At 51.4% G+C, this 70,583-nt stretch overlaps 2 protein-coding genes across 2 annotated transcripts; both read left to right on the forward strand.

Annotated features, from left to right (window-relative positions):
- Positions 1 to 8,510: 8,510 nt before the first annotated feature.
- On the forward strand, positions 8,511 to 56,757 carry PIK3R6 (phosphoinositide-3-kinase regulatory subunit 6; the record flags this gene model as incomplete). The annotated part of the gene is given in 22 exon segments (XM_079725064.1): positions 8,511 to 8,546; positions 8,550 to 8,675; positions 9,337 to 9,445; positions 21,378 to 21,479; positions 30,502 to 30,585; positions 31,188 to 31,279; positions 32,083 to 32,151; positions 32,619 to 32,751; positions 32,896 to 32,965; positions 33,961 to 34,144; positions 39,136 to 39,301; positions 41,377 to 41,475; positions 42,603 to 43,026; positions 43,376 to 43,454; positions 44,148 to 44,270; positions 47,062 to 47,172; positions 48,442 to 48,532; positions 48,821 to 48,891; positions 49,592 to 49,682; positions 51,111 to 51,226; positions 55,401 to 55,513; positions 56,082 to 56,757. Coding segments are annotated over 22 exon segments (2,643 nt in total). The 3' UTR covers positions 56,236 to 56,757.
- Positions 56,758 to 59,382: 2,625 nt separating this feature from the next.
- MFSD6L (major facilitator superfamily domain containing 6 like) lies at positions 59,383 to 61,261 on the forward strand (the record flags this gene model as incomplete). Its single annotated transcript, XM_079725162.1, has 1 exon — positions 59,383 to 61,261. One exon carries the CDS (start codon positions 59,383 to 59,385, stop codon positions 61,168 to 61,170), a length of 1,788 nt encoding a protein of 595 aa, XP_079581288.1. The 3' UTR covers positions 61,171 to 61,261.
- Positions 61,262 to 70,583: the final 9,322 nt, after the last annotated feature.

The following is a 70,583-nucleotide window of genomic DNA, read 5'->3' on the forward strand; positions in this document are numbered from 1 at the left end:
TCAGAAAGCTAGAGAAAGAATAGTAGATCAATCCTAAAGAAAGTAGAAGGAAGGAAATAAGTGTAATAGCAGAAATCTATGAATTAGAAAACTAACATACTAATTGAAAACCCCCTAGCAAGACTGATGAGAGAGAGAACAAATTATCAATATCATGAATGAAAAAGAAGACATCTCTACAGATCCTATACACACTAAAAAGGTAATAAAGGGATATTATAGATTTACCAATACATTTGGTAATTTGGATAAAACGGAGAAATTTCTCAAAAATATAGTTTGCTCATCTGACAGAAGAAATGGATATCCCAAATAGGCTAATATAATTAAAGAAATTGAAACCATTATTTTCTTAAGCAGACTGGCAACCAATCATCTTTTTACTGTCTCCATAGTTACAAATTTTCCAGAATATCGTATAGTTGGAGCCATACAGTATGTAGCTTTTTCAGATTGGCTTCTTTCACTTAGCAATATGCATTGAAGATTCCTCCATGTCTTCTGGTTTCATAGCTCATTTCTTTTTGTTTGCTGAATGTTTCATTTTGTTGATGTACCACAGTTTGTTTATTTGTTCACCTACTGAAGGACATCTTGGTTGATACCATTTTTTGGCAGTTCTGAATAAAACTACCATAAACATTTGTGTGCTGGTTTTTGTTTGGACGTACGTACGTTTTCAACTCATTTGGGTAAATACCAAGGAGCACAACTGCTTGATTGTGTGATACAAATACATTTAGGTTTTTCTGTTTTGTTTTGTTTTTTAAATGCCAAACTGTCTTCCAGTGTGGCTGGGCCCTTTTTTCATTCTCACCAGCAATGAATGAGCGTTCCTGTAGCTCCACATCCTTAGTAGCATTAGGTATTGTCAGTGCTATGGGCTTTATCCATTCTAATGGGTGTGTAGTGATATCTCATTGTTGTTTTAGCTTGCAGTCCCCTAAAGACTATGATGTTGAGCGTCTTTTCATGTGTTTATTTGCCATATGTACATTTTCTTTGGTGAGGTGTCTGTTCAGATCTTTTGCCCTTTTTTTCTTTTTAACATCTTTATTGGAGTATAACTGCTTTCAACGGTGTGGTTTTGCCCATGTTTTAATTGAGTTGTTTCCTTATTGTTGAATTTTAAGAGTTTTTTGTATATTTTGGATACCAGTCCTTTATCGGATATGCGTTTTGCGAATATTTTCTGCCAATCTATGGCTTGTGTTTTCATTCTCTTAACAGTGCCTTTTGCAGAGCAGATGGTCTTAATTTTAACGAAGTCCGATTTGTCAATTTGGTAGCTTCCTCTGGGGCCCAGGCCATAGTGGTCTGGTACCCTCCTCAGACCTCTTCCTATGGTCTCTGACATCCAAGTCACGCCTCCTCCAGAGGGATGGCTCTCCCACAACCCCTGTGTCAAGGAACGCTTAGAGCGCCCTCAGTCTGCTCAAAGCAGAGGCATCAGAGAGTTTTCCAGCCCCTGCAGCTTCACCCACACGGGAGACGTGTGTGGACCTGGACTGCTTGGCACCTGCCCTGGGGCTTCAGACTTCCCATCCCCCACTGTCACGCCCACCCCACCCTCGAGCACTGGGAGGTTAGCCGCTGCCCTGGGAAGAGGGCTTCTTGGTTTTCTTGGGGAAGAAGCTACTCCCTCCTTTACCCAAGTCTCTGAATCCCTCTTTTCACTCCCCTAACCCTAACCGGCAAAGCGGGGTAAAGGGAGCCGGCTCCCCTGGGAAAGAGTGCCCACCCCATCCCCCTGGAGCAAAGACAGGCAGCTGGCAGGCTATCCCCATCTGTGCCCTTTATTTCTCTCTGTCCCGGGCACCAGGCACACCTGTGTCCTGGGCCAGTCCACAGCCCCCAGGATCTCAGTCTGCTTGGGCTGCTATAACAAAATACCATAGATTGGGTGGTTTAAACAACAGACATTTACTTCTCATAATTCTGGAGGCTAGGAAGTCCAGGGTCAAGGTGCTGCCAGGTTTAGTGTCTAGTGAGAGCTCTCTTCCTGGGTTGCAGACGGCCGTCTCTCACTGTGTCTTCACAAGGTGGAGAGAGGAAGTGCTGGTGTCTCTTCCTCTTCTTATAAAGACGCAAATCCCATCATGGGGTCCCCACCCTCAGGACCTCATCTAAACCTAATTACCTCCCAGAGGTCCCACCTCCTAACACCATCACATTGGGGGTTCAACATACGAATCTGGGGAGGACACAGACATTTAGTCCATAATACCTGGCAATTCTGAGCATGTGGTCCCTGGAGAGGCGGCTGTGGTCACGGCAGCCACATGCGTGTGCCCCTCTCTGCACAGGGCGAGTGGGAAGAAACAGGACCCATTCGGGGAATCTCAGAAATTTAGAGCTGGAGGCCAAGCCTCGGAGTCATTGCAGCCTGACCAGGGAATCTCCCCTGAACATCAAGGTAGCACAAACCGAGATACTAGCAAACACTTATCGTGCACGGGCCCAGCACTGTCCACGTGCTTTACGTGCTTACGTCATCTCGCTTGTGCTTCCCAGCACTGTCCACGCGCTTTACGTGCTTACGTCATCTCGCTTATGCTTCCCAACACTGTCCACGCGCTTTACGTGCTTACGTCATCTCACTGATGCTTCCCAGCGTCACCACTGTTACCGACCAGGGTTCCTGGACTCTTTAATCAATAGAAATTGATGAGAGGCCAGAGGAGGAATTCAGGCGAGTCTTTACTTTGACTCGTGCTACAGCAGATGGGAGTGAAAACAAGCAACAGGTGCCCTTGCTCACTCCCTGAGGTGGGGCGAGCTGGTCCCTTAAACGGGGTGAGAGGGGGTTGGGCCGGAGCGGTGGCTCAGGTGGTCTGCCCACCCCTTTGGTGGTGGCGTGTGCAGAGATCATGCACAGGATCCTGCTTTTGCTCCTGGCACCTCAGAAGTGGCAGTTGGGTTTTGACCTTTTTGTATCTTCTTGTTCATAATTTGCCTAAACTGCACATGCGTGCAGGTATTTTTAGTCCCTTTTAGTTTCTTTGTATTCTGTTGCTGGAGGATACGTTTGTCCAGGTGCAAGCCCTGCAGTAGAGGGTCCCAGGTCCCAGCCTGTCTCATCATGAGGTAGGTACTATTGTGCCCCATTTTATAGATGGGGAAACTGAGACAGAGAAGCTAAGGAACTTGCCCAAGGTCACAGAGACAGTGAAAAGGGGAAGTCAGGACTCAGCCAGGCACCAGAGTCCCTGCTCTTAACCCCGCTCTTAAGCTTTGCTGCTCTCTCAACCCCCTCATGTGAGCTGTGGGGAAACTGAGGCCCAGAAAAGTAAAGTTCACACAGATCTGAGGGGGATGGCTTCATCCTAATGGAATTCCAGAGGAGCCCTGCTGGTTTCACAGCTACCCTCTTCACACTCCCTGGGGATGGTGGTGGGCGGGGTGTGGAGAAGTGGAAGTCGGGGGTGGGGGCGTGGTGAAGGAGGAGAGTAAAGGGTTGGCGGGGCTCCGGGAGAGTCTGTGTGGCCACTGCTGGGCGGGGCGGGGGAGTCAGGAAGGAAGCCCTTGGTGAGTGAACGTCGCTTCAGCCCCCAAAGCTGGCCCTGGCCCCAAAAGGGTCCCCTGAGACCTCGGGAGAGAGGAAAGTGCGGGGAGGGAAGGCAGCAGAGCAGCCTTCCCCACGCCCAGCCCCTCCCCCACCGAGGAAAGGGGCCTCTCTGAGCAAAACTGTAGCCGCAGGTCTACAGAAGCAGGACTGCCTGGGAAAGAAGCCAGAGAAAGCTAGGAAGGCTTTGCAAACACACGCTCCAATCCCTCGGGTTACAGATGGGCAAACTGAGACCCAGAGAGGAGGGGACGGAGCAGAGGCAGCTAGGACCAGAGCCCGGCCAGGACACTCTGTCTCCTGCCCGAGTGCGTGTGCGCGCATGTGCACAGACCAGGCAATTTGCACAGGTAATAAAGGATTGGGCTCTTCGGGTTTTCTCACTGATGTCCTGCTCCATCCTCAGCCTTTCTAGGTGTGAATTTTATACAGACAAGCGCCTCCAGCTCTTCCTCCACACTCTGCGAAGCTTGCAGACCTGCCCTGGAGGAACCTGCCTTATTAGGAAGGTAAAGGGTGGGGGGGCGGTGAGAGGGTGCTGGGGCAGGGAAGGATGGTCTCCAGGCTGACCTGAGAACAGGGGGAGTAAGAGTATCCCAGGCCCTGCCTCCAGAGCAACCCCAGGTTCTCTCTGCCCTTGACCCCATTTCAGAGGGGCCTGATGGGCCTGAGCATTTTGGAGGGGGCACAGGTGCAAAGGGAGGCCTGGGCAGAGAACTTTTCCTCACCAACTCGAAGGATGGCTTGTGCAAGAAGGAATGGTCTGGGTTTCTCTGTATCTTTCCCATCTTGATCCATGTAAATGTATTACTAGTCCAGAAAATACGGACATTTAAATTTAAGAAAGAATGTGTTTGGTCCTTAGGTACTGATAATGATTTCCAAGAAACAAAGCAAGCTGAAAAACAATTTGTATAAATCACCCCAAGCTATGGACAATGGTGGTCACTGGGAGAGGAGGGAAAAGAAACTGGGAAGGGGGAGGAGGATTGCTTTTTTTTTTTTTTTTTGCGGTACGCGGGTCTCTCACTGTCGTGGCCTCTCCCATTGCGGAGCACAGGCTCCAGACACGCAGGCTTAGCGGCCATGGCTCACGGGCCCAGCCGCTCCGCGGCATGTGGGATCTTCCCGGACCGGGGCACGAACCCGTGTCCCCTGCGTCGGCAGGTGGACTTCCAACCACTGCGCCGCCAGGGAAGCCCTGCTTTTTTATTCTGTATACTGCTGTATAATGTTTGTTATTACAATGAAAATATATTTTTGAATTGCTTGAGCAATTTTTTAAACACTAAAATTTAAAAAAATGTTGCCGGTGTTTAAAATCAAAATTCCTTCTCCCCCCAAAATAAGAGTGGCTGAAAGGTGAGGGAATGGATAAAAACATAAATCAGCTTCCTATACATGTCACCCCATTAGCCCTAACTCTGCGTGCTCACACAACCAACAAAACCACGCTGCTGGAAGTAAAGGGTGCAAAATTCCCGATACATGTACTGTCCCTCACCAGACAGTACTAGTTGCTAACAAGGTCCCAGGTGATACTGATGCTCCTGGTCCAGGAACCATACTTTGCAAAACGCTGGTTTAGGGCATGATGTTGTTCTGCTGCCTTGGAGGGAATTCACTAGAAGCAGAGGTGCCCACCAGGTGAGTGCCAGCCTTGCCACTGCCTTGGTCTTCCTGCAATAGAGTTGAGAGCCAAGGAACACAGGCCAGGCTTCAGGCTGGCTCAGCCTGCAGGTCCTCCCTGTGGTCCTGCAATGAACTCGCTGGACTAGGTGTTTCCTGGTTCAAGTCCCATCACCTGCCAGTTATACGAGCCTTTAAACTCAAGTTTACCCATCTCCATAATTGTCCTAACTCTTGAAGTGATTGTATAGGTAAAGTAAAATGTGTTTCTATAACAGCTGTTTTCTGGTTTATTACCTCTCACTGCTTTCTAAGGATGGGTCCTACCAACCAGAGAACCATTTGTTTTTTGGTTGTTGTTAATGAGTTTGGGGTATAAAAACTGGGAGGCAAGGATTAGAATGGAGTTGAGGTGCTCTGAATGCACTTCAAGAGTCCTTTGATATGTTTGTGAAAAAATCTGGGTGGGAGGAGCCAGGAGTTAGTGAGTTGGGGGTCACGGGGAGAAAAGAGAAAGGAAAACAAAAAAAACTCTACCAGTCCAACGGCATGGCCTGGAGGAGGGCATCCGGACAACAGAAGTATCCACGGAAGATTTTTAAATAGCTTGTTAAGAGATGAGTAATATCCACTTCTTTTCCATCCTCCTAATGTAATCGTCAGTAAAATCTACATTGCTTATTAGGATTTTCTGAGAGTGAACTCCTTAGAAAACTCAAAGAGATGATGAATTCTGCATCGGCTGCTGAATGATCCCAGAGGGGACCCCTGCAGAAGATGGGGCTGGAGCAACGCACAGGTGGCCCTGGGTTTCCTGTATCCAAAACAAATAATTCTTCCCTGACTCCAGTACCCTGGCCCTCTAGAGTGCCCTGATCACAGCACTCATCTCCCTACCAACACAGTTACAAGAGGATTTAATTTGTTTAAAAATTTTAAGTTTCATTTGTTTAAACCTCTCAGCTGCTTAGTAATAGACAGGGAAATAAGTAAGACATATCTTTCTGAATAAAGGGGGCTGGAAAGAGGAATGAGGATGGAACAGAAGCAGTGGATTGTCTGCAGGAAAGATAAGTAACTTGGCAGCTCCAAGGTGAATTAGTGAACAGGCTTCCAAACGCCCAGGCTGGGATACAGGAACCTGGGAAGCTATCACAGCTGTGCCCAAAGGGGCCATAGATGTTGAGCCTCTGCTTCTGTATCTTGGGCATTGATCACCCCAGAGTGGCTTTTCAACCATTAGCTAACCAGGTGATCTAGGAACCAGAACAGTAAGTGCAGGGAACCCTAACCCTCTCGAGTCTGATGCTTACGGATCATGTGGTCTTGTTGGGGGAAAGGGCTGTTCCCGAGAGATCGGTGCAGATGGGAAACTTGGCAACAGACGGCCTGAAAAGCCCAGATTAAACAAACCCTAAGAAGAGCATCTGGAGGGACACGGCGTCACTGGGAACAATCAGAGGGGCAATGCCACCCCCTTGGTGATGGTAGGCGTGGTGTGCCAGGGGCAGGTGTGGGGTCTTGGTCCTTCCTCTGTCCACCTCCTTCACTCTCTCTTTGTCTCCTGGCTGGCTATCAGCTGCGTGCCCTCAAAATGAGGGTGCAGGCTTCCCTGGTGGCGCAGTGGTTGAGAGCCCGCCTGCCGATGCAGGGGATACGGGTTTGTGCCCCGGTCCGGGAGGATCCCACATGCCGCGGAGCGGCTGGGCCCGTGAGCCATGGCCGCTGAGCCTGCGCGTCCGGAGCCTGTGCTCCGCAACGGGAGAGGCCACAACAGTGAGAGGCCCGCTTACCACAAAAAAAAAAAAAAAAAAATGAGGGTGCCTCAGCTTCTCCTTGCAGGAGACAGCTCCCAGGCTGTCCACGGCCACCAAGCAGCCCCTTCCGTGGCTACCACACCCACGGTAGTTGCAGAGACATCAGCCGATGATAAGAGGAGCGGGGCAGCCACAAGAGGCGGACGTCACCTTGTGATTTCCGACTCAGTCAGGCCAAATCTGATAAGGAGAAGGGGCTGCCCGTGATGGCCACACTGCTGGCTGCCGCTGAGTCCTGAACCTGCAAGGGCTGAGTTCTTGGTCCTGTATCCTGTCCTGGACTTATTCACTTCACTCATTCATTCCCTCATTCATTCGTTCAGCCATTCATCCCTTTATTTTATTTACTGCACCAAACTGTCTCTTAACATTCTCTTATCCTGTGATGGCTAGAATAATGAATAAGACCTAGCCTCTGCTTTCTCAGAACTTGCAGAGGGAGGGTTGCGGCAGACATGTGACCTAAGAATACAAAGATGCAAGATAAAATGTGAGTTCAGTCACATGAGTGGGACCAAAAAGAAGTAGCTATGAGAGGGAAGCTGGGCTCTAGAACAGATGATTCAAATTTCTGGACTTTTTTCTTTTTTTCAAATGGCCTCTTCTACCAAAGGAAGGGATGGAACAGAGCCCACTCAGCCCTTGCAGGGAAGGGTCAGCGGCTTCTCCTTTGGTTGCAAAGGAGAAACCCAAGTGACAGAAACCCAGTGCAAACAGTCTTAATCGAAAAGGAGGGGGCATTTACTGGATCACATAGTTGAACAATTAAGAGAAGATCTAGACATCAGGGTTTCAGGCACAGCTGAATCCAGGCGTTCATGCTGTCTGCAATCTGCCTCTCTCCAGAGCCATTTAGGCATTAGGCCAAATCGGATGACACCATAGAGTGTGTGAGTTTTTCAAAGGTTTAGAAATGTGTTGGAGATTCCCCCAAATATTGCTTGGCTTCAAAATATGAGAAAAAGGGGCTTCCCTGGTGGCGCAGTGGTTGAGAGTCCGCCTGCCGATGCAGGGGACACGGGTTTGTGCCCCAGTCCGGGAAGATCCCACATGCCACGGAGCAGCTGGGCCCGTGAGCCATGGCCGCTGAGCCTGCGCGTCTGGAGCCTGTGCTCCGCAACGGGAGAGGCCACGACAGTGAGAGACCCGCGTACCGCAAAAAAAAAAAAAAAAATATATATATATATATATATATATATATGAGAAAAAGAAAGAATAAGACAAACTAGCAAACATGTCACCTTGGAGGTGACCTGCTCCCCAGCACTGCTCTCTCCTGATCATCAAGGTCAGCAGATGCTTTTTGGTGCTCTTCATCCATGTCCTCTCTGCAGTCTTGGACACCGTTGACCATCAAGTCCTTGACACTGTCCCATCCCCAGCTTCCATGGTACTCCACTTTTCCTCCTGACCTGTTTTTCCCTCTTCTGTACTGAAGGAAGGATGATTTGGAGTGATCCAGGAGAAGGGTTGGGAAGAGAATCCCAACTTCACTGCACATGCGAAGGCCTGGAGGTGGGAGACGGCCTGGATCATGAAGGAACTGCAGTCGTTCTGGAAGGCGTCAGAGCAAGGGGATAAAGCCTGAGGTTGGGGATCAAGGAAGGACCAGATCAAGAAGGGCCTTGCAAGTCATGCGAAGGAATTTGGCCATTCTCTTGAAGGTAATAGGGAGCTATTGAAGGTTGTAACAAGGTGTAACGCGATCAGATTTGTGTTTCACTATCAGAAAGAGACCTTTGGCTATGAGGCGGAGGCAGAGAGACATCAGGCAGTTGTAATAATTTAGGAGAAAAACTGTGGTGACCTCATGACAGCCATGGGGGATGGAAAAAAAATGGGACGATTCATGAGACAGTGACAAGACTTGGTGCTGTTTAGGTGTAACAGTTGAGGGAGGGGGAGGTGTGAAGAATGACACCCAGGTTTCTGATTCTGAGCTGAGCAGCAGAGAAGTGGGTTTAGAGGGTGAAACGAGGAACTGGCTTTGCACCTGTTGAGTCGGAGGAACTTGGGGCCATCTGGCTGATGGTGTCGGGGCGGGGTTGGGGGAGCGGTTCTTGGTGTGTCTGGAGCTCGAGAAAGAAGTCAGGGCTCCCTGCATCGCTGCCCAGGCAGCACCAGCGGGGGGCCCACAGAGGTGCCACCCTCCCACCCAGTCAGAATAAAGAACCTCCAGTGGCCAGTGGCTGACCACAGACACTTCTCTAGAAAGCAACCTCGCAGCAGGATGTGCTCTGGGAGGAGCTTTGAGGGCCATGGGGAAGGGGAAGGAAGAGGAGGGGACAGGGCCAGGCCTGTGCGACACTGGGCTTTTCTCTGCAGGTCTGGAGGCTGCAGACACCGGTCAGGGCTCGTCTAAGACATCAGGTGGTCCCGGTCTGGAGGCCTCCCTGGGCAGGACTGTGGACAGCTGAGCTGAAGCTGAGCCAAGGTAGGCGCTGGCTGGGGGTAGGGTCTCCAGGGAGGGAGCCGGGAGAGGCAGATCTGAGCAGAGCAGATCGAGGGTCCGGGAGGAGGGATGCTGGAAGGGGAGCCCGTGAGGGGCAAGACACCCCTGGCGCTTACGAATACACGCCCAGCCTTTCTGAGACGGGTTGCCCAGATGTGGTAGCTACTATGACCATTCTGCCAAGTTAAGATTATCCAACCCAGGCGGTCCAGTGGTTAGGACTCCGCACTTCCGATGCGGGGGGCTGGGGTTCAATGCCTGGTGAGGGAACTAAGATCCCACGTGCCTCGAGGTGCGGCCAAAAAAAAATTAGAAAAAGATTATTCAGTCCATTTTCACAAGAAGAAAGGGCGCAGGACCCTGTGAGAAGACCTCTCCTTTCTTCTCCGAATCCTGTAAATGCCAGTAATAACAGGACTAATTATTCACGCCTGGTGCTATAGAATACATTCATTAGCCCATGGGATTCTCACGGGCAATTGGAGGAAGGCTGGGTATGTTTATAATGCCCCCCCACACACACACACACATTCACACACACACGGATCGAGCATCTTCTACATGTGCAGCCGGCACCAGAGTCCAACCAGAGCCGTGTCTCCATCCTTGAGAAGCTGCCCGGCTGGTGTGGGGTTGAGACACGGCTGTGAGTGACTAACACAGACAGTAACAGGCGCCGGGGCTGCTGGCGAGGCGAGGTGTGCACGCAGGTGGAGAGAGCCCCGCAGGTGTGGGATCAGGGAGGGCTCCGCGCAAAGTGGCACCTGGGTCTTGAGGGAGACACAGGGCTTGTGTGCAGAGATGGAGCAGCGGGCGTCCCAGTGAGGGGGACAAAGTGCGGAAATCCAGAGTAGGAGAGCGGGTGTGAACAGCGAGAAAGAACAGCTAGAGATTCAGTTTGGCTGCTAACGCATGGGGTTTGTGGAGACCTTAGCAGCTCGGGCCTGTCCCGCTTCTTTATTTAGCTCTTAAGTAAGCGGCTTTTGAATATCATCTCATTGAGTCCTCACAGTAATCTTACGAGGTAGGTGCTAATATTAGGTCTCCTTTAAAGACAGGGAAACTGAGGCACAAGGGCTCTAAGCAACATGTTGCCATAGCAACAGAGAGGCTTGGAACCCGGGCAGTCCAGCACCAAATGCTACCTGCCCGGCCACTCTGCCACTTTCCTCTGTTACCTCCTCGGCTCTCGTGGTGGATGTGAATGCCAGGCTGGCTCGTGGCTTCCTGGTCTGCATCCAGGCCCTGTCACATTCCTCCCAGGCTCCCCCTGCCCCCCCCAACAGGAACAATGCTCTCCTCCTGCCCCCTCGACCAGCCCTCTCGCATCCAGGTGTTTCCTTCCCAGCCAGAGGCAGACTCAGCGAGGAAGTGGGCCTGCCCGGTCCTCAGGGGACAGCTGGGGAGCAGGGCCCTCGGGAATCTGGAAAGCCCAGCGGGCCTCGTGGGATGAGGGTTGACAGGGGCTCCCTCAGAACCCCAAGCTCTGCCTTTCCACCCCTCACTAATCACAGGCTCTAAACCAAAGAGCTGGGCGTGTTGTCTGGCAAGTCTGTCTCTACAGAGAGAAGAACTCAGAGTCCTGGAAATGGCATCTGCCCCAATATCCTGGGGGTGGCCGGCTGGCAATGCGGGTGGGAGGAGAGGGTTCAGTGGTGGGGGGGGTCCCTTCTCTCTGTGCCAGGGTGGTGGGCGCAGGACAGGAGGGAGGCAGGGGTGTGGTCCTGGGAAACTCCGTGTCTTTCTTCCCAAGGGGTGGCTTCTCCTGTCTGAAGAGTCTGGCCCGGGAGCCAGCCACGGGGCAGGCAGGGGATCTTCACGGCCAGACACTGACCCGGAGCCAGGCCTCCTCAGTCCTGCTCTCTGCAGCCCTTCCTCCAGCCGGGAAGTCTTTCCCACGATCTCTTGCACAGAGAGAATGGGCAGCAGCAGCTGCGAACAGGGTCCCATCTGCTTCTTCCTGCTGCGTGTCACAGAACCGCCTCTGTGGCTCTGTGGCTGGTCCCGTGGCCTATTTTACCCCAAGGCAGTGAACAGCCATGTGTTTGCACCCACTCTGAGGACTGTTCATTGGTAATGTTCTGTGTTTAAGGAGGAATGTCCTCTTTATCCCAATTCATTCATTCACTCGTTCATTCTTTGTTTCTGGTCTCGCCCCTCTGCTGGAAAGGGTCTAAGATTTTACCCTCCTTGTGACTAACAGGTTAGCGTGCCACAATTTTAGGGATGCTGGCAGAAAACACGAGCTTCTAGTGTCAGAGACCCAGGTGTTTATCACTCACGGTGCAGCAGGCAGTGTGAGCGTCCTGCCCCCAGGTCCCCTGGGAGAGCGGGGAGGTGGCCCCAAGTGGATGCTGTGCTTCACGGCTGAGATTAGCCCTGAACTAAGGAAACCCCCAGTGTTCACGGTGGGCTGCGAGCAAACCTGCCATCTTTGCCCTGGAAGGAGACATTGTGTCTATCATACTGGTCGGCAAAGAAATCCACCCTTGGCCCTGGAGGAGATACTTGCTGTCTGTTCCAAGGCTGTTCACGATACAAACCTTCTTGAAGAAATGATCTGGAACAAAAGCTCACCAGACAGGCACAAACCCGGGAGGACTGTCTGCCAGCATCCTCCTACTGTCCCCTCGCTGACTGCACCCCAGCTGCACTGTCCCTTGAAAACCCTCGGGCACCTCCCTCGTCAGCGCTTGGGTGGCTGTTCCCTTCGTATGGAACATGTTTCCTGCAGACATTGCCTGGCTTGCTCCTTTCCTCCCGCAGGCTTCTACTCAGATGTCACCTCCTTAGGGAGACCTTTTAAAATCGTACCCCCAACGCTGGAACCTCACAATCCCCTTCCCAGCCGTATTCCTATAGCACTTCTCAGCATCTCATACACAACTTAATTGTGGCATTTATTGTCTTCCCCCACTCCCACCCTCACTACACACCCTCAGGAGTGCAACCTTGATGAGAGCAGGTGTTTTTGTCTACTTTAACTTATTGCCACATCCCCAGGAGCTGCAACAGTGTCTCACACTTAGAAGGGGCTCAAAACATATTCGTTGCGTGAATGAATGAATCCATCCACTTATATGATCTTCAGCTGAAGACCTGGTTCTCCTACCTTGAGTCTGTAGGACAGATAAGGCTCAATCACTATAGAGCAAATGAGACAAGGAACGAATAGCTGGCCGGGGATGGGGGTGGGGGATGTATGAGAGGCCACAGTGCCGTGACCGTGGGGCTGCCCCCAGGTGGCTGGGATTCGCCCCTTGGCCGCTTTCCGTGCTGCTTGTACCAGCTGCTGGGAATCTTCCCAGCTGGTGGCAGAGGCTGGTGTGTTTCTATCCTGTGATGTCGCATTCTTGCTGTGACTGGGGGAACTGGGGGAGGGCAGGGGCTTGTGAGCTGAGCTTGGACGTGCCATTTGCCTGGTTAGCAGCACAAAAGCCACAGTCGGTCATCCGAGGTGGAGCCGGAGACCAATGCCCCGCACAGAGCAGCGTCCTTACCACTGTGTCTGGGACCCCCTTCCCATGGGACCGCTGCCTCTTCACCAGTATTTTGAGCATCAGCATCATCTCTGTTTCCTGTGCCACTTGCCATAGCAACCATGCTGAACAGACTTGATTCCGTTCCCTAGCCTGAGAGCGTCTTGGGGACAGGGACCCTGTCTTGTCTTCGTACAAGTGCTTGACATTCACGATGCAATGCATCAGGGGCTACGGAGAAGTAGAGAAGTGTACCGTAAATGCCTGTCGAATGACTCACATGGCACCTCGGGGCAACCCCAATGCCCAGCTCACATCAGGCGTGTCTGTAATGAACTCTCCTCTCTGAGAACTGGGACCTGGACCACAGTGGACAGTCCCCAGCTTACAATGGTTTGACTTAAGACTTTTCGACTTTACGATGGTGGGAAAGCAGCGTGCATTCAGTAGAAACCATACTTCAAATTTTGATCTTTTCCCAGGCTAGAGATATGGGGTATGATATGCTGGGCAGGGCAGCTCCTAGCCAGCCACATGATCACAAGGATCAACAACTAATACACTGACAGCCATTCTGCACCCAGATGACCATTCTGTTTTTCACTTTCAGTAGAGTATTCAATCCATTACGTGAGATAGTCAACCCTTGATTATCAAGTAGGCTTTGCGTTAGAAGATTTTGCCCAACTGTAGGCCAATGGAAGAGTTCTGAGCTGGTTTAAGGTAGGCAGGGCCAAGCTGTGATGTTCTGTAAGGGTCGGTGTGTTCAATGCATTTTCGACTTACAATATTTTCAACATACAATGGGTTTATTGGGATGTAACCCCGTCATAAATCAACAAAGATCTATATAGTTTGTGGGTTGCCAGCTTGTCTGCCTCAAAGAGCCCAGCAAGAAGCATGAATGATGCCACAGACCAGCTGACAGTGGTGGAGGCAGTAGGAGGGGCGGGTGCCTGGCCCTTCCAGGGGGGCAGCTGCAGTCCAAGCCCACTGATTGTTGCCACGTGGAATTATGGGCCCATTGTTTCCCGATCTTCCAGTTATTCCTTCTAAGTAAAAGCTGAGAATCTTGATTTTTATGTGAAATCTGACTTTTAAATGTGGGCTACAGAGTCAAATTTTCTAGAACCGTGGCTGCTTCTAGGGAAGGAGGATGCTTGCTTTTTCACTGTATAGCATGTGTACCTTTCAGACATTTGCCATGGGCAGTTTTTAACGTGGGCAGTGAATTCTAACAATATGCCAGGCAGAGCAAGTCTCTGGTTTTGCAGCAGAGAAAGGGTTTATTCATGAGGCAGCCAATCGAGGAGACGGGAGAACAAATCTCAGATCTGCCTTCCTGAAGGCGAGGGGACGAGGGGTACTTATGAGATAAAGATGAGGCGTGTGGAGCATGGGGAAAGGTGATGGGGACAAGAAAAGGTGAGGTAATCATCGTCCTGTGCAGGTGCAGCTAAGCTACAGGCTTCTTCATGGGATGCATGCTCAGAAAATGGTGCCATTAGCATGTCCTGAGGGTGGAGGTATTGGGCCCCTGACGCCAAATGGTCACCAAGTGGACATTTGCGCCTGCCCAGATGGAGGGTCGGTGGTCTCAACCAGTCTTAATGGGCTCAAACTCAAACTGGACACAGCTTTGAGTTCCTAAAAAACAACTTGGGCAAAGGTCTTATTGTTCAGGCTTCATGACACTTGGAGGACACGCAAGTTTTTGTAAAAATAATTAAAGCGAGCCTCATCAGCAAAGGCAGTTTATTATCTATTAATGGCTAACTGATAACTACCCTTGGTTTCTGTGTAATATGTGTGTCATCAAGCTTGCTGTGGGCATGGACACCAGTGTGCCAATCGTGGGCCGAGAACGTGGCGAGTAGGGCCACACCGCAGTCAGTGAGAAGTCACAGGCTGGTAGACCCCCAGCTCCTAAGGGCAAGGACTGTGTCTCATTTATTTACCTCTAAATGTTCAGGCCTGGCACGATTTCTGCCACGCGAACAGTGTTCCATAGGTGCTGTTTGATTTACTCAGCAATCTCAGTCCCTCGAAACACTGCCAGGAGCTAGGAAGAGAGACAGAGGGCCTCGGAGCAGCCCAAATAGATGTTCCAAGAGCATGGGAGTTCCATGCTCTTTTTTCATAGATCAGTTTCTTGGGCTTTGTCTCCATATTTTACATACAAGACAATGCCATGTGTTTTTCTGGCTTCCCAGCCTTCAGCAAATTGGAAGTCTGGTGAAAGAGCAGAGACAGCAACAGGGCATCCACCAGCACAGAGGAGCCTTTGTTCCAATTTAAGAGAGGCATCCCCTCTGAACAGACAGATGACAGCAAGCGCCCTTTTGGATGGACTACAGAGCCTCGCCCTGCCTGGCTGGGAGGGCCAGTGAGGCGGTGGGCCAGACGGCAGCCCCGTCCACCCACTTTGTGCGAGGTGCAGTCCCCACTGCTGAAACGGGATTCATACCTGAGAAAGTAGGAACCTTTCAGCGTAGGATGGAGGCTTCCTTCAACTACCAGCAGCCCCTGAAATCTTCACTGTGTTACGGTGAGGTACATGCAAGTCAACTCCCATGAGATTCATCGAGAAAACCTCAGAGGCAAGTTTGGGTGCTTAAAAGGGCAAGGTTTATTTCCTGAGAAATCCACATCATCCTGAAGTGAGACAACTGAGCTGTTGCTGCGTTTTACCAGAATGACCTGGGTTCTGCCTGTTTCCATTTCCTGTCTGGTGCAGGCTTGACCCCTGAGGGCTTTGCCCCATACTGGTGTGGTCAGCAGCCCCAGAGGACAGGAAATAGATTACAGAGGTCCCCTGCAGAGGAACAAGGGGGTGGCACAGCGTATACCCGGGACCTGCACAAATACATACGGGCACCGAATACATGGTTGATGAGTGAATAAGTGAGTGAATGAATGAATAGAAGAATGAAGGAGGCTTTCTGACAGCGATTGTTCAAGCTTCTTAGAATTTTGCTTTCCATTAAACGTCATCCCAGACCACCCCCAGCTTTACATAGTTAAGTCCTGAGAATACACTCCTCTTTTTTTTTTTTAATTAATTTATTTATTTATTTGGCTGTGCTGGGTCTTAGTTGCGGCACATGGGATCTTTAGTTGCGGCATGTGGGCTCTTTTAGTTGCGGTATTTGGGCTCTTTCAGTTGCGATATGTGGGCTCTAGTTCCCTGACCAGGAATCAAACCCGGGCCCCCTGCGTTGGGAGTGCAGAGTCTTAACCACTGGACCACCAGGGAAGTCCCTACTTCTCTTTTTTTTAATTGACGTGTACTTGATTTACAATATCATGCAAGTTTCAAGTGTACAACACAGCAATTCAGCTACATATATTCTTTTTCAGATTCTTTTCCCTTATAGGTTATTATATAATATTGAGTATAGTTCCCTGTGCTATGCAGTAGGTCCTTGTTGGTTATCTATTTTATACATAATAGTGTGTATATGTTAATCCCAGCCTCCTAATTTATCCCTCCCCCGACCCGACCTACACTTCTCTTTTAATCTATATCTTTGTGGTTTCTTTTCCTTTAAGGCTGCTCAATGGTCATTATTAGCTGATTCCTCCCCGACAAAAGTTTAACTGTGTGTGTACTTTATTTTCCTCGGGCAGAGGGTGCTCTGTGAGGTTTGGAGCAGGGGAAGAATGAGTACGGAGGGAAGGGAGGGGGCCGTGACTGGACATCCCAGGCTGAGATCTGAGCTCTAGCCCTGGTTCATCATTCATTGGACATGTGACTTCAAATATTTCTCCAAAATATTTATTCACTGTCTCCTGGGTGCCGATAACTGCCTCAGGCACTGGGCACGCTGCAGTGAATAAGAGACACTCAAACCCACTGTTTGTGGAGCTCCCATTCTAATGAAGAGCCCAGAAAACTAATCATTACATGGGAAAATTTCTGATCCTGATGAAAGCTATGAATAAAATAAAAGAGTGTGCTAGAGCATGACTGGGAAAGCTATTTTAGAAAGACTGGTCAAGGAAAGGCCTCTCTACAGAGGTGACATTTCAAATGAGACCTGAGTGTTGAGAAGGAGCCAGCTGTGAGGAAAGCTTGGGAGAAAGGTGTTCCGGGCAGAGGTGTGCAAAGGCCCTGAGGTAGGACTGAGCTTGGCAAGTTAGAGGAACACAGAGAGCCATGAGGTGAGATCCTGGTGAGCCAGAGGGAGAGCGGGATGAGATGCAGCTGGAGAGGAGCGCTGAGACCAGATCGGGCAAGATTTAGGCAGGATGAGGGGTGTGGACTTTATGATAAGGTCTAAGGGAAGTCATTGGAGGGCTTCAATCAGGGGCTAGGTTGTAGGGGGAAGAGTGGATGCTGGGAGACCCACTGGGGGCACTGCCGTAATTTGAACAAGAAATGATGGTGGCTTGGACCTGGTGGGGCAGTGGGGTTGGAGCAGAGGTTATGACCATCCTTCTGCACAACCACGTAGCTGATAGAGGGGGACTTGAGAACACAGCTTCTGGGGTCCCACTTGGGAAGCTTCTCTTTGTTTCCCTCCACCCCTGGATTTGGGGATCTGCCCTGTTCCCACTGCCTGTCCACCTTGGGCGGTGGCTCTGACTGTGTTGCCATTTTCCAGCTCCTCTGTGTAGACTGGGAGCACCCCAAGGTCTTCCACTCACAGTCGAACTTTCATGTTTGAAGTTTCATAGTCCATTTAGATTTCAGTGTCTAGTCTTGCCCACCAAAACATGCCACTGCGCATTTTTAGAGAGAACAAACAGCATGAATGCCTGACACCTTCCTCTCTTGAGTGGAGTTTTAGTTCCCCGACCTGCATGCCTAGCCCTTGATCAAAATGTCATCGTGAAATAGTCTGACATTCTAGCTGGTTCTTCTGGGTGTCCATCTCACAAAGAGAGGAGGAGACTGCAGCTCAGAGAGGCCCCCAGTGGGCCCCCTGGGGATGGGGGTGCTGGGACTTGAGCCAGACTCCTCAGACTCCAGAAGTCACGCCCACAGCTCAGCATGGTCAGCCTTACAGTACAGCAGTCCCAGAGACTCAGGGAGGAAGAGAAGAGCAATTATTTTAATAGCTTTACTGTTTTTTCCCTGCGATTATAAGTTACACGCAGAGTGTAATTCAATGGCTGTGTCCTTGAGTGATGAGCTCAGAGGTGTCTATTTTATTATGCTTACATACATGTCAGCTCTCTCTTTTGTGTGCCCTCTGCCACATAAAAATAAAGTCAAACCTATTTCATATTAAGACATCAGATGTAGAAATGTATTAAAAATGAAAACCAGTGCCTATGGGTAAGTGATACCACTTTTTTTTTATAGTTTAGTGTGTATCATTAAAAGATAAAGGACTCACACATATATACACCAGGGAAATCTGAATAAAAAGGTATCAATGTCAATATCCTGGTAATGATATTTGAACTGCAGTTTCACAGGGTGTTACCATGGTGGGAAACTGGGTAAAGCACACGTGAGATCTCTGTGTTATTTCTTACAGCTGCGTGTGAATCTACAGTTACCTCAACATTGAATGTTTAATTTAAGAAAAGAGAACAGCTGTTACTTTTTTTTTCAAACAGAACTAGAAAACTATTATCTCCCTCCACCCAAATTTTTGTGGTGTTCAAATTCCCAGTTGCCTTGAATGTCATAGTTTTTTGTAATAGTTTGAATTAGGATCGAAATAAGATTCATTTGGTTGATAATGTCTCTTAAATCCTGTTAATCTGTAGCCCCCCCCTTTGGCTTTACGTCTCCCCTCCTCACCTTCACCCCATCTTCCCTGTAATTTATTTGTTAAAGAAAACTGAATGTTTGTCCTGTAGAGTTTCTCAAATGCTGGATTTTGCATCCTGGTAATATCCGTATTTCCTGTAAATTGGTAATTAGATATAGAGGCTTATTTGCATTTAGAGTATATAAAATATGCACAAGCTTAAAAAAATTAAAATGGTAAAAAAAGGGCATATATTAAAATGTCAATTATTTTCCACTCCAGTTCCTCGGATGTTTTTCAAGAGGTAGCTGTGCCTTGTGTGTAAATGATCTGGTTTTTTAAAGATGTGAGAGCACCATTGAACAAACAGTCCTTTTTCTTGGTAAATTCTGGAATTTGGTAAAAGCCAACTAAGCACACAAGCACATGATACCAGTTACAAATTAAGATGTGGGTTTTTGGGCTTCCCTGGTGGCGCAGTGGTTGAGAATCTGCCTGCTAATGCAGGGGACATGGGTTCGAGCCCTGGTTTGGGAGGATCCCGCATGCCGCGGAGCAATTAGGCCCGTGAGCCACAACTACTGAGTCTGCACGTCTGGAGCCCATGCTCTGCGACAAGAGAGGCCGCAATAGTGAGAGGCCCGCGCACTGCGATGAAGAGTGGTCCCCACTTGCCACAACTAGAGAAAGCCCTTACACAGAAACAAAGACCCAACACGGCAAAAATAAATAAATTAATTAATAAACTCCTACCCCCAACATCTTAAAAAAAAAAAATGTGGGTTTCTCTCTTTTTTTAATACTTTTTTTTTATATTTACATACAGTAAAATTGACTATTACTGCTATGCAGTTCTATGAGTTTTAACACATATATCGATTTTACCACAGGATACAGAGCAAATCCATCACCCCAAAAGTTCCCTCTTGCCCCTCTGTAGTCACTCCCTCTCCCTATCCCAAACCCTTACGACCACTGATCTATTTTCTTTCTCTTTTTTTGGTAATATATTTATTTATTTGTTTGTTTGTTTATTTATTTATTTATTTATTTTTGGCTGTGTTGGGTCTTCGTTGCTACATGTGGGCTTTCTCTAGTTGCGGCAAGCGGGGTCTACTCTTCGTTGCTGTGCATGGGCTTCTCATTGCAGTGGCTTCTCTTGTTGCGGAGCACGGGCTCTAGGCGTATGGGCTTCAGTAGTTGTGGCACGTGGGCTCAGTAGTTGTGACTCGTGGGCTCTAGAGCGCAGGCTCAGTAGTTGTGACACATGGGCTTAGTTGCTCCGCAGCATGTGGGATCTTCACGGACCAGGGCTCAAACCCGTGTGCCCTGCATTGGCAGGCGGATTCTTTTTTTTTTTTTTTAATTAATTAATTAATTTTGGCTGCATTGGGTCTTTGTTGTTGGGTCTTCGTTGCTGCACACGGGCTTTCTCTAGTTGCGGTGAGCAGGGGATACTCTTCGTTGCGGTGTGCGGGCTTCTCATTGCAGTGGCTTCTCTTGTTGCAGATCTCGGGCTCTAGGCGTATGGGCTTCAGTAGTTGTGGCACGTGGGCTTGGTAGTTGTGACTCGTGGGCTCTAGAGCGCAGGCTCAGTAGTTGTGACACATGGGCTTAGTTGCTCTGCAGCATGTGGGATCTTCACGGACCAGGGCTCGAACCCGTGTGCCCTGCATTGGCAGGCAGATTCTTAGCCACTGCACCACCAGGGAAGTCCCTAGCAGGCGGATTCTTAACCACTTCGCCACCAGGGAAGTCCCTTCAGTTGTATTTCTTTTTTTAGTAGCTATCCCAGTGGATGTGAAGTGCTTGCTCTATTTTTTTAAACTATCCTCATTCGATTTTTGGTACCAAGGGCTGGCTTTTTCAGAGAATCTTTTCTTCTTTCTCTATTCTTTGGCACAGTAAACTCTGTGCTAAGTAACATAAAAACTTGCTTCACTCTGTAGGTTTGAGAGAACTTATCAAAGGAACCATCTGAGCTAGATACCACTTTTTAAGAGCTAGTTACTTGACGGCTTTCTCTGTTTCCTCACTGGTTACTAATATAAGCCGTTTTTCTAACTCTTCTAGAGCCTTTTGAGTCATTTTTATTTTCCTAGAAAACTGTGTATGATACAGAGGGTTCAGACTTTCTTTATACAGATAAATGTCATATGGGATGTTTATCATTCCTAATATTGTCTCTTTGTTTTCTCTTTCTCAATTAGCTTTCCCAAGTGTGTGTGTATGTGTGTGTTTTTTTTTCTTCAAAGAACAAGGTCTTGGATTCTTTCAGAGTTCCTCTGCTTTTCAGTTGTGGAGTGTGTTGCTCTGGGAAGCAGACTTTGAGCATCCCTCCCTCTGGGATCACAGTGGGGCAGCCTGTGGTCATGATTGAGGGCATGAGCTCTAGAGGCAGATGGTCTGAGTTCAAGTGCTCATTCCTTTCCTTACTAGCTATTTGACCTTGAATCGTTATCTGTCTCTGTGTTTCAATTTCCCCATCTGTGGAATGGGGAGAAAATAGTGCCCACCTCATAAGGTTAATATTAAAGAGTTGATAGTTTTTAAGTGTTTAGAAGAGTGCCTGGCACATAGCAAGCACCATAGAAGCACTTCTTAAATAAATCTAGACTCCCTCCCCTCCAGTTTGGGAGAAGCCTCGGTCCCCTGGGAGCCTCTCCATTCCACAAATATGCTTTGTACACGTCCCACCACTTACACTAACTGTCTCTTCTTTTGCAGAACCAGCTCTTTGCAGGAAAACAAGCACCTTACTTTCCATTCTGCTGCCTGAGACAATCACATCCTCCTCACACTTACCCCAGGCCCCCATGGAGAGCTCAGGTCAGTATGGTCTGGGAGCGGGGGTCTGGTGTGCCTGTTTGCAGAGTGGGGAAGGCCCATCTGGCAGGTGAGGATACCCCCAGGGCTGGCAGGACCACCTCTACCCAGCGGGGCTGAGAGACCCGCACTCAGCTCCCCAAATGCGAGACCATCTTGAGAGATGGACATCTACACGCTTGTACGAGCCCCAGCTGCCGGCAGATCACTGAGCTGGACAGTGGGAGTAATGACAATAATAGCAAATACATATTGCCAAACACTTGCATTTATTTAACAAAAATCTCTATGGCACTTACAATATATCAAGTAGTGGGAAAAGCACCTGACAAATATTAATTCGTTTAGTCTTCATAAAGACCCCATAAGATAGATATTATTATTACTTCCATTTTACAGAATATGGGAGGGGCTTCCCTGGTGGCTCAGTGGTTGAGAGTCCACCTGCCGATGCAGGGGACACGGGTTTGTGCCCCGGTCCGGGAGGATCCCACATGCCGCAGAGCGGCTGGGCCCGTGAGCCATGGCTGCTGAGCCTGTGCGTCTGGAGCCTGTGCTCCGCAACGGGAGAGGCCACAACAGTGAGAAGCCCGCATACCGCAAAAAAAAGGGAAAGTGAGAGAAGACAGGTATTGTCCCAAGGTCACATAGATATTATATGGTCAAATCAGGATTTGAACCCAGCAATCTAGCTCCAGCATCTGTGCTGCGAATGACTTCTCTACGGGTTGCCTCATGCAAAACATCAGAAGGATTCTGCGAGGTAGGGATATCAGTACAATTGTCCTCATTTTACTAAAAGGGAAACAGGCTCAGAGAGGTTAGGTGATTTGCTCAAAGCTACAGAGCTAGTAAGTGGCAGATCCAGGACTGGAACCCACATCTGGCTGATTCCAAAACTTAGACTCTTCTCCCTACACCATCCTGGGACAACAAGCAGAGATGACCCTTCCTCCAAGATGTGTATCAACTAATGTTCACCTGGCAAGTCAGAAACCACCCCTCCGGCCACCAGGCATAGACTCCAATACTGTTGAAGATCCCTGTCCCAGGGATGGGTAGGGGACACCCCGAGGCAGGCACAGCCACCAGCTTGTTATCATTCCTAAGACAGCATCCTTTCCACACCCCCACTCACCCTCAGAGAGCCTCACCCAATCAGAAGAAGCTTCAGCCAGTGAATCTTGGTGTCCCAAGGTTCCTGGTCGTCTGTAACCAGCTGGGGTTTGGGCTGGGAGGGTAAGGGTGGGGACAGCGCTGTGAAAATCTCCTACTGAACATTTCAAAACCAACTTACTTTGCACTCACTTTAATTACAACAATTAAGACACATCGGTATCGTGTTTTAGGAAGGGAGGTATACCGATAAAGGTTCTTTGGATACAAGCAATAGAAACCTATATGGTTCATTTAATATTCAAAAATAAAAAGTGGCTGAGCATTGAAGGAACAGCTGAAGCACCAGGCACCAGAAAGGGCAGGGAACAGGGTGGATCTGCCACCAGGACAGGAAGAGGGAGGCTCTCTCCACTCCGGGCTGTCACCCACACAAAGGTCACCCAGAGGGAGAGAGAGTCCGTTGGCCAGCTTGGTCCTGTGCCACTCCAAGGCCAGGGCAAAGCAGGGCACCTGGGTCACAGTGTCACCAGGATTATAGTGAGCAGGGAAGGCTACAGGGCAAGAAAGACCACCAACATCCACCCCCAAAGATGTGACAGATGACCCCCCCGACCCAAAATCCAGTGGGTGAGGGAAGCATCCCCAAATTAGGATGCTTGCCCTGAAAACTCTGAAAGGGAGTTTTTCCATCAGGACCAGGGAGTGCAGTTGTCCTGGCTGGCTTCCCAAATTATAGTTGTTTTTAACTTTTCCCACCTTCCTACAGCCCTTAGAGCCCTCTCATCCTAGAGTCAAGAAGAGGGGCACCTGAAAAGTAAGACGTTTATCTTGAGGGCTGCAAAAGAGCAATGTTTCAAGGGCACCAAAGGTATTGTTATTTTGCCACTCCTGCAAACGGGCAAGATCGCAAACCTTTTTAGAAACATCTGAGCCTTTATACCGCATGGGGGGAAGGTGGGAGTCAGGCACAGGATGGAAGAAAGAGGAGCATGAGCGTGTTACTCCAGCCAATGGTGCATCTGGGTCCTGAGCACACGATTTCAATGAGCAGCTTAGATGCTGAGACAGAGCTGTCTGTTCACCAGGGGATTCTCAGACAAGCCCTGGCCCCTGGTAGGAAGGGCAGTTGGTAAGGTCCAGGTGGTCAGCGTGTTGGGGCCCCATGGGCTCCGGGAAAATGGAGCCCAGCTCAAAGGCCAAGGTCAGGTAAAGGTCATCCTCCAAAATGGAAACTAGTAAACACAACACGTACCAAATGACATTCACCTGTACAGAGCTAAGCTGCCTCGGGTATTCCAAGGCTGAATTGGAACAGACACAAACAAACCATATTCTTCTCAATTGTATTATGGCTCACCTGGCATGAGGTAGTGGGACCCCCGGGTTAGTGATTTTATTGTGATTTTAAAGGGAAGGGACCAGAAAGAGTTCATTGGTATGTTTCCATTTCCATTCCAGGGAGGGGGTTCTGATTCTGACGGCTGATACCTAGAGAGTGGAAAAGGACAATTCTCCACAACATCCTAGTTTGAGGGAAACACCCCTTGAGAATTATGAATTCATCTCTTTGGTAGTAATTTTGTGTCCCTGTAACCTTCTCATCTGGGTGGTTATGTGCACCAGCTGGGGCAGGCTGAGGGAATTTTAAGTTTGATTATACCACCAGCTTTCCCCATACTGATGCCAGGGTCCTCTCTGGGCATGTTTGTCGGGGTTCTCCAGAGGAACAGAACCAGTAGGAGGTATATACATATAGAGAATGAGATTTATTATAAGGAATTGGCTTACATGATTATGGAGGCTGACAAGTGCCAAGACCTGCAGTCAGGACAGCCAATGGTGTAAATTCCATAGAAGCCAGCAGGCTCCAGACTCAGGAAGAGCCAGTGTTTCAGTTCAAGTCCAAAGGCAGGGGAAAACCAGTGTTCCAGCTGGAAGGCAGTCAAGCAGGAGGAATTCCCTCTTCCTTGGGGGAGGGTTAGCCTTTTGTTCTATTCAGGCCACCACTGATTGGATGGGGCCCACCCACATTAGGAAGGGCAATCTGCTTTACTTGATCTATCGATTTAAATATTAAACTCATCTAAAACACCATCACAGACGCAATCAAAATAACATCTGACCAAGTATCTGGGTGCCCTGTTGCCCAGTCAAGTTGACACGTAAAATTAACCATCACAAGAGGGTATGGGACAACTTCAAGAAGACAAAGACTGGTCTGCTTGAAAAGAATCTTAGGAGATTTTATTCCTGTCATGGCTGGACCCAAAGAGAGTCAGAGCACTGGTGTCTATAAGGGTTACATTTCTAAACAAAGGTTATATCTTTTGCAAACAAGCTAACAGACAACAACAAAAATAATAGTAATAATAATAAACTTTCTCCAATTGTATTCTTTTAAATAAATTTATTTATTTTATTTATTTATTTTTGGCTGCGTTGGATCTTTGTTGCTGTGCTCAGGCTTTCTCTAGTTGCGGTGAGCAGGGGCTACTCTTCGTTGCAGTGCGTGGGCTTCTCATTGCGGTGGCTTCTCTTGTTGGGGAGCATGGACTCTAGGGGCACAGGCTTCAGTAGCTGTGGCTCACGGGCTCTAGAGCACAGGCTCAGTAGTTGTGGCACACAGGCTTAGTTGCTCCGCGGCATGTGGGATCTTCCCGGACTAGGGATCGAACCTGTGTCCCCTGCGTTGGCAGGTGGATTCTCAACCACTGTGCCACCAGGCAAGCCCCTAATTGTATTCTTTTAAATCTCCTCCCACCACCGTGAGAGCCAGGGGTATTGCCAGGGAGGGGCCATCCTGACCCTGTGACTTAATTCAGGGATGATTGTCCTCTGTGAACTCTGAGCATCTTGTCACTTCACGGCTTCTCTAACAGATCAGTTATTCATATCTCCAAACTTACCGCCTAAGGCAATAATTCTCACTGAATTAGATTAGTTCTGTAATCCTGTACATTAGATTCTCCTGGGGAGATATTTTTTTAAATGGATTAATGGGCCCCACCCTCCGATATCTGATTTATTTGGTTTGGGGTGGGCTCTGCATTGGTATTTTTTTTAAGCTTTCCAGGTGATTCTAATGTGAGCCAAGGGTGGGAAGCAGGGGAAAAGCAAACATCTAAGAGGGGGTTGGGGAGAGATTTGACTGTCTAGGATCGCAGGACAATGGAGAGCTGACTTTGCCAAGTCCTGGGTCAGCTTTGAGTGGCTGGAAGTAGAAGAACAAACCCTGAACTATGCGTGTCCTGCCGCAGCAGGACCCTGTCAGCCTTTGTTCTCCCTTCCTTCCTCCCTATTGTCTCTTTAGCTGTAATAACATCTACCCTGGTTGGAGAGCGGGGAACCCTTCTACAGCCAACTTTATCAGGGGCGTTTTTTTCTGCATTCAAGCCCCAGGCACACATAGGTAGACACGTGCTCACAGTCTCACCTGGGTGTCCCCTCTTCCCTTTCCCCAGTAAAGAGGTGAATGGTCACAAGTAAGATGACAGCTTTAGAGGAAGTGCATTTTGGCAAACAGAAAGCTCTGCTGCATCAAAAAGTTCCGTGACCTTGTGGAAATCGCCTCTCCCCTCTTGAGCCTCATTTCCCCCTCTGTGAAATGGGAAGAGAGCCAGCCTCCGAGGTCCCTCTGGGTCTGACCTTCTGTGGTTGGAGAGGCGATATGGGGCGACTTTCAATCTAGATTCCACAAAACAGGGAGCACAGTAATTGTTCTGCCAAACTCACAGGGCTCTGCTCAGAATCCAATGAGACAATACACACACTTTGTGTGTCCCTGAGTCAGAGAACAGTGGCTGCCGTAACAGATGACCCCAGTGTCAGTAGATGAACACAACAAATGCTTATTTCTTACTCATGTCACCACCCAATCTGGGCTACAGTCTTTCAGGGACAGAGGCTTCTTTCCTCTCGGGGCACCATCATCTTCCACATATATATTCCAAGCTCATGGAGGATAGGGCGGAGGGTTTTATGGCCACGCCTGAAGGTGGCACATACCACCTCCACCACGTGCCATTGGCCAGAACTCAGCCACATGGCTCCTGTCAAACAACAAGGGAGTCTGGGAAATGTAGTCTTCTCATCTACCTGCGACAAAAATGAACTTGGTTTGATGAACATGTACCACTGTCTTGCTACGCCTACATAAGACTCACTACATGTGTACCATTCAAGTGCTATTTATTTTATTATTTTTTTAATGTATTTATTTATTTTTGGCTGCGTGGGTCTTTGTTGCTGCACATGGGCTTTCTCTAGTTGTGGCAAGCAGGGGCTACTATTCTTCGCTGCAGTGCGTGGGCTTCTCATTGCAGTGGCTTCTCTTGTTGCGCAGCATGGGCTCTAGGCACGCGGGCTTCAGTAGTTGTGGCTCGTGGGCTCCAGAGCACAGGCTCAGTAGTTGTGGCGCACCGGCTTAGCTGCTTTGAGGCATGTGGGATCTTCCCGCTTCCCGGACCAGGGCTCAAACCTGTGTCCCCTGCATTGGCAGGCGGATTCTTAACCACTGTGCCACCGGGGAAGCCCTCAAGTGCTATTTAAATGTTAGGTATTAATAGTAATCTGGATACCTGATAGTTATATCCTCTTCCTGGATGGAGGGGTGGATAATGAATGTTGTTTATTTAGTGGCTGTTCTGGATCAAGAATGCTGTTAGACATTGCATATCATGTATAAACAACCCTGAGATACTTGAGGCACGAGAAATATTATTTCTTTGGCTTAATCAAATCAAATGCAGCTTCAAGCTCTTGTTTTCCAAGGTCCGTACAAATTCCAATGTCATTCACTTGCGGTACCCCCCTCCTCTCCTTGGGATCCTGTGAGAAGGCCAGGGGTTACAACGTCTGGATGATGGGAAGTGTCCGTGGTCTTCAGTGCACTATGGCTGCAGCCCCCAGAACAGCTTGCATGGTCCATAAGGAGACAGAGGGCTCCTTTGGGGACATTCTTGTGCTCTGGCAAAGGTGGCCCAGGAGACCACAGCAGTGGCACTCAAGCACACAGAGTTTAGTGCTTAGCTGCCCTCATCTGAGATCTTTGCCACCACCGGTCAGCTATGTCCCAGCCAACCCTGGTCTTCCTCCTTCCTGGGTCCCCATAACCCTCACGGTCTTGGGAGTCCAACCTTCCACCCTTGAATTGCCACGCCCCTCGTCAACTAAAAGCAGCAGGCTTCACCCCCATCCCTTGGAGACAACCCAGCTTGATTGTCTCAATCAGACAGCCAGGGGTCTCAAAGTCAAGGGGCCGGAGAGAGGATGTAAGTAAGGGAAACAAGGAGAGTGACCACTCTGAAGCCCTAGGGGAGCTGTGCCCTGTCTCAAGGGGCAGCTGCTCCCCAGCCCCTGTCACTGTCACATGTAAGAAGAATGCACGCCCAGTGTCGACAGACTTTCAGGAGATGCCAGAAATCCGAACTTTTATGCAAAATCTCCTGATTTGTGAATGTTGGCAGCTAGTTCAATTTTTTTTTTCCAAGACACTCTACAAGCCCAAACAAGACACGTCTGCAAGCCAGATGTGGACCAAAGCCTGAGAGTTTGTTCCAGCTGCCCAGACTTTTGAAAACAAAGTTTATTTGGGGTTGTCTCCCGGGGCTACTGGCAGAGTCTAACTTCTCCATTTTTCTCTGAAACATAAAAACTTAACTCCCTCTGCAAAGCAGGAGAACCTAGGGCTCAGAAGACAAAGGTTTGGCTGCGCTTCTAATGAGGGGGCAGGGAGGAAATCACAGTTATCACAGTTTTAAGTCTTTTGTGTAGTCCATGGCGGGGAGGTGGGCAGAAGAAGGGAGGGGAGAAGGAAGAAAGAAGGAAAGAAGAAATCGGACATAGCATTATTTTTTCATAACTCACCCTGCGTTAACTCATTTATTTTCATGCCAGGTGGAGCTCGGTAGATGGAAGGATGGCTTGTGACAAGACTTCTTGCCAGGCTAAATAACTTCCTTGCCAGTTTTGGGAGATGCTGCACTGCCCAACAGAGTGGCCGGGTGGGCAAACGTGCGCTGTAACACCTGCCCACTTCCTGCCCGCTCTGAACCTGAAGGAGACTCAGATTCAGACCTGGACCTGGTCTGGGCAGGGGAACAAGTGAGAGGCAGGAAGAAAGTGGGGGTTTCAGAGATGCTGGGTGGCCCCAGCAGACGTACAAGGGCCCACGCCAGAGCCATGGAAGGGCCAGTCCATGAGCACCAGGGCATGGGCTGCCTTGACCTAAACAAATTCTAACTCCTGGACTGCAACCTGCTGGTTTTTTAGATTGGTCCTCTCTACCCTACCTATTTCCAAAGGAATCTGAGGCAATTCAGATATATGCTTAGTAGAACATGAAGCAAGCGCACCCGAAAAGGAGCAAAGGAGAGAGGTCTCTGTCCCTTGAGATGAGCTGATGTTTGAGACGGGGCCCCAGTTTGGCTGTAAGTTTCCTGACCACCAAGGCAAAAAGGGAACCTCTGAGGCGTGTGGTTTGTACTGTCTGACAACAAGAGACTGCACCCTCGCCTGTAAAAACAGCCTCTTGGTTGGAGCTGATCATAAAGGGGAATTGATGGTACAGGGAGTGTCTCCCGTACTTCCTGTGTTGGTCCAGATCCTCTAAGAAGCAGACAGCAAGACAAGATTAGACATGCAAGGCTTCATGTGGGGAAACACCGTGGAGAAAATGGAGACGGAGCTGGTGAGGGCTGGGAGAGCGAGCGCCCAGACTGTGATGAAAATCCAACTCTGAAAGAAGGAGGAAGGGATGCAGGATTGGGTGGAAATGTGCTGGACTGACGGGTCTTGGGTTGGGGAATCCCTGAGCTACAGAGTCAGCCGCCTACAAAGCTTCCCGAGCTGGCTTTAGAATTCCTGCTGCTGTCCCTATTGGCTGGGAAGTGTGGCCTCAGCAGGAGGTGATGGCTTTCACAGCCCAACAGCACAAAGCTCCTTGGTTCCTTAAACTCGTTGTAGGGGGAGGTCAGTGAGGTGCATTCTCATGGCTCTGTGCTTTCCAAATGTCAGTTACTGATTCGTGTACCCACCTCCACAGCTCTGCAGTGTCAATGCTCTGCCGTTAAAGAAAAAAAAAATGATTTTGACACTTGTTAAACCCTAAAGAAGACTTTATTCAAGATTATTGCAATAGAGGAGAGAGATGGGCCTCTGCTCTGAATAAGGCAAAGACAGCTGGGGATTTACAGCCGACAAACAGAGGGAGGGGTCAGTGGATGGAAAATTCCTAAGAGGGGACCTCAGGGGTGGGAGATTCTTACTAAAGTGACCTAACAGGATTCTTGCTGGACACAGGTCAAGAACTTACACGTCAAAGGTGGGGAATAGAGAACTTGATCAGATATCAGGGAGAGGGACTTCTCTCGACTGACAGCAGGATTCTTGCTAAAACTGGGCTTGGAGACCAAAGACAGGACAGGGGCTACGCTGAGGGCCTAGTGGAGAACAGGGCTCCGAGGATCCCGAGTGAAGTTTGGTCAGGGAGAGAGTTCTTGTCACCTCTTGGTATTTATCTGATATGTGTCTTTAAATTGACTTTAAATTTTAGCTCCATACTAGTTGAGGAACTAGTTATATGTTTTTTCTATACATTAAAATAAGTGCATAATTACTCAAATTTTAGAATCATCTGTGTACCATCTAAAATTGTCTCGCATGTCACTGGCAATATACGTATCACACTCTGGGGAATGTGGATTTTTCAAAGAACACAGAAATGCTGATTGAAAGGCTGTATTGCAGTCCTGGCCAGGATGCAGGCTGCCAGCTCTAAGTTGATTACTTCCGGGCACCTCTTGAGGCTCAGAGAAGAGGCTAAAGACAATCTCAGGGAGAGTGGGGGTGGGAGCGAGGGTAAGGCCAGGGGCTCCTGGCCTCAAAGCTTCCCCACCCTGCTGCCCAGATGTGGATCTGGACCTCCAGCGGAGCGTGCACGCCGTGCTCCGAGAGCTCAGCGCCCAGGCCCCTGCCCTGCCAAGCAACCAAGGTAAGAGCCGGCAGGCATCGTCTGCTCTCTCTGCCTCCCCCACCCCAGCCCGCCAACTCTGCCCACGTGTTCTCAGGAGGAAAGTGCCCCAGCCTGGAGCTCACAGAATGAGGGGCTTCCAGCCAAGCCCCGTCCTCCTGGAAATCCTTGGAGCCTGAAGGACCCAGAAGGCCTTCTCTGCCCCCTGGCTCACCCTCCAGGGACTGTGGCACAGCCCCTCGGGGGTCTGCCGCCCTCTTTCTTAACCGCCTTCTCCAACTTGCCTTGCAAATAAAAGTGCCCTGGCACTCCAGGCCCGCATGACTCCCAGGAACGTGGCTTGGGGTGCTGAGCTGTCAACATCGCTGCTCCAGAAGCCACGTGCACACACCTGTCCCCGCTAGCGTCCCGCCTCCCTCCTTTCTGCCCTGGGAATTCACCACCCACGGGGGCTGCAGATCAGAGAAACCCCCCCATGGACGCGGAGCCCAGCACCTGGCAGTGGGGGCGGGGGTCAGACCTGGGACTCCAGGGCTCAGGGTCCTGCTCAGAGGGGTCTCCTCTCAGACCACCCCCCCCCCGCCCTGCCTGGCTGGGCTGGGCACCCCTTTCTCCTGACCCAGGCATGTGGAGATGGTCCCTGCACAAGAAGGTCGAGCGGGATCCTGGTAAGAGTCCGGCACTTGTCCGCATCCTGCTCAGAGAACTGGAGAAGGTGAGTCCTCGGGTTTCGGGCGGGGGACAGGCAGGGACAAGAGGAAGAGGGGCCATTCCCGCTGGGGACTCGGGCCCATCCACCCCGTGTCTCACACACTTTGGTCGTTTGATTTCTACCGTATTTCTCCCTCTCCGGTACTTTGCTATAAGCAATTTTATCTTTACGTTGACTCCCACTCTTTGACCTGAGTTAACGTCTTTCAAAAATGATCTCGGGGCTTCCCTGGTGGCGCAGTGGTTGAGAGTCCGCCTGCCGATGCAGGGGACACGGGTTCGTGCTCCGGTCCGGGAAGATCCCACATGCCGCGGAGCGGCTGGGCCCGTGAGCCATGGCCGCTGAGCCTGCGCGCCCGGAGCCTGTGCTCCGCAACGGGAGAGGCCACAACAGTGAGAGACCCGCATACCACAAAAAAAAAAAAGATCTCTATAACACGACCGTAAATGGAAAACCCGCATCACTGGACAGAAATGGAAAGTACCTGTAAACGTAAATGCCTAACTACGAAAAATTTTCAAAATTATCCTCATAATTACCCTCCACACCACCCAGTGCTCTACGTTTGGGAAACGCTGCACTCAGGGGAGCCTCCAAGCTGGCACCTCACCTGTCGCTTTGCTACCGGCTCCTGGGCTCCCGCACCTGTGAGCCCCCCCACCTTCTTCTACCAGGGCAGACTATGGCCCTTTTCCACTCCCCTCGGCCTGCTGGGACACTGCCTTCCACCCCATCTCCCGCTAGGATGTGGCGAGACCCCTGCGACCCCCAGCCCCATCCATGTCCTGCGATCTCCTGTTTTCCAGGCAGAAAGTGAGGACGCCCGGCATGTCATCATTCCCTTGCTGCACACTCTAATGTACGTGCTCACTAAGGTGAGCGGGGACTGAGGGTGAAGGGGGTCGGGGTGACCCACGGCTGACGGGGCTGGACACTCAGGAGACAACCGGTCTCTGCCTGGTGAGCGAGCCTAGAGGAGCTCTAGGAGCGCCTGCCCCTAACTGGCTTCTCCCCATAGCCCTGCCCTCGCCCTGATACACGAAGAGATGAAATTGGGGAGGTCGTGGCGCTAAATTTGCAACCATGACAGAGCAGAAGGGCTGGGAGGGGAGTTGATCTGCTGGCAGAACAGGATGGGGACGAGTTTCCATCTTGATAAGCCTGAATGTGGTGTAGGAGGGGAGATGTCTTAGAGGTGCTGGGAGAAGAGGCTGAGGTGTAGATTTGGGAGGGAAGTGTGAGCCCAGGTCTGGCTGCTCTGCCCGTCCCCCATCACCCCGCCCCACCCAGGACCCTTCGAGACCTAGGGCTCTGGGCACCCTGATTCCTCCCTCTCACCCAGGCCACGGGCATCCCAGAGGAGCTCCACCGGAGGACCTATGCCTTTTGCACGAGGTTGCTGACCCTGCCCGCCCCCTTCTGCACCATCGCCCTGGACTGCGCCATAAGGCTGAAAACGGAGACGGCCGTCCCAGGTAAGAGCCGCTCCAGCTCCGCCCAAGGTCTTGCCTTCCTCTCCAGGATTCCAGGGAGCTCAAAAGCCCCAGCACCTTCTGGGAAAGTGGGGAATGGGGGTCAGAGACTCAGACGCTGGTTGGCTGAAGTGGTCTGCCCTGCAGGGACGCTGTACCAGAGGCTGGTCATTGCCGAGCAGAACCTGACGAGTGAGCTGTACCCCTACCGGGAGAGGTGAGTGGCCCCAGCGAGGGTGCTGCCCGCAGGACAAGTGAGGATTCTGGGTGGGGAGCAGCCCCTCCCATCCGTGGCATTTGTCCAGCAGCGGGACGTCCTCCGGGTGGATAGGGCGTGTCCTTCCCTGGAGATCCCTGAAAGCAGTTAGGACTTTCTTCTTGGGCTGGATTCAGAGCTCGCCCGCTCACATGCAGAACGTGGACACGAGCACTGGACCATTCTGCAGGTCCATGGTTCCACCTCCATTCTGCCCTTGGCCATGGTGTTGCATCAAGCAGCCAGAGGCACCTCTAGAATATCGATAATTCAGGCCACAGTCACACCGTGAGATCTGGGGTCTTTCATCTGTGTGTGTGTAAGACTGAGGACACGTCCACTGCTCGTGCTGGGGCGAGAGGCTGATGGAGTCGGGGGTGAAGCAGCGGGGTGTGTAGCCTCCTGCCCTGCAGGTACCTCTGCTCACCTGGCACTGAAAGGTGTAGCTTGCGGCTCTGTGTTCGTGGAGGGTGCAGGGAGGGGAAGGGATCCAGAGGACTTGGCATTGGAGAGGTTGAAATGACAGTTGAGTACGGAAGAGAGGTTGGGTGAGGTTGGTTTTCCGGTGTGATGAGGGTGATGAGAGGAGAAGGGGCTCACTTAGGGTTCAGAGCTCGTTTCAGCAGGAAGGATTTAGGGTCCCTCCTAGAGGGCTATGGACTCAATGGGCCACGACTCTGAGGGAGGGAGCGGCATTTCAGCTGGAACTTACCTAGACACGAGAGGGACCCAGAGGGACCAGCTGCCCCCCTGGAAGGGCCGTGCCTGCTCTTCTTTGCCGCAATCCCCACCACTCCCTAGTGTTGTCCCCCAGTAGAATTTTGAATTTGAGGCTCCTGTTTTTGGAGGAAGTAAATAGCTTGGGGGGGAGTGATGGGTGCTGCAAGGCTCTGGGGGTGGCCCTTCTCCCTGTGGTCCTCCTCATCAGCTCCCGGTCCCCCCACCTTTGCCCTCAGAGTGTTCCTCTTCGTGGATCCTGAGCTGGTGTCTCCCTCCGTGTGCAGTGCCCTGCTGCTGGAGATCGAGGCGGCCCAGGGGCAGCAGACACCAGAGGCCTGCATGCGCCACGTGGTCTCCCACGCCCTGCAGGCGGCGCTGGGGGAGGCCTGCGAGGCAGGCGTGCTGCAAAGGAAGCTTCAGGTAAGGTCATTGCCCTGCCCCCCCATACCAGTGCTCACTCTCCTCGGCTTCCCCCTTCTCCTGTTTCCATATCACCTTTTTCCCCAAACCAAAAATAAAGACACATTCACTAAGGAAAATTTGAAAAACAATACAGAAGGGCTTCCCTGGTGGCGCAGTGGTTGAGAGTCCGCCTGCCGATGCAGGGGACGCGGGTTTGTGCCCCGGTCCGGGAAGATCCCACATGCCGCGGAGCAGCTGGGCCCGTGAGCCATGGCCGCTGAGCCTGCGCGTCTGGAGCCTGTGCTCCGCAACGGGAGAGGCCACAGCAGTGAGAGGCCCGCGTACCGCAAAAAAAACCCACAATACAGAGGAGCCAAGAAGGAAAATAAAACTCACACCCCTCTACCCACACACATTAGCAATTAACATTTGGTATGTTTCCTGAATAATAACGACAGTGATCATCATAAGAGCCACTGTTTATTGAACGTCTGCTGTGTTCCAGGCACCGTGTTAAACACTTTACAGGTTATCACCTTAAAAAATTCTCACCACAACATTGTGAAATGGATATACTTATCCAAACAAAGGCACAGAGAAGCCAATAACCTACCTGTGGTGACAGATAGGAAGTGGCTGTGCCTGGATTTGAACCCAGGTCTATCTGACTTCAAGCCTATGTTCGATCGCCTTCCAGCCCCATCTGCAGCCCCACTCCTTTTTAACAATTGAGCTATCAGACTCTGTATACAGTTTATATACTGCTTCTCTATGTGCATATATATAATATCTATTTTTCCTTGCCACTGGAAATATGCCATATGGAAATATTTTCCTTTGAAAACATGTGCTTCTGCTGGTGCAGAGAATTCTCTCTCGTGAATGTGCTGTTATTTCTTTAACTATCCCCTGCTCCTGTTGCGGGCATTTAGTTTGTTTCCAACACTTGCCCGCTTATTTCCTAGCTTTTCTCTCTGACTCAGCCTCTCCCCTGTCCACAGCCAAGACTGCAGCAGGTTGCAGATTCTCTGGCCACGGTGGCCCCAGGTGCTGGATTTCTTGGGTGGGGGAGGATGCCAGTGTGGCCAGTCGGAGTCTGCACAATAGCCGGAAAGGCACCTGCCCTGCGGGAAGGGGGGTTGGAGGATCGCTCAGGGCTGTGGTGCCGTAGGAGGGGCCGGCTCCTGAACGGGGCGTGCCCTTGAAGGGTCCACGATCCCCTGCCCGTCCTGCCCCCGGGAAGTGGGTGTCTGTCCTTTCTCCATCCCAAGTCTCAGGCCCTGCTTTGCTCATCAAAATGCACTGGAGCCGTTGCTCTTCCTTCTGTTTCCATCTGGAATTCTCTACACCCTGAGTCTTGGATCCTTCCTTTGATGGGTGTCTTTTATGTGCGGCTGGGTTCCTCCTTAAACCATGTTGGTCGTTTTCTGTCATTCCTTTTCTCTAAAAGGACCATCCACACCATTCCTTTGTGGTTGCCCACCTGCTTGGACCCACTGAGGGTTCTTGACTCCCTTCCCCCACGCCGCCATCCGGGACACCCCTCCTTCCATAACAGCCCCTTTGGGGGCTCACAGCACACCGACGCGTGATGGAGGAATGCCCCCCCACCCCGGACTCGTACCTAACCCCCAGGCTGGTTTTAGCACAGGCACCTGTGGCCCCTAATGTGTCTCATGTGTCTGTCCTGACGTGGGCTACTGTCCCCTCTCCCTGCACTTGGCCGTGGCTCTCTGGAAGGGGGGAGAGTTGTTGCCTTCCTGACCAGAGTTTGTCAGCTGACCCGGCAGCCCCTGTGTGGCCACCTGCGGCTCTGGAGATTGTTTCTGGCTCACCAAACAGCCCATGGTCAAGGCGCCATTTTCACACAATGCCAAACATGTAAGTGTTGCAGAAAGGGGGTCCGCTTCCAGGGCCCGAGAGCGGGCTCTTGTCTAGCACTCGGAAATGAATTGTCCGAGGAGACACACGTGCTGACAAAGCAAGAGACCTTATTGCGAAGGGGCGCCCGGGCAGAGAGCAGCAGAGGGTAAGGGACCCCAGGAGAACTGCTCTGCCACGTGACTTGGCAGTCTCGGGTTTTGTGGTGATGGGGTTAGTTTCCGGGTTGTCTCTGGCCAATCATCTTGCTTGGTCCATAGTCTGACTCAGGGTCCTTCCTGGTGGCGTATCTCTCAGCCAAGGTGGATTCCAGTGCGATGGATTCTGGGAGGTTGGTCATCTCCTCCCTCTTTTGGCCCCTCCTGAATTGTCGGGACCTCCTGTTGTGAGGCAGCTCAGGCAAGTGGTGATCATCGTGCCTGGCCAAAGTGGGTGGTTTTGGTCAACAGTTCCCTAACATTTTAAGCGCATTGATTTTTGTTTCTCAGTGATGCAGGCATTAGAGAATCCCCAGCCTCACTCCATCCCCGAGTTGGATGTGGCTGGAGTTCAGGGGTTGGCTTGGAAGTGAGGCTGGGCTGGGTTTGAGGGCATCAGGAATGGGGTAGGATTGGGAGGTGCTGGGTCAAGAATGGGGTGGGGTTCAGGGCTGAAATTAATGGGTCTGATGCGTGCACTACTTCGCTATAGAAGAAAGAAATGCTGAAAGTGAAAGCTGTATTTTTTAAGCATAGTCAAAATCTTATGCACCCTCCGCGACCTCGCTTTATCCGGAGCTCACGGCTCTAAGTCTCCATGTTTTGAAAAGGGAATTGTGGGGGGAGGGATCAAAGAAGCGCCAGGAGAGACCCAGGGAATGCGTCACTGATCTGAAGTTAGAGACCCTCGGAAGCTTGGAGTTAAGGGGTCCTCAGTGGTCCCCCGGCACCCCCCTCCCCTTTTGGGTGCTGGGGCTCCTAGACCTCAGCCTGGCCTGGGGCTCCCCGCCCCGTGAGACCCTAGCCTCCTTATCTGGAATTCTGCTTGAGGGATGCCGTTCCCAGTCCTACCTGCTGGCTTGAGGGCCAGTGGGGCCTGGGAGAAGTGGCCCAGCCAACCACGGTCTGGTGGGTAGGCCTTATCTGGCCACCAGCCCACATCCTGTCTGCTGAGGGCCTGGTCCGAGGCCCAGGTAGGAGGTGGGGGGGGACGTAGAGTGGTCTCCCCACGTGTCCACAGGATCTGACAAGGTCTTGAGACTGGGAGGGCAGCCTGGGACAACCCGGCTCTCGGACACTCTGCTCTGTGTTCTGGATGCTAGAGGTGGTGTCCAGGTGGGGCTGCCCCATGGCAGGTATCCACATGACTCGACCCTTCACTTCCTTTAGGCTTTTAGTCAAAAGTCACCTTTCGGGCCTCCCTGGTGGCGCAGTGGTTGGGAGTCCGCCTGCCGATGCAGGGGATACGGGTTCGTGCCCCGGTCTGGGAGGATCCCATATGCCGCGGAGCGGCTGGGCCCGTGAGCCATGGCCGCTGAGCCTGCGCGTCCGGAGCCTGTGCTCCGCAACGGGAGAGGCCACAACAGTGAGAGGCCCGCGTACCACAAAAAAAAAAAAAAAAAAAAAAAAAAAGTCACCTTTCAGTGAGGCTCCTCTGGCCACACTATCTAAAACTTCAGCCCCTCCCTCAAATTGCACATCTCCCTTCCCTGCTTTATTTTCTTGTCATCACTTTACTGTTATTTATCATACTATAAATTTCACTTATCTTGTTTATTATTTCACACACACACACACACACACACACACACACACAGATACACTAGAATATAAGCTGCATGCAGACAGGAATTTTTGTCTGTTTTGTTTACTGCTGTACCCCAGCACTTAGAACAGTGCCTGGCACCTAGTGGGTACTTGATAACTATTTAATTAATTCACTTATAATCAATTTATAAAATGAAGCAACAAGACGAGATGGTCCCTGTGGCCCCTTCCAACTCTGATTCCTTGTCCCTCTAATTGCTCGTGTTCATTCAGCTGGTCATTCAGCAAATATTTACTGGAGCCCTAGCTAATCAGAATGACCACTGTCCCTTAGCCCAGGAAGTTAAGACCCTGCTCAGCGGACCCCTAGCACAAAAAAGAGATCAGAGCAAGCCCTGCTGTGCCTGCCCGTGTCACTCGTTTGGGCCCCGCATCCTCAGTCATGAGCTGGGATTAGCTGGTGGTGAGTGGGGGTGAGGGGACACAGCCAGAGGACAGTGATCCAGGGGAGTTCTCAAGGTGTCAGAGAGGTACCCATGGAGACAGGAGCCTTCGGTGCTGGAGAGCATGATGAAACTCCAAGAGTGAGAAGCTCTTCAAAACCTGTTTGCGTTAAGGAGAAAGGCTCAGCTTGGTGCTTTACCCTTAACCTCTTGCACGCTTACTAATCTGCCTTTTTTAGAAGAAAAAGCAAGCTTCCAGCTCTAAAGCCTTGGCAGGCCATAGTACCTGGCTACAATTTAATAACTGAGTTTTGTGATCATTATATTCATCTTAGTTATTTTCTGTTTATGACAAGTGACACTAGCCGTTTTACTTAGAGCAGCAATATAAAATTTGCTTTTGAAATAATTTTGAACCAAAAAAGTGCAATGATTTAAAGAAAAATAATGATTTATAGGTGGTACGTCAAGGCAGTATAGGAGTGACAGACGTTTAGGAAATAGTCAACAAATATTTATCGAGCACTTACTATGTGCCAGCAGATGTTCTAGGTGTTGGGGATGCAGCTGTAAATGAAACAGACGAAACTGCTGCCATCCTGGAGTTTACATCCGAGTGATGGCAGAACAGTGATCCAGATACTTAGTGACATTCCAAGGAGGGTGGGCGCCAGAGGCCATCCCTGCCCCCAGCTGTCCCCCCACACCACGGTGTGAGGGGCCTAGGGGACCCCTAGCTGCAGGCGGCATCGGGCAACAGCTATGGCAGGGCAGGAGCAGAGCCCTGGACGTGGGAAGGCCTTCATGGGGAAGCTCCTACCGGAGTCCCGGGCAGAGGGGAGGTGCCCCTGAGCTGTCCGTGCACCTGCAGGCTTGGCGTTGGAGCAGGGGTGGGTGGGTGCAGAGCCGGAACTCAAGCTCTGATGCTCCTCCCCGGCAGACCAGCTCCCGCCGCGCCCTGGAGCACTATTTCCACGCCGTGGTGGCAGCCGTGGAGCAGATGGCCAGCGAGCCCAGCCCGAGCCGGGAAGGCCACCTGGAGAGGCTGGAGGAGATTTACTGCTCGCTGCTGGGGCCGGAGGCGGCCGCCAGGGGGCGCTGCGGCGGTAAGCGGCAGGCGCGGTGAGCTGCGGTCCGGGTACCCTGCAGGGGGCGCCAGAGACCACCGCTGTACCTGCTCCGAGTCTGCGCGCGTGGCTGAAGCGGGGTGGGACACGCAGCGGCTCCCAAGAGCTTGAAGGTCCCGGGCTAATTAGAAGGTGGGTAATTAGGATCATGATAACAGCTGACACCTACTGGGCACCTACTGTACCCCAGTTGCTGTTCTCAGCAGTTTATATATATTAAATCAATTAATCCTCACAGCTGACTCCTTATGAGGTAGAAAGCATTAACCCCATTTTGCAGGTGAGAAAACAGAGTTAGAAAGAGGCTATAAATCTTACCCAAGATTACCCAGTTAGTAAGTAGCAGACCTGAGATTCAAACCCAGGCTGTCTAGTTCTTAACCGCTATACTATAGTAACCAAGAACATCCAAAATAGCATCTGAGTCCACATCACTTACATCTGGTCTCACAGATTTTTATTCCAACTCTTCCTTTCTGCTTGCATATTTATAAAACAATGCCATACACTGATGGGAAGCAAGCCCGTGTGTGTTGCAGAAACTCCAAAGAGCCCAGAGAAATGTCTGGAACATATATTTTCTGGCTTTTGGAGGACGGTTCTGATCTGTGTCCTGTTTCATGGCCGCTCAAAGCACCCGTGGAGTTTGTCAGCCTGCATGCCCCGAACACACGGTGCACAGCACTTGCCTGAGGACTGGAAACCATGCGCAGAGGCCAGTGTGCCAGCCCTCCCTGGGCTTGACCTCGGCAGCCCAGGGAGGGTGGAGACTGCAGAAGTCAGGGTGAGGCAGGCAGGTTGGGCACCTACTTAAAACCTCCTCCTTCTTCTCAGCCTCCTCTTATTTTGCTTTAATATTCTATACTGCCTCTGATTGCCACATGGAAATGTCTGTTCATGAAGCCTCTCCCCTCCCAAAGCTGGGCCAAACCCTGGGGCAAATCTGGCTTTGCTCTCCTTGGGTACCACTTGCTAACTCAGCAGTAAATCTGCGTGGGCAGGACAAGACCAGTCTGGGCTGTCCCCACCATCCCAGACACATCCAGGCACCTGCCTCCTGCCCAGACTTGCCCTATGCATCTTAATGGCCAGCCAGCACCCCCGTTGAGCCCCTGCTGCTGGGGGGCAGCATGGGACAGTGGTTATGGGCACCGTGTCATGGGTAAAAGCATGGACTCTGTAGCCAGGCTGCCTGGGCTCAAATTCTGGCTCTGCCACTTGCTGTGTGACCTCAGACCAGTTACTTAACCTCTCTGTGCCCCTGACTCCTCCTCTATAGTGAAGATAATATTACCTGTGCCCCAGGGTCGCCGGTAGGACCCGGTGAGATGATAGCACTGTGGGCATGGTGAGAACAGTAGTAAGTGTTCAGTGACCGTGGGTTGCTCTTCCCTAAGGAAGCTTGCAGCCTTGTTCAGGAGGGAGCTGTGCTATGTGGAAGTTAAATCCTAAGGCTACATGTTAGGTATGCCCAGTGTGCAGCCAGTAAGGTCTGGGGAGGGGATGTCTCCCGGGCTGGAGTCAGGAAGGCTTCTGGAAGGAGGAGAGGGGGTTGGCCGGCCCTGCTCTCTCCCCTGGATGCAGGCTTCCTGCTGCTCTTCGTACTTGGCCGTGACTCTTTTCAGAACCAGGAGCAAACGTTAATTGAGCATCTACTGTGTGCAGGCTCCTGGAGGAGGCCCTGAGAAATACGAAGGCCTTTCCCCTGGCCTGCATGTGGCCAGGATGTCTCTGAACAGTGGGAAAGGCAGCATGGCTGAAGCGGGGCTGGGGGGAGGGAGAAAAGGTTGGGAATGATGCAATGAGCTGGCTTGTGAAGGGTCCTGAAGGCCCAGCTAGGAAGTTTGCAGGAAACTGGGAGCCGCTAGGCATTCTTGGGCAGGTGTTAGGCCCTGGATGAGCTGATGGTGGCAGAGAGGCAGAGGAACTCGACAGGGCCAGATACGGGGGGGCGAGGGTCTCTGCCACCCACCCCCACAGGCCCCACACAGGAGCTGGGGGTGGGGAGAGGGCAGAGAAGAATCCCACAGTCCTCTCCTCCGTGGTCTCCACAGCCTGTCCTTCAGGTGAGCCCCCCCAGGACCGGCTGCCAAGCATCCCTCTGCCCAGCCCCCACATCACCTTCCACCTATGGACCGATGAAGAGCAGCTCTGTAAGTGCAGTGCCTTTGACCCCTCTGGGGGGAGCAGGCTGGAAATAGTGGTGTATGTGTTTGTGCGTGTGTGTGTGTGTGTGTGTCTGTGCATCTGTGTGTGTTTGTATGTCTCTCAGCGTGTGTGCAGGTGTCTTTGTGTGTCTGTGTATGTGTCTACATGTTTGCGTCTGTGTGTGCACTGTGTGTGTCTCTCTCTATGTATATTTATTGTGTATCTGTGTGTATGTCTACGTCTGTGTCTCTGTGTGTGCCTGTGTGTATCTTTGTGCGTCTCTGTGTGTCTGTGTTGTGCCTTTGTGTCTGCCTGTGTATCTGTTGTGTGTGTGTCTGTGTGTGCTCCTTGTTCCCTGAGTTGTTTGCAGCATCTGAAAAGAGGATACATTTTCTCTATGTCAGAACACTCCGTGCATTAGCCACTGGCCACATGTGTCTAGAAAGTGTCTAGAAAGTGTCACATGCCATGATGATGCCAACAGACAATACATGTCCCCAAGAAAGAGGCAGGCACAAAAAAGTTATGGTTTCCAGAGCAAGAGGGGGCCCACACTTCCCCTCCACGCTGTTGTCTGTCCCCCAGTCCCCCTGGCTCTTCTCAAGGGAAGGGGGACGATAGAGCGGCAGGTTGTGGTGGGAAGTGCCAGACTGGTGAACCGGGTTCAAGGCCCACGTGTCCTTTCGTGTGCTGGGTCACCCTAGACGGACTCAGTTCCCTGGGGGCCTCAGTTTCCTCATGAGCAATAAAATGAAGGTCGATTAGAAAAGCCAGGAGCTGATGCTCTGTTATCTGTGTCCCGGGGGAAACTACAGGGGAGCTGGAGAATGGAGGATGCTGATGAGCAAGTATGGAGAAGAAGGCTCTAGAGTCAGCAGGCACCGCATTAAGCTGATTTCTTTGCTACAGGACTTCTCAGAGCCTTTAAGATGTTTACTTGTGACAGGAGTGTGTGGGGTTCTTAGTCTCTGTTGGCCACAGAACCTCTGTTCCTTCATGGAGCATCTCATGGGGCTTCTGTTCAGCTAAACGTGTGTGGGAAACACGGAACCACCCGCCTTGCCAGCGTGGGGCCCTGCCAGCCTCGCGTCCGCTCTCCGCCCTGATGGTCCCCTTTGTCTCCGCGTCCCAGGGGAGGAACTGGTGCTCTTCCTGAGCCCGCGATCCCAGCTGCGCCTCAGTGCAGACTTGGAAGCCTTGGACCTGCAGGGCCTCCTCCCAGACCGGGAGTTGGCCCGGGCGTCCATGCTGTCCACCGACAGCGGCATCGAGCGGGACCTTCCTTGGGGGGCCGACGAGCAGCCCACACCCGGCAGCCCCGAGGTGGAGCGAGCCAGGCTGCAGCGCAAAGGCGGCATCAAGAAGCGGGTGTGGCCCCCAGACATCCTGATACCCGGCAGCTGGGATGGGTCCCCGGGGCTGCACCAGAGGACTGGCAGGCCCAGCGGGGATAGGGAGCTGCTGCCTGGGGTCTCCCGGCTGCACACGGCCCGGGTGCTGGTGCTGGGGGATGACCGGATGCTGGGGCGCCTGGCCCGGGCCTACCACAGCCTCAGGTAGGGCCCCGAGGGGCGGCTGGGGATGGTCGGGGCACAGGTGGGCCCAGCCTGTGCTGGTGAAGGATGGAAAGGTCGGGGTTGGGGGGCGCTCAGGAGGCCGAGGCCAGGGTGGGATGGCAGAGGATGGTGCACAGTGCTCCCCCTGCCCCCGCACCCGGCCACCACGGAGCACTGTGCTTCCTGCTTTACTGCACCCATTCTACAGATGAGAAAACAGAGGTTCAGAGAGAGTAGGTCAATTGCCCAGAGTCAAGAGATAATAAATAGCAGAGCCAGGATGTGGAACCAAGACTGTCTGAAGCCCAAACCCCTGCCCTCATGCCTGTACTCTGCTCCGCCTTGCCAGGAAACGAGAGACCCAGAAGTTCTGCCTCACCCCCAGACTCAGCCTGCAGCTCTACTACATCCCTGTGCTGGCATCTGAGGTGGCTGGATGGGGGGGCGGGGGATGTGGGGGAAGAGATGGAAGGTGTCAGGAGTGGGAACTGGGATCATTCTTCCTTAGGATGTGGAGCTGGGAGAGACCTGGAGGCTTTTTGTCCCAGAAGCCACAGACCTGGGCCCTGGGGGCTGCATGTGGCCAGAGAGAGATGCTCTCTCACTGGGAGCATCGTTTTGCTTTTCTAACGAAATTAATGGCAAGCTTCTCAAACGGGGCTCTCTCTCTTTCTCTCTCTCTCTCTCTCTCTCTCACACACACACACACACACACACAGACACCCTCACCCACATACACACCCTCACCTACATACACACCACCCTTCCTGGGGGGCCGGGAATGAAGCCGCACGGGCAGTTTTTCATTTCTGTTGCCCACTCTGCTTCTGATTGGAAAGCATTAAATTCAAGGCAATACTTGTCTCTCGCCTTTTAAGGCTGATGATCATTTTTCAGTGTCCCTGGCAGGCATCCTCAGGGAAAGGGATTCCAGCTTCATCTCAGGTGTAAAACCAGTCTTCACATGGCGCAGAAATCGACGCCCCAAGAGGTTGAGTGATTTGGCCACATTCCCAAAGCTAGTTTGCCTGGGACTGGTACCTGGGGACCCTCCGAGTAGGAAGAGAGTGCCAGAGAGGGCCTGACGGGTCTGCCCTGTCCCCTTGTCCCTTTGTCCCCAGAAGCCCACAGCATCCAGGCATTCGGAGCTCGGAGAGTTGGCTGCGTTCCTGGGCCGCGCAGACCCGTGGTACGAGAGCATCATCAACACCCTGTGCCCCGCCATCCACAAGCTGGCAGAGATGGTAGGGCAGCGAGGGTAGGAGGGCGGGAGGGAGGTGGTAGGGGGTGTTTTCTTGACCCTTGACCTCAAGAGTCAGCCCAGGGAGCCTCATGAGGCGTGAGGCAGGAAGGGATACGGAAGAGGAGCCCTAACCAGCTAGTGGCTGGAATTCACTTGGAGCGCGTACCAGGCACCTATGGGAACGCTACGGAGAAGATAAAGTAAAACATTCTTAAGTGTGTAGGCCAATTATATGCCTTCTTTTGTGAGTTTCTTGTGCTATTTTCTCTCCAACTGCTACAGTTCATGCTTCCTGAGCACTGCCACATGCCAGGCACTGTTCTAAGCACTTATACGCAGCAGCCCTACCAACCAGGTACTCTTGTCTGTCTACAGGTGCTATTGCCACTGCATCCCCATTTTACAGATCAAGCAGCTGAGACACAAAGAGATTAGGTCACTTGCCCAAAGTAACAGAAGGAGTCCCACTTGGAATCAGGCAGCTTGATTCCAGAGCATGTTCTCTTAACCACAAGCCATAGTGCCAATCCCCCACCCCAGGCAGCAGTGGGGGGCAAGGAGAGCTCATCTTTTACTGATTTGAAAGGCCTTCCCTTTCTGCTGTCATATGTGCTGCAGACATTTTCCCCCACTTTTTTATTTGCCTATCAATTTTGTCAGAGTGTTTTTTTTGACTTACAGAATTTCAATATTTTTACCCTTTATGGTTTTTCCCTTTGGAGCCATGCTTTGAAAGGCCTTCTCCACTCCAAAATTAAGTAAATATTTACTGATAATTTCTCTAACAATCTTACGGTCTCAATTTTTACATTTAAATAACCTATCTGCCATTAATTTTACTATCTAATTTTATTTTTTCCAAGTGTTTAGCCAGTTGTCCTAAAGCTATTTATTGCATAAACCGTCTTGCCCCAACAATTTGAAATGCCACTTCTATCATTTACTAAATTGTCACACATGCTTGAGTTGATTTCTGGATACCTATTCTTTCTGATTCATCTATTCATTTTTGTATAAATTAGCACTTTTTAATGTTAATATTTGGCACGGTACATCTACCCCATTACTCGTTCAAAACTTTCCAAACTTTGAAAGTCTTGTTTCTTTCTCTTTCCAGATAAATTTTAGAATCCCTTTGTCAAGTTTTATTTTTAATTCCCTTGGGATCTCGATTGAAATTTGGAGAATTAACATCTTTAGCACATTATGTTACACTCTCTGGGGGTGAGGTACAACTCTTCACTTATTAAAGTCTTCTTGTATCTCCCTCAGGTGAGTTGTACAGTTTTCATCATATAGATTTTACCCATTTCCTGCTAAATTTATTCCTTATGTTTGATGTTTTTTTCTTATAGTTGTGGATTTTTCTCCCATTATATTTGGGTAGTAGTAACTGCTAGTATAAAAGGAAGTTATTGATTTTTACATAATTACTTTCTAACTGGCCACATTTTGCTTCATTGCCTGATTGATTAGGGCATCTTCTTATATCTTATATTCTAATAAAGATATTGGAGATAGGCATCTTTTCTGAATTATTACTTATCTGAAAATGTCTTTGCCTATATATGAAAGACTGTTTAGCTGGGTATTAAAATACCTTTTCCTCGAAACCTGGAGGATACTAACAGGAGAAACATCTGATGCAGGGTCTCATTTATACTCCTTTGTTGGTAGCTTTTTTCCCTGCCAAGACACTTGTAGGATTTTTATTTTCCCCTGCTCTCTTTCCCCTTATAATTAACAATTTATGTGGCCCTTACACTTACTCCAAAAGCAGTTTCCACATGAAGAAAATGGAAATAGTGTGAACAACGGCAGCACTATTAGAATAAGTTCATAGTTCCTCAGTGTGAGCTTTTTGAAAGGAACAATATTTCAATAGACCAGATGTGAAAGTTAGAAGAGATATTATAAGATTGGATATGGGTGAAATACTCTGAGCTTCTTTCCAGCTCTGATACTATCAGACATTATATAGACGTCTGTTTACCTGAAAAACCCATTATGCTTTATAATCATATGGGGTTGGGGAAGGCCTGTAGGACATGGCACTAGTCATTTCCCGATAGCATGTAAACATTAGCTCATTTATTAATGTATTCAGATGCCACAAGAACTCAAAGAGACATCAGATCATCTGGTTCCAGCTCTCATGCCCAAGGTTACCTGGCTAGTGAGTAGCTAATGCAAACTAGAGCCCACTCCAGTCTCTCTCATCATTACTTACGTTCTCAAGCATCTTGTCTACCCCAAGCACCCAGCACAGTGCCTTATACACAGAGCTGTCCAATATGTCTGTGTGTGATTGAAATGAATCAGAGTCCCTGAGATGGGGATTTAGACAGGCATCTTTTGATTAGGAGCAGAAATTGGGTGGTGGGAGAGGCTTGGACTGTTGAAGGACCAGCTGGGTTAGTGTATCACAGAGGGCACATGGGGGCTTTGGAGTTTCTCTGTTAAGAAAGTGGTGGCGGAGTGGCTAGGCCCGTGAGCCATGGCCGCTGAGCCTCTGTGTCCGGAGCCTGTGCTCCGCAACGGGAGAAGCCACAACAGTGAGAGGCCCGCGTACCGCAAAAAAAAAAAAAAAAAAAGTGGTGGCAATTCCCTGGTAGTCCAGTGGTTTGGACTCGGCACTTTCAGTGCCAGAGCTCGGGTTCAATCCCTGATCAGAGAACTAAGATCCTGCAAGCCATGCAGCATGGTGAGAGAAAAAAAAAAAAAGAAAGTGGCAGCTCCCACAGTAGGATGGAGGAAGCTGGCTGAAGACAGTACCTCTCCCTCACTCACAGCCTCTCTCCCTGGACACATCCCAGACCGTAGACCCCTTCATCCTGGATGCCATCACCTACTATGTTCGCATGGGCACCCAACCCATCTATTTTCAGATCTACGCAGTCAAGGTAAGCTTCGCACCTGGGGCTCCAAGGAGACCATGGCAGCCTGCTGGACCCCAGGACCCCACAACCTAAATACCCTGGCTCCAGGGAAACGGGGCCAGGATGCAAGTCATAAACTCATCCAGACATTCTTGGTTGTTAACTTTCTCTTCTTACTCTCTGGATGAGTCAGATTATTATTAACTCCTAAGGCCTCAAGTTCAAGCAGAAGCAGGTCTTCTTCATGTGGAAGGTTCTCTCCCTTACCTCACATCCTCCCCTTCATCCTTGCCAACCCTCACGTCCTACAGCAAAACTGCCCTCGTCTCTGCTCCTCTCAGCCCGATTGGATGCTTCTCCTGGGTGCCCTTGTGATGCCTTGGGCATCCCTCTGACACCTCACTGCCACTTTGTCATATACCTGCAGATGCCTGTCCCTCCCCACCAAGACTCTGAGTCCCCTGAGATAAGAGGCTGTCCTTTGTTTATCTTTGAATGTCCTGCTATTAACACCATAAAGTGTGTGTGTGTGTGTGTGAGTGTGTGTGAGTGTGTGTGTGTGTGTGTGTGTATGTGTGTAAACCAAAGAGCGGGTCAGTGTGGGACCAGCTGGGTGCAGTGGGTATAAAGTTAGAGCCAATGTGAGGTGGTAAGAAGTTCATGGCTTTGCCTCCTGGTCCCCCCACCTGCTCACTGTGGGATCGCGGTACCTCTACCCCTCTAACATTCATTTTCCCCATCTTCAAAATGGGAATAGGGACTTCCCTAGTGGTCCAGTGGTTAAGACTCCGCGCTCCCAATGCAGGGGGCCCAGGTTCGATCCCTGATCAGGGGACTAGATCCCACACGCGTGCCGCAACTAAGAGTTTGCAGGCCACAACTAAGAGTCACAGGCCACAACTAAAGATCCCGCGTGCCACAACTAAGACCCAGCGCAGCCTAAATAAAGACAGAAAGAAATATTTAAAAAAAAAAAAAAAAAAGGTGGGGCTCTCTCAATTGGCACAAGCCTTTCTCCTTTCTGGAAGGCAGGTGCCATGTAGGAGGTGGGGCAACCATTTAAAATAGGAATAATAATCTTCACCACAGGGTTCCTGTGAGAATTCAAATGAGTAGAAAAATAAATTAAAAGATAGGGGAAGATAAGGGCAAGGAAGTCGGCCCATGCAAGATTTGAGGGCAGCAGTGGGCACTTGGATTAAAAGCCCGCATCCCAGGCTGCGGGGGTTAGCGGGGAGCTGCCTCTGCTGGGGACGGCCTCCTCCAACCTCCCTCCTCCCTGCCTCCCTCCAGATCTTCTTCAGTGACCCGAGCCAAGACCCTGCAGAGGACATCTTCCTCACCGAGCTCAAAGTCAAGATCCAAGACTCCAAGTTCCCCAGAGGTGAGCATCTGTCTCCCCTTTCCCACAGCTTGCCCTGACTCAGCTCCTCGAGGCCCACTTCCAGAAAGTCCTCCCACCTCTCACCTAATGGTTCCCCCCAACCCCCATCCCACCTCTGCTGAATACCGGGGGGCTTTGCCCGACTGAAGGGCAGCCTGGCCCCCCTGGGATGCTGCCTTTCCATCCCCTGACAGATGCAGCTTCAGCTCCACCTCAGGGAGGTGGGGAGCCAGGGTGGGAGGGACGGGGACCTCCCGCCTTCATTCAGCCTCTTCTCGCCCCCTGCAGATAGCCCTTCACCCAGGAGGAGGGGCGTGGCCGAGGCCCCAGGGGCTGAGCTCTCCGTCTGCTACCAGAAGGTCAGTGTGTGTGGCGTGGTCAGCAGGTGGCCCAGAAGTACAGCTGGGGGGAAGCAGATGTCAGGGACATCAGGGGGAGCAGATAGAGCCAGAGGAAACTTCTGCCCTTTTCTCGTGGCTGCCCCCAGAGTTTCCCAGCCTCCAGGGAGTTTTGCAGGGATGGGCGGGTTACAGTTGGCCTTCCGCACAGCCAAGGAGGCGATCTGACCTAAGGAACAAGGCACTGTCCCCTTGCTCAAAAATACCCTCCTCGGGCTTCCCTGGTGGCGCAGTGGTTGAGAGTCCGCCTGCCGATGCAGGGGACACGGGTTCGTGCCCTGGTCCGGGAAGATCCCACGTGCCGCGGAGCGGCTGGGCCCGTGAGCCATGGCCGCTGAGCCTGCGCGTCCGGAGCCTGTGCTCCGCAACGGGAGAAGCCACAACAGTGAGAGGCCCGCGTACCGCAAAAAAAAAAAAATACCCTCCTTGCTAGCTGACCTGATGTATGGGGGCGTAGTCCTTGGTCTGGAAGGCTGATGGCGCTCCCTGGGCTGAGTGTTCTGAGCCTGCATCCTCTGGCTCCTTACGGGACAGTAGTGACACGGCCAACACTCAGGGCAGGGGCGGGAAGCGGGGGATGGGGGGAAGGGGACAGAAGCAGGACTGTTGACGTGGTGTTGTGTACCTTGACCCCCTTCTGTCCCCACATTCCCCTCCCCAGGCCCTGCTCAGCCACCGCACCCGAGAGGTCACCGTCTCCCTGCGGGCCACTGGGCTGGCCCTGAAGGCCCTTCCAGCCGGTGACACTGAAGGTGAGGGGCTGGGCACGCAGAGCAGAGACAGGGAAGGCCACACACGGGAAAGCTGGGGCGCGGAGGAGAGAGGGCGGAGAGAGAGGAGACAGGTAGAGCCAGGGGAAGGAGCCTCCCTCCCTCTCCCTGGGATCACGGAACGTGGTCGAACTCCTACCCGTGCTGGGCCCGGAGCTGGGCGCCAGGCTGCCCGGGTGAGGACCTGCCTGGCCTTCAGCTTAGTCACCATCGAGCAGCACTGGGTGATGCTTCTGCTGCCGGATGAGCCTGAGCTGGAAGGTGGAGGGACCACGCGGAGGGGTATACGTGGCCTCGTGTACATGAAGGAGACGTGTGACTTTGGCAATAGCTCTAAGACAAGAGGCGGTCACAGAGCAGTGGGTCAGGAGCACAGATTCTAGAACCAGATGGGCAGGCTTCGAAGCCCAGCTTTGCCACGTTTCCACCTGTGTGACCTCGGGTTACTTGTGACCTCTCTATCTGTTTGTTCATTTCTAAAATAGAGACAAGATGCTAATGTATGTGCACATAGTAAACTGTGGCATCAGCCTTTATTGTTAAACTTTGATTTCTTCTGTTTCCTTTACAAAACTCCCGCCCCATCCACCCCCACTCTAACTCCTGAATCTCCTCCAAATTTTCCATCACACAGTCCTATCCGAACTGTTCTTGGATCTCTGAAAACCCTCCTTCGTCGGCAGGGAGGGGTAAAGCCGGGCAGCAGTCACACAATAATGATTTTTTTTTTTTTTTTTTTTTTTTTGCGGTATGCGGGCCTCTCACTGTTGTGGCCTCTCCCGTTGCGGAGCACAGGCTCCGGACGCGCAGGATCGGCGGCCATGGCTCACGGGCCCAGCCGCTCCGCGGCATGTGGGATCTTCCCAGACTGGGGCACGAACCCGTGTCCCCTGCATCAGCAGGTGGACTCTCAACCACTGCGCCACCAGGGAAGCCCCACAATAATGATTTTTGACACATTATACAATGTGAGGAAAGTCAAGGAAATGCTCTCGACATGTTGGGACAGATGCCCTCCTACAGCCCTCTGTCTTACACACCATCCTGGGCTAGGTGTTCCTGGCATTCTGAGCATGCCCAGTGGCTGCAGAAGAACTTCTTCCCATTGGAAACGGGTACAGGAAAAGGTGAAAGAAAGGGTTTAGGTTGCTGATGGCTGCTATGCCTCAGGATATAGAAATGTGGATTCTCCAGGGGAGGGAGACGGATGATCTGGAGGGAACTGAGGCTCGTTGAGAACCAAGGTGGAGTCAGGAAGTAGGGGCTGAGCAGGGTGTGGGGAGGGGTTAAAAGGGGGCGGGGCGGTAGTCAAGGTGGGTTTGTGTCCTTCTTGGGAGGTGGAGTCTCAAGTTCCCCTACTTCCCTAGAGGCCCATTCACAGCCCCTCACCCACCATCTCATTCTTCCCAGTTTCAGGGCCCACCCACTGCCCCCCAACTGCTGCTCCCGAGACAGACCACACATGCCTGAATATTAGCGTGACAGAGGTTGTCAAGACCTCCAACTTGGCTGGAAGGTCCTTCTCTGTAAGTACTGGGTAGAGTGAGAACTGGGGAGATTCAAGCAGGGCAGGTGGCGGGGAGCCCAGGGGGAGGCTTTCAGCGAAGGGGGAATGGACTCTTGAGCCTTTCTGAGCCTTTGCTGTTGAAGTGGGTCTTCCTGTTGGAAAGAATCTGCTTTCCAGTCAGTCTGTTTGAAATACTGAGCACTAGCTGGCATAAGTAAGGCAGTGGAAGAGTTAAGGCCCCGCCCTCCACCTCCACCTGGACCATCTGAGGACCTAAGACGTACCCAGAGAGTACAAAATGCACCCGAGTTCTGGCATCCCCTGCACACAGCAGCCAGACTCCCAAACAGCAATGGCCCAGCCTTTGACCATATCAAACCAGCTATTTCAACCTCATCACCCTACCACCACCCTTTGCCCTTTGCCTTAACCCTTACTGATACTCATAGAGAGTCCCTTATTAATACAGACATAGGACCCGCCCATTTTCTCCCTATCTGATGGCCTCTCTGGCCTTCCCTGCCCTACTCGGCTGGGCTTGGAGCCCGTGATCATACTTGAACCACGTTCTCAAGACAGCCTCAGCTTCCCCACATCGCCTGCCAGGCAGACACTACCTTTAGGTCAAGCCGCCTACTCAGCCTGATGCTCAGGTGTCTGAGTGCTTCCGCGATACCCTGCATCCATGAGGTCAGGGCCGCTGCACGCTCGTGACCTTCCACCTCATCCCGATCCTTGGCATCACTGAACCCTTTTCTCTGGACTCTTTTTCCTAAGCCAATTCCTTAAATAGCTAATGTTCTCCGCTTCAGTCCATGGCCCACTTCTTTTCTTATTCCCTGGACTCTCAAAACCACGTCCATGGCTTTAGTCCAAGTTGTTAAGGGTGCCCAAACCTTTATCTCCTGCTCTGACATTCATCCTTGAGTGTCTGACTCCTGCATTCAACTAAGTTAGCATGACCTCAGTGTCCCATGACACCCCAAACTCAAGATATTCAAAAACAGAGCCAGTGCTTTCTAGTAGTTAAGAGCTCTCTAGAGCCAGACTGCCTGGGCTCAGATCTGGGCTCTGTCATTTACCAGCTACGTGACTTTAGACAAGTCACTCCAGCTCTCTGTGCCTCAGTCTCATTATATGGAAAACGGGGACAATAATGGTACCTACCTATCCGGTTGTTGTGAGGATTAAATGATGGTGACATGTCAAGCTTCTAGAAGAGTGCTTGGCCAAGTCAGAGCTATATATGTATTAGTGGCTGTTTTTATTTCATCCCCTCCTCCCCTGTGTCCTGTCTCTCATTCAGCGGGACTGTCATTATCCAGTCACCTGTCCCAGAAACCTTGGAGTCAGCTCAGATGCCTCCCCTTTCTCACCTCCCTGTGTCCACTGGTTTTCTCTCTCAAACACTCTCACACCTCTCCCTTCCTCTCCATCCTCCTTCTTGTGGTCCAGTGAGGTTGACGATCTGTCCCAATTGGCCAGGGACTAAGGGGTTTCCTGGGACGAATTGGTCACCCTTGGGCCAGACCTTCCTCCACCCCCTTCTCCTGGACAATCTCTACAGCCTCCCAGCCGGTCTCCCCGATGTCATTCCAGTGCTCCTCCAATCCACCCTCCATACCTCTGCCTGCGTGATCTTTCTAAAACAGAACTCGGACACGTGACTCTGTGTTTAAAATCCCTCGACCATTTCCTACTCTCCAGGGCAGGAGGGTGGAGAAACTTCAGTGTTGCATAGCTTGGTTCCTCTTTCTCTCCATCTGCAACTCTGGCCACCCCTGCATGCACCTTACACGGGGGTATCTGTGATACCGAACCAAACCTGGGTCCTCTCGCCTGTGCTCAGCAAAGCCCATACACTGACACCGGGTCGTGGCGAAGGAAAGTGCAGTGTTTATTGCAGGGTGCCAAGCAAGGAGTCCAGAGCAGCTGGTGCTCAAAACCACCAAAGTCCCCTATGGGTTCCAGCAAAGCACTTTTAAAGGCCAGGTGAGGGAAAAGCGTCCCAGTGTATGTGATCAGCTGGTGCACAGCTCTCTGATTGGTTGATGGTGAGGTAACAGGGCAGTGTCACAGGGGTAAACATTATCAATCCTTAGGCGCCAGTAGGTCTGGGGGCTACAGGCTCATGATCATCAAGTAGTTAATTTCTTTCATGTGGTGGTGGTTTTAGCATCTGTAAAACAGCTCAGGAAATGTGCATCAGATACTGTTATCTAGGTCCTTCAGAGAGAAGCTACAGCAGAGGATATGGGGGAGGGGTCTGTCCGTGGAAGGTCCCGTAGTGTCCCGCTCGGTTACATTTGGAGGTGTACTGGCAGACCTTCCTCTGTGCCTTTGATCATGCGCTTCGCTAGGCCTGAAACCCCATTCCTCCCTTTCTCTTCCCCATCTTCCTTTCATAACCCCTATTTCTCTTTCAAGATGAAACTCAGGTGTTATCCCCCCACCAGGAGGCCCTTCCCTCCACCTCCTCCACCACACTCCCCATCCCCCACTCCCCAGAGAGCTAGGGACCCCACCTCTGGGCTCCCCCAGAGCCCTGGGGACACAGCCACTGAAGCATTTGCAAAACTGTCAATGCCGTGATCTCGTGGCTCAGGCCCTATCTCTGTCTTTCCAGCACTCACCGTGGGAATGGCCCACAGCAGGAGCTGGCTAGATGTTCCTTGATCATCTGACCCAAGCCTTCACCATGCAGGATCTCACCTCTAACCAGAGTTCATTTTTTCTGGGGCAGCCTGTGCACTGGAGGAGCGCTCTGACAGGCTGAGAGCTTTGTACTAAGCTGAGATCTTCCAACAGGACAGCTCTGTATTTGAGCTTCAGGTTCCAGGGTGGACCCATTTACCTTTATGTATTTCCTCTTTCAAAGTCAGTTCCTTACCACGGTTTCTATTTTTAATGACCTCTTTGAATAACCTGGTTGTGAGCTTTTTGAAAATCTAAACTTACCACCCTAGCGAGTTCCCTTTTACCTCTGTACTGTCTTGCTACCTACAAGGTAGTTGCAAAGGTGAGAAACAAAAGCACAGAGTGATTAAGAATCATGTCCAAGGTAGCACGGCTAATAAGTGGCAGAGCCAGGATGAGAACCCCGGTGGTCTGGGTGTAGAGTCTCCCGGGAGATTCTTGCACACTCTGCCCATAGACTCCTGGCCGCCAAGCCCACCTTCCACCCCACAAAAGTCCAGCAGAAATGCCTGGACATGCTTGACACCCCCCACCAGGTTGAGGCTCTGTTTGTCCCTCTGCTGTCTGACAGCAGGAAGGTGGATCAGCCCTGCCTACAACAGGGAACTTATGAAAAATGCCCAGGCCAGGGCTGGACTCCATACCACTTAGATCAGAATTTCTAATTTTATGTTTTGGAAAGGTGACTCCAGGGTTGAGAATACTTGAATGAGATGGAGGCTAAGGCTCTAGAAACTCCAATGCTCTGTGGTGGTGAGTCATGCAAAGCTGCTGTCCACGTGTGCTATGGGCCAGTGACCGGAAAGGCCCTCAGTGCCCCACCTGGAGCCCAGGATGCTCTACATTCTCTGTCCAGGGGGAGGGGTCTCTCTGGAGCAGCCCCCTCAGGTCACGGGTTGGAGGGCTGCTTCGGGGCTGCTTTCCTCTGCTCCTGGGTACTTTCTGGAGAAGCTGCGCAGGGCTGTGGGTGTGGAAGGTGGGAACACCTTGACCCCGGTTCCCCGTGCAGAGAACGTAACTAGCCCCAGGGTACAAACTGGTACAGGCTTAGTCTGAGTCATGGGGGTAGGTGGCTGTTTTCCAGAACCTCTGTCTCTGCCCCTGGGAAATAATTTTGTATGCAATCCAACACTGAGTACAGGGGTCAGGGCTTATAAAAACCCTGAAGTAGCCCCAAATTACATACATAACATGCCTGTCAAATAGGAGGTGCTCAGGTCACTTCAGCACCTGGCAAGCTCTAGCTGTAGCATCCCAGGTTGTGTTTGAAATTAAGGACAACAGGTGGGAAAAAGGACTGCGGAAATGATGGGAGAGCCAAGGACCAAGGCAGCCTAGAAGCATCTTATGCAGGCTTGTCACTACTCAGGGTCACTTGCAAGAAGAGGGGCGGGACCCTTGCGTACTGAACTGAAACACACAGGATTCCAGGGTAGGAGGTGTTGGCTGGGCCATCCGTTACCAAGGTGATGCTCCCCAAGCTGTCTCTGTTGCAGACGGTGACAAACACCTTCCGGTCAGCTAACGTCCAGATCCAAAGCCAGGACCAGAGGCTGCTGACACTGTTGCTGGACAAGGACAGTTGCCGCACATACAGGGATGTGGCCAGGTGAGGCTGGGCTCCGTGCCCCTGGGGCAAAGCTTCCCGGCTGCTGGCCCCGCCCCGCCTCTTGCCTCGAGCCCTGAACGCCTTGTCGGGGTGGATCATGGGCCAGGCAGGTATCCCTGATGGGTGTGGACTCAGGTGATGACTTAAATCCAGGAAGAAAAGCAAATGACGGTTGACCTTGGGCAGTAGCTGAGATTAAGTTTTCCCGAGATTCTTCTACAAATGCTCAGCCTGCAGCCCTCCTGATCCAACCTCCTGTGCTGGCACTGGCCCGCCAACACAGGCTGCCCTTCTGTGGCAGCTGCGACCCAGTTAACACGACACCTACTGGTGTCCCCTGGGGAGGTGTATTTGGGTCAGGCAGGCGCACAGGGTGACCCGTTCAGGCGTCTCCTCCTCTCCGTGCCTGCGCCCCCGGCTCAGGGTGCTCTTTCCCATTCTCACTCTTCCTCTTCCCTCTGCGGAGCCCCCTTGTCTATACCCAACAATAAAGGGGCTACGTTTAAAATGCCCAGGCAGATCTGACCCCTGAGATGGGTCTCCCGAGCTGGCCTCTCTCCGCCCACAGGTTCGAGGTTGCTCCCTGCCCAGAGCCGTGTTCTGGGGCCCAGAAATCCAAGGCGCTGGGGCTCAGCTCACACCGGGAGGAGATGGAAAGGACCAAAGCCAAGGCCAAGCCCCTTCGAATGCCCATCAACACGTTCTCTGGCATTGTCCAGTGAGCCCAAAGGGGCTGCAGAATCGCTGAGTCTGAGAGCGGCGGGCCCGAGACCAAGGTTACACTACCCCACCCGCCCCAAACACTCACAGCAACGACTAGAACAAGGCTCCCTGGGGCGGCTTCCAGCCGCATATGAAAGCCAGCGAGTCCCAGGAGCACAGGGAGCTGGCCGTGGCAGGTGCGGCGGGGCAGGGCCCACACGAAGGGCCGAGGAGGCCCTGGCCAAGCTGTGCGCACAAAGCCCAGCCTCTTGCGCCTGTGTCCACTCCCCTTCGTTGATTTCCAATCCCTGCCTCTCCCACTCAAGCTCCTCACCCGGCCCTTAAAACCAAGGTGAGAGCTGCTGTCCCGTGGCCTGGGGCCCCGTGGCCTGGGGCAAACAGGACGTGGGCAGCGGCAGCCCCTCCTGCCCAGTCTGTTCCCTTCCCTCTAGCGGGCCACTGCCCACCTCGCCCACTCCCAGGCAGTCGTCCCTCCCAGTTGAGAGGAAATGTCAGATTCAATAAATACGCACTGCAGTCTTCCTGCTCTCATCTATATGGAGCAATACTTGTGTTTTAGTAGAGAGCAGAGGTACTGCGTAGTCTAACCTAACGACTCTGCTTAGGCCCAGGTAAGAGCTTGGTGAAACATTCACTGGTGTGTTCTGTCCACCTGCCCGGCCCCCTCCTCATTCACGTTCACTGAGGGCCTCCTGCTCAGAGATGTCCCCAGAATGGAGGTGGGAACGCAGGCTCATTTCAGAGGAGCCAGAGATGAAAGACATCAAAATTCTTGGCTTTTGGGGCTTCCCTGGTGGCGCAGTGGTTAAGAGTCCGTCTGCCGATGCAGAGGACACGGGTTCGTGCCCCGGTTCGGGAGGATCCCACATGCCGCGGAGCGGCTGGGCCCGTGAGCCATGGCCGCTGGGCCTGTGCGTCCGGAGCCTGTGCTCCGCAACGGGAGGCCACAACAGTGAGAGGCCCGCATACCAAAAAAAAAAAAAAAAAAAAAAATTCTTGGCTTTTGAGTTCAGATGTTAAGTCCATACCTATCACCTGGACAATCCCAGGGGATGGTGGCAGTGGGATGGAAGAGTCCCTTCCAAGTTTGGGACCCAAGAGTGGAGAGGTAGGCACTTCACTTTTGGCCTTATTGCCCTGGGAGTGGGGGCAGGCCTCAGAGCACGTTCTCAGAGCCTAGGGGCGTGGTGTAAGAGGGGCTGCCTGGGGGCCTAGGCAGATGGGCCCAAGAGCAAGCTTAAAGGGAGTCCCTGCGCCTCTGTGGGCACGGGAAGCAGGTACGGTTTCCCCCAGGTAGTTGAAAGCAGACAAGCCCAAGGTAAGAGGTGCAGCCGTGAGTGGCTACAGGGACCACAGGACCTGAAGCCTGGATGTGGACCGCAGGCACCTTTGATGGACACTACGTGGCGAAATCCCTGCACCTCAGTGGTGATCCACCCTGGACAGGTGAAGACCGAGAAGTTGATGGATGTGTGGTCCTCCACCGAAGCTGCCCCTGCGGAGCCTGGGGAGGAGAGGGACTAGGGACAGCCCTGAATGTAACGGAGATGGTTTTAAACAGGAAGTGACTGATGTCACTGAATTTGAGTGACTTTATCTGAACATGGCTAGACTTTCTTCTTCTGTCATTGGGGTTATGTAAATTGATTCATATCAATTTGGGCAACAAGTACTAGGTTCTTGAAATAAACAGCTGCAGGGTTTACCAGCTGTTAGCGTTAGGTGAGGGTTCTGGGCCTTCTCCCCCAACAATCTCTCCACCAGCTTACAAAGAAAGTACGTCATAGACCAAATTCTGCTGCGCACTCAGAGATGCATTGGCAAGTAGCCCTCCTCATCCCCACCTCCAGTCAAATTAGGTCCTCCGAACAAACCTTGCTTGAAACATTCACGCAAGGACACTGGGTGGCTGGACACTGTAAAGTGTCCATCTCAAAGTAAAGTCTTCCCTTCCAAAGGGTCTGGACTGCTGGAATCTCCGGATTCTTAATCCTGTTCACCAAGGGAGGAGATGCCTCCAAAAATTATAAACAATCCATGTAACTTGGACACCACGAATTTCACCAGCGAAATTTTGCCAATATCTCTCGGGATAATTAATGAATCCACTTCCGTTGATCTGAGATCGTTAACGTGCTTGTAGTCACTGCCTCTGGAGTGTGACTTTTGGATGAAGTGTTAGCTAACCACCTCTGGCGTGTGTATTCCCCACATGGACAACTAAGCACTCTCAGGTGTCGATTAAAACGATCCAGTACATGCATAACGTTGGCCGGGGGTGGGGCTGAGGGTGGGTGCTGCACGCGGCTGCCCGGAGAAGCTGCCGCCTCAAGACCACCCTCAGCTGTCAGTCCCTCTCGGGGGATTGTCTCCACTGAAGAAAACTGTGTCACCTAAGGTCGTGCCTCTTAAGGAGGCAGCTCACATCCAATCAAACAGTTCTAGGCCCTGGGGACAAAAATAGCACTTTGATTCCAATGGAGACAGACAATCAACAAGATAGACCCGTGAAACAGAAACCGGTAGAGTGTCTGATAGCGATGCGTACCACGGAGGAAAACAAGCAGGGAAGGGGAGAGTGTGAGTCTGGGGAGGGGGCGGGGTTTGTCAGCGAGGGTAGACAGGGACGGTCCCTGAGGGAAACAGGGTCGTCCTTGATCAGGGGGCCCATGAGCAAAGACCTAAAGAACACGGGGCAGGGGGGCATATCATGAATTCCACTCTCGCTCCTCCCCAGCCAAGTTTTACTTGCCTAAAGCAGTTCAGGGATCTAAGCACCGTGGGCTACGCGGGGGCCCTGGGGGTGGCCTCGAGCGCACCCTGCAGGCCTCAGCCCGCGACCCTCCTGCACCTGCGCACGTCTGGCAGGTGCGGCGGCGAAGGCCGTGGGGCGTGGCAGGTGCGGCCCACAGGTGCGCCGACCCCGCCCCTTAGGGTTGGTTCCCTCCGGGCGGGGCCACTTCCGGGTCGGTGGCCGGACGTGGGCGGGGGGTTGGGCGGCCGTTGACCCGGTGACCGCGGCGCCGCCGGAGGCTGGAGCTGCCGTGCGGCTCGCTCCCCGCCTCCCTTCAGGGGACATGGCCCCGCGCCCGCCCCGCGCCCCGCCGCGCCCTCCGCCCGCCCGGGTCTGACGGAGCCGGGCAGCCATGAGCGCCAACCCCCAGTGGGACATCAGCAGGGCGCTGGGGGTGGCCAGGTTCTTCCATCTGGTGTGCGGGGTCCGGGATGCCTGCGTGACCCCGTTCCTGACCCTCTACCTGCGGCAGCTGGGCTTGGCCGCGCCCTGGGTGGGCATCCTAATGGGAACCAAGCACCTGATCGCAGCCTTCTGGGCTCCCTTCTGTGCCTTCCTGGCCAAAAGCTACCAGAAGCGGAGGGTGCTTCTGATAGGCTCGCTGCTCGGCTCGGTGGGAGCCAGCCTGTTGATGGTCCTGGTGCCGCCCTTGGACAGAGACCCAGGGTACCGCTCGTGTAATGGAAGCCACGGTGTGACCGCGACGGTCCCACCACCGGGGGTCGCACTCACTGTGAACGTCACCTCCGCCCCCGAGCCAGCTCCGAACTACCCAGCGCCCAGCCTCCCAGCCGAGAGGAGTACTGGGGTCGCCCCAGCCGATGGCTTCAGAGAAGGGCCTGGGGAAAGTGGCCAAGAACCTTCCAGTCGTCTGCCCAGCTCCTTTGTGGGCTCCATCCAAGGAACCAGGACCACATCCCGAGTTCTCCTCCATCCTATTACTTCAAGAGTGAAAGATACTCCCCAGGAAGGTGCTTTTAGGGTGGTCAGTCCTGCCCTCCCTTTGCTTGCTGGGGGTACGGCGTTGGCAAGTCCGGACAACCAGTCGGCAGCCAAGGGGATGGCGGGGGCCCTCGACCTCTCCTTGGAAGGGTTGCGGTGGACTTTCATCCTCTCCCTGGGCTCCATGGTGTTCTGGGAGCTGCTGACATCCCCTCTGGAGCAGGTGGCAGATGACAGCCTTTATGAATACCTGGATTTTGTGGACGCCACTGACCGCTACAGAAGCCTGTGGATCTGGAGGCTGCTGGGCATGTCGGCAGGCGTGTGTGGCATCTCAGCCTTGGTGGGGCAGCTGGACTGCTTCCTGATGACAAATAGCCCCCGGGGTGTAGTGCACTTCTACGGCTACTCACTGGTCAGCACCCTGGCTTTACTGGTGAGCATTGCCTTTCCCGTCCCCGTCTGCAGGCAGTGGGAGCCCAGCTACAAAATGGTCAAAGCCCTCTCTGTTGTAAGCGGTGACCCTCGCCTCATCACCCTCGCCCTCACTGTCTTCTTGATAGGAAGCGCCACCAGCACCGTGCAGAACTTCCTGTTCTGGCACATGAAAGACCACGACAGCACCGAGCTGGTCATGGGCTTCACAGTGGCCCTGGGCTTGCTGGCGGAAATTCTACTTCATCCTCTCAAAACTCTGTTGCTTAGGAAGCTGTCCAGGGTGGGCACGGTGGGGCTAGGGCTGGGCTGCCTGGCGGGACAGCTTCTGTATTTCTCTTTCCTCTGGAGCTGGTGGTCTGTCCTCCCCGCTCAGATCTTGAGTGCCATCAGCCACGGGGCTCTGTGGTGGGCAGTCGGGGCCTCCATAGAGCATCTGGCCACTCCCGGAACAGAGAGACCTCTGAGTGCCATGTTCCGAGGCCACTTTTACGGGGTCGGGGCCAGCCTGGGCAGCTTCGTGGGGGGCTTCGTGGTGATGCGCTTCAGCTTAGCTGTGCTCTACCAGTCCTGCTGCGTGGTCCTGTTGCTCTGGCTGGCCTTGTTCCTGTCCATCCAGCCCAGACTGCCCCAAGAGCAGAAAATCAACTACTCTAAGCTGCTGGCCGTGGAGGCCAGTGACACGAGTGATTCTGAGCAGGGGACCGAACGGGACTGGCTTGTGAAGGCCATGAGGGACGAACACTCAGACTGGAGGGGCTGAGAGACAGTCAGGAAGCGCTGATCTGGGGAGGAGCCAAAGGGATGGACAGCACTTAGCCTGCTGAGGGCAAACCCCACGAGTCGTGCCAGGAGTGCAGGGAGCCTGGGGAGAGAGAAGCATGTCTGTGCCAAAAACCCCACGGGATCATCTCATCGCATGATTTTCTTTACTTTTGTAGTAAGAGGAGATTTAACTTTTGGCTGTTTAGTCTTTTTAAAATAATGGAGCAAGAACACATTTGCTAAAAAACAAAGAATTTCCCTTTGTGGTTACTCTTTTGGCGTATGCGGTTTGCAAGAGCTTTGCCTGGTGCTGTTGATTTCAGCCACGGCTGAACTGCTCAGGTGAAACTGACGGGGCTGGGAGGGCGATGGAACTGCAGGACTCAGTCGGCGGAGGGGGCAGCAGGCTTCGGTGAGTCATGTACATTCCTGTGGATCTTAAGGCTTGAGCCCGAGCCTGTAAAAGCCATGCCGTGGGCAGGTAAGCATGGTCATGAGAACTGAAACTCTTCTCTCCGTCTCTCTCTCTCTCCACTGATATACAGGTGCCCACACTCACACCCAGGTACTTAAGTCTCCAATAAGAGAAAATGATGGGAAGTGTAATGTGTGTTTGGGGGGATAGGGGGTGGAGGTGAATAGGTTTTCATTCTTACTCTCAGATGTGCGCATCACCAAAATGGGATCCTTAGACTCGTCTTCCATACTTAGATGAGAGCAAGAGCCATTTCACGGCCTTTGGACTCCCATTTTGCAGGCTCCATCTCTCAAGAGCACATGGAGACTTTTTGCATCTGCTTCGTGAGGGTGCGGCAGCCTCCTTAGGGCTAGGATGCTAGTACCTGTGCCATTGGACCTCCCACAGCAAACCTATGAATAAATCAAAGTTGTTCACTGCATTTTACAAGCAAGAAAACAGAGTCTCAGAAAAGTCACACATTGGGTCACTGTCGGAAACACCTCCAGAGCCTGATCTCCTTCCCGCAAATCTGGTGCATTTTCCGCTATGCCAGTAGTTCCCAAGGCTGGATTCAGACACCAGCCACAAATTCAGGGGTCCCAGGGCCACCCTCACTTCTGACCAACTGGCTACAAATTTGGGGTTCCCACTTTCCCCCTCAGGTTCAGTAATTCACTAGAATGGCTCACAGAACCTATGAAAGTACTACACGAATGATTACAGTTTTATTATAGCCAAAAGAAGAGACACATAGAGTGAGGCCTGGAGGGTCCCAAACGTGAAGCGGCCATGTCCTCTCTCCACGGAGTCAGAATCCACCACCTCTGAGCCACGGATGTGTGCACATACACGGAGCATCGCCATCCCGGGAGACTCTGGCATTCGTGGTCTCCATTGCATCAGCACATGGTTCATTGAGTCATTGGTCTGAGACTCAATCTTCAGCCCCTGTCCCCTTCAGTCCCAACAGAAGTCAGGCTGTTGTCACATGGCTCAAAGCCCCAAACTTCTATTTAATCACGTGGTTGGTCTTTCTGGCACAGCAGTCCCCTTCCCAGTTATCTCATTAGCATTAGGGTCCCTCACTAGTTACTTCATTAACATAAACCAGGGGCCCTCCCAGAGTCACGCATTAGCATAAACACAGGTGTGGTCCAGAGAGACCCACCAAAAATAACAAAGACACTCTTATAACTCAGGAAATTCCAAGGATTTAGAGGCTGCCTTCCAGGAACCAGGGACAAGGGGCAGCCGGCAGGCCCAACAGAAAACACACACACACAGAACAAGACAAGCTGAATGTCAAGTGAGAAGTTCAAACAGTGTTTCAGGAAGTGTGGGGCAGGCGTGATGGTTGAATGCTGGGAGAAAACCTCATGGAGGTGATGAAATAGGCCTGCATATTGAAGGAAGGATCGGGTCACAAAGACTTAGACCTCAGAGGTGTGACTTTTACGCTAGTAACCAGCCACTAGATCAGTTCAGCATCATAAACTTAAAAGCAAATGAAATCCTTAGCTCGCAGCCTCGTGGCCATCAGAGATACTGAGTTCTAACACATCTTAGTTCCGGCTAAGAGGAAAGTAAATATTGGATTAGCCATTCACCTTTCTGCTCAGCCTTACTTAAAGCTTCATTTCCCAGGTGAGTTTGCAGAATACTTGATCCTAGCAGGGATGGGGGTGGGGGCATTAAGAAAGAATTCTGTGCCAAACAATTTAAGAAATTATGTAAATGATGTCACCTCTTAGAAACTTACAATACATATTAGCAGTGAAAGACTCTGGAAAGCCCTATAGCCAACAAATTTGTTTAACTTTGTTGGCCCTGTAATTCCCCTGACATAACACGTATCACAACCTTCTTCCAGGTACACAAATCACTATCTTGCAGAACTAGTGTTCCCTAGAAGAGCCTTGGAAAACACCAATGTTGGTAGTTTTCTGTGTGACCTTTTCAACTCAGGGACAAATCTGGGCTCCCACACCCAGACTGGCAAGAATCGAGGATATCTGTGCTACAAAGCTATCTCATTAAGTCAGAGCATCCACTCATTTTACAGGTGAAGCAACTAAGGCTCAGAAGGTTAAAATTCAAAACCAGATCTGTTTGAGCCCATCTGCTCAAGCTGTATGTTGAAACTGGCTCAGATAAGTGGAGAGGCTATTCTACAAGGGTAGCGGGTGATAACCAGGCAGGGGCATGGCGGGGACAAGACACTAAACTTGCTTGTGGATTTTGTATGAGGAGTTGTGGAAAATAGGCTGGAGACATGGGTTGGAGTCAGATTGTGGACACCCTCAATATCACCCTAAGGGAAAGGGAATTCACACAGGTTCAACCATGCCCGCCCCCTCTGTGCCTGACGCCTGCACATGTCACGCTCATAATTCTCACCACACAAATGCTCATTTTACAGCAGGGGAAACTGAGGCTCAGAGAGGTTAACCGACTTAGCTGCTCAGGGTCATGACTATTGGATGGTGGAACATAGCTTGAACCCAGATCTGACCACTGCCAGTCTCATGGACCTTCCTCTGAATATTCACGCCGCTTCTGGAAGTGAAGATTTTACCAGCCAGCTGAGAGGCACTGAAAGTTTAGACTCTCTCTTGCGGGTTGCACTGTGAACAATGGGTCTGGGTTGCGGGAGCTCCATCAGGGCTGGGACGTCCGTTTTGGACAGACCATTGCAATTGTCTGGGCAGGAAGGGGGCTGCATCTCAGAAGCATGTGATGATCTAATGATGTGACAATGTATGTGCCACGGATTGAATTGTGTCCCCTCCAAAGTCATATGTTGAAGCCCTAACTGCCAATGTGATGGTATTTGGAGATAGGGCCTTTGGGAGGTAATCAGGGTTAAATGAGGTCATAGGGTGGGGCCCTAATCCGATGGGATTGGTGTCTTTATAAGAGGAAAGGGAGACACCAGAGAGCTCTCTCTCCCTCTCCCTCCCTCCCTCCATCTCTCCCTCCCTCTTTCTTTCTCTCTCTCTCTCCCTCTCTCTCCACCAGTGCAAGAAGAAAGGCCATGTGAGGACACATCGAGAAGGCCACTGTCTCCAAGCCAGGAAGAGAGGCCTCACCAGAAATTGAATTCGCCAGCAATTTGACCACGGACTTCTAGCCTCCAGAACTGTGAGAAAATAAATGTCTGTGGTTTAAACCACCCAGCCCATGGTATTTTATTATGGCAGCTGGAGAAGACTAATGCAGTATGCAAGGGAGTTTCAGAGATGGAATCAACAATATAGCCCTTGGTTATTGATCGACTAATGATGTGGAGGTTAGGGAGGAAGGAGATATCAAGGATCACAGATGATTTTGCAATTTTGAACCCATGTGATGAGGGAAAAAGTCTGTAGAAATGGCAGAGTCCAGAATGACAGAAAACCAGTGCCTATATCATAAAAAAGAAAGACAATACAGAAAAAAACATTACTCCTAAGCCTGCTAGGTCCCTTCCACAATGGATGACTGTCACCGAGACCAGGGATATGGCTGTTTGGTGATACTTGTGATGTGGGGCAGAGTAGAAGACATTTCCAAAATCAGAGGACTTTTCCAGAGCAATGTTCCCGAAACCTGACTCTCTTTTCAAGTCTGGTTGGGAAATAGCTTGGAGACATGAGTTTGGACTGGACTGCAGTTCCTCTGGATCCTGGGAGCCTGTGATCTGTGATGGGAGGAGGATGTGGTGAGGTATCTTCTGTTACAGAAGTGAAGCTTAAGATGTGACCCCTTGGGCAAACCACTTACCCTTCCAAGGTCTCACCTTCCAAGTCTGAAAAACAAGGGCCTTGGCCTCCATGATTTTCCAAATTGTGCCGTTTGACTGGACATGATCCATTCCTTTGAGCCTCGGTCCTTCTCACCCGGCAGAACGGCATGGCGTCCTGGAACCCGAGGGAAGTACTGAATGAATGTTTATTTCCTTCCCTGAACCTGGCACTGAGCCCCTGGTCTGCTGTGCAGCATGGCCACGTGGAGCCCCAAGTCCCAGCCCTAGACTGACCCTCTGCCCTCAAAACCAGGGCTCCAGGGCAGTGATGGGATGAACCCAAGGGGCAGTCCCTGGGGGCTAGAATTGCGAGCCTGTGGGTGGGGGTCTGCGGTGGAAGGGGGAGCCCCAGGCAGGCACCTTTAGCGCAGGGAACTCCCTCCTAGCAGCATGCGAATTCCAGCTCTGCACATGTCAACCATCATAGGCTGCAACCTTGGACTCCTGCATCCCCTCTACCCTGTGCCAGGGATGAGGGCATCCTCTCGGGCCAGAGAAGCCATTTTCTACCTCCACATGGAGTGCGAGGGCCATAAGCTGAGGGCCATGAGCTGGGACCGAGGAGAACAAACCAGGACTGGCAGGGAGGAAGGGAGTCGGCCCGCAATTCAGAAGCGTTCCACCAGGGGGAACCAAACACACGGAGAAACACCCACCTGGCTTCCTTTGGCAAACATGGGCCCGGGCCCTTCCCAAAGCTCCAGTTCAAGGTGAGGCCAGCTCCCTGCGGACCCTTTAGATCTTGAAGGTGGGAACTCCAGGGGAAAAAAAAAAAACAAAAAAAAACGAGGATCAGGTGCCACTGCTGGCTGGCTTTAAGTGAGAGCTAGAACTCCTCCAGGAGAAGGACTTCGGAGAGGGGATGCTGCAGGGTTTGCAGTGGACTTGGCAGGTAAGAGACACGAGTACCAGCGGCCCTGCCAGCTCAGAGCAGCCGCTGGTATTTCTTCCTGAGGAGACAAGCTACCCTTATGCTGCTTTGGTTTTGGTCAGGGTGGGTGGGAGTCCCTGTAAGTGTGAAAGAAACAGGACAAGTGGCTGCATGTACCACTTGAAGGTCCCAGGGCTGAGGGGGGCCATATGGGGTCAGAACCTTGATAGGAATAGCATCAGCTTCACAGGTCCTCACCTCCTGCTTCTCAGCCCCCATCCTTCCAACCCTGGCAGCCCCTCGAGTCTCACCTGTTTATATCTGGATGCCTGCAGTGAGGGCCTCACCAGCGTTTACCAATTACTCTGCTTTCACCAGCCTGCGCCCCCTACCGATGGAAAAAGATGGGAGGATTTGTCACCTTTGGGAGAATCCTGAGACCCTCTGATACCACCATGATACGACCTCTTCCTTTCTCTCCGGAAGCAGATGGCATCGACAAACTACCTCTTTCTATTGTTCTTGGCAAGATATATTAAAACCTGTGTGCCCTTTTCCCAGAAAAGAGACTAGACTTCCAGTAAGGAGAGAATCTTTTTTTTTTTTAATTAATTAATTTATTTATTTTTGGCTGTGTTGGGTCTTCGTTGCTGTGCGTGGGCTTTCTCTAGTTGCAGTGAGCGGGGGCTACTCTTCGTTGTGGTCCGTGGGCTTCTCATTGCCGTGGCTTCTCTAGTTGTGGAGCACGGGCTCTAGGCTCGCAGGCTTCAGTAGTTGTGGCACGTGGGCTCAGTAGTTGTGGCTCGCGGGCTGTAGAGCGCAGGCTCAGTAGTTGTGGCATGCGGGCTTAGTTGCTCCGTGGCATGTGGGATCTTCCCGGACCAGGGCTCGAACCCGTGTCCCCTGTATTGGCAGGCGGATTCTTTTTTTTTTTGCGGTATGCGGGCCTCTCACTATTGTGGCCTCTCCCGTTGCGGAGCACAGGCTCCGGACGCGCAGGCTCAGCGGCCATGGTCCACGGGCCCAGCCGCTCCGCGGCATGTGGGATCTTCCCGGACCGGGGCACGAACCCACATCCCCTGCATCGGCAGGCGGACTCTCAACCACTGCGCCACCAGGGAAGCTCGGCAGGCGGATTCTTAACCACTGTGCCACCAGGGAAGTCCCAGGAGAGAATCTTTTGCTTGGAGGTTGTAGAGGCTTTCAAGGTTTCCATTGGAGAATAATGAGATGCTTGCCCTCAGTGGGGTGAATTAGGTGAGAGAGCTATGGTTGGGTGGTGTCACTACTGAACCTGCCATAAATAATGGCCACGGGGGGCCACCATTTCTAAGGAAAGTTGTGAGAGGGATCTGAATGCCTTCCCCCCTCACAACAGCTGCCACCATGCCAGTTGTGGGCAGCAAACATACCTGGCTGTGTCTGTCCCAGGGGCTGGTGAGCCAGACCAACTCGGGGGCTCAGGATATTTAAAGAAATACTGTCTTCCACAGAGGGGGTAATATCTGAATATGCTTGGCATTTTCTTGGTTAGAGACTAAAGAAGCATTTAGAAAACAAAACCATTTTTTAAAATGAACTCTTCTGTGTTACTTGGTGCCCAGAAATCTTTGCCTTACTACAATCAAAGGAATCTAAGCAAGGTGACCTGGGAGAGGAGAGAAGAGATACCGGGTACCATTACTACATCCAAACTGGGGCCCACCACCAGCATGATGACGTCCACCAGTGGAAACGTGATGGGGTTTACAGGTGGAGGACAAAGTTTGCAAACAGGCACATGTAGCATCAAAGCACACAATCAACAGAGCAAAAGGCAACCTATGGAATGGGAGAGAATATTTGCAAATCCTACATCAGACAAGGGGTTAATATCCAGTATAAAGAACGAACTCCTACAGCTTAACAACAAAAAACAAACAACCCAATTATAAATATAGGCAAAGGACTTGAATAGATATTTCTCCTAAGAGTATATACAAATGGCCAACAAACACATGGAAAGATGCTCCACGTCTGTAATCATTAGGGAAATGCAAACTGAAACCATGATGAGATACCCATTGTGGATGGCTGCTATCAAAAAAACAAAAACAAAAGACCAGAAACAAAAAACCCAGAAAATAACAGGTGTTGACAAAGATATGGAGAGATTGGAACCCTTGTACTCTGTTAGAGGAAACGAAAAATCCTGCCTTTTTCTGAACATACGTCTCATGAGGAAGCCTGTAACTTAGCTGCACCTGCACCAGCGCAGAAGGCTGACTGCCTCACCTTTTTCTTATTTCCAGTCCCCTTTCCCCACCTCTGCACACCTCAGACCACCCTGCTTCTTTATCCCATAAATACCTCGAGGCCCTTGCCTTCAAGGGGGTGGAGCTTAGATCAGTTCTCCAGTCTCCCGGCCTCGTGAATAAACCCTTTCTCTGGTGCAAACCTCAGCGTCTCAGCGTTTGGCTCGCTGCACGTCCTGCAAACAAACCTGGCTTGGTGACAACATGAGGTACATACAGTGGTCAAACTCATACAGACAGAAAGTAGAACGGTTGTTACTAGGGCTGGGGGCGGGGGAAATGGGAGGTGGTGTTTATGGGTATAGGGTTTTAGTTTTCCAAGATGAAAGAGTCTGGAGGTTGGTTGCACAACCATGTGAATGGATTTAACACTACTGAACTGTATATTTACAAATGTTTGAGATGGTCAATTTTGTTTTACCACAATTTAAAAAAAATTTTTTTTTAAAGAGGCAGGTCGGGCTTCCCTGGTGGCACAGTTGTTGAGAGTCCGCCTGCCGATGCAGGGGACACGGGTTCGTGCCCCGGTCCGGGAAGATCCCACATGCCGCGGAGCGGCTGGGCCCGTGAGCCATGGCCGCTGAGCCTGCGCGTCCGGAGCCTGTGCTCCGCAACGGGAGAGGCCACAACAGTGAGAGGCCCGCGTACTGGAAAAAAAAAAAGAAAAAAAAAAAATTAGCAGTCTCAAAGCTGATGGAGAAGTCTGATTTCTCTTGGAGTTCTGTTAAAAGCCCATTCCTAGAGCACAGTCAATATTTTTTCCAAGTTAGAAGCTACCTGAAAAATCTCCATTCCCGAGGTGTTATGGCTATTTGATTTGACTCACAGCTGGGGGTAGTGGGAGGAGGGAAGGTGGTATCCCGAGGGCATTACCGAAAACAATAGCAATCGTCTAATAATATCTCAGCTGCCTAAGGTTGTGATTTTGGTTGGCGCAAACAGAAGCCTGGCCAACAACAACAAAAGTTTTAAAGTAAGCCCTGGAAAACTAGAAAACCACAGGGAACTTTGAAAACTCCACCATATTCCTAGGGATCTAGAAGGCTGTGCACATGCACATGGTTAGGAAAGGCCTTTGGTAAAAGGCTGCAGGCACTCGCCTCTGACTGACCTTTAGGCCCTGTGTACTCAGGAAGTGAAAGCTAAGTCTGTTCTGTTAACTGCCTGAAGTTTGAATGTGTGTCTTCAGACACAGATCTCCTTGTCAAAGGGTAGAAGACATATAAGCAAGGCATTTAGCGAAATCTTTAGACCGATCATTGGCTTACCACTAAATTATACTGAACCAGGAGTGAACCCTAGGAAACCAGACTTTAAAATACGAAGTTAAAAAAAGGGGTGGTGGTGGTGCATAACAGAGAACTCAAGTGCTATACACTTCAGGGAATACAGAATCTATAGAATTAATTGAGGAAAGTCACTAACAAGCAGCAACTAGAAAAACAATAACAAAAAAAACAGCAACAACAACAAATCTGAGGAGAAAGAATCTGATTTCAAGTTGTTACAATATATTATTTTAAATATCTAATTTTTGACAAAAATTTACAAGACATGCAAAGAAACAGAAAAAGATGCCACGTAATAGTAAAGTAAACAGCCAGCAGAAAATATCCCTGAGGGGGCACAAATGTTTAATTTAGTAGACAAAGACTTTAAACCAGCTACTACAAATATGTTTAAAGACCTAAAGAATACCATGCCTAAAGAATTAAAGTATGACAACAATGTCTCACCAAATAGAGAATATCAACAACAACAACAAAAACAGAAATTACAAAAAAGAATCAAATAGAAATTCTGGAGTTAAAAAGCATAGTTACTGAAATGAAAAATTTGCTAAAGGGTCTCAATAGCAAATCTGGGCTGTAAGAAGAAAGAATCAGCAACTTGAAGGTAGGTTAATAGAAATTATCCAATCTAAGGAATAAAAATGAACAGAGCCTCAGAGACCTATAGGATATCATTAAGCATACTAACACACACATAATAGGAGTCCCAG

Source organism: Hyperoodon ampullatus (genome assembly GCF_949752795.1).
Source record: "Hyperoodon ampullatus genome assembly, chromosome: 19".
In the NCBI taxonomy this organism is placed as follows: Eukaryota; Metazoa; Chordata; class Mammalia; order Artiodactyla; family Ziphiidae; genus Hyperoodon; species Hyperoodon ampullatus.